Source organism: Oxyura jamaicensis, chromosome 4, assembly GCF_011077185.1.
Source record: "Oxyura jamaicensis isolate SHBP4307 breed ruddy duck chromosome 4, BPBGC_Ojam_1.0, whole genome shotgun sequence".
Classification (NCBI taxonomy): domain Eukaryota; kingdom Metazoa; phylum Chordata; class Aves; order Anseriformes; family Anatidae; genus Oxyura; species Oxyura jamaicensis.
The window spans coordinates 88,795,179-88,867,267 of NC_048896.1; the positions used below are offsets into that span (position 1 = coordinate 88,795,179).

General features: G+C 43.4%; 2 long non-coding RNA genes across 2 annotated transcripts; both read left to right on the forward strand.

The window, feature by feature from the left end:
* Positions 1-5,615: 5,615 nt before the first annotated feature.
* Positions 5,616-51,315, forward strand: LOC118166948. Its single transcript, XR_004750832.1, has 3 exons — positions 5,616-6,753; positions 26,096-26,156; positions 46,620-51,315. It is a non-coding gene; the product is annotated as an uncharacterized LOC118166948 (long non-coding RNA).
* Positions 19,732-22,863, forward strand: LOC118166947. The gene is made up of 2 exons (XR_004750831.1): positions 19,732-20,077; positions 20,792-22,863. It is a non-coding gene; the product is annotated as an uncharacterized LOC118166947 (long non-coding RNA).
* Positions 51,316-72,089: the final 20,774 nt, after the last annotated feature.

A 72,089-nucleotide genomic window follows, 5' to 3' on the forward strand; every position in this document is an offset into this window, starting at 1 on the left:
AGTTGTCCTCCCCTGTTTGTTGTTGTTGCTGAGGTTTTTTTGATCTGAAACATATTCCTTCGAAAGGAAGGCATTTCCATCAGCCTACCTTAGTGAAGGCTAATGGGAACAGCTGTGATAATCTTTGTATCCTGTTTGCCAAGAAGAGTTTCCTAAAACTATTTGCTCTTCGAGAAAGGAACGCGCTTTTAAGCCACAAGCAGGAAAGGGCTGGGGATGCAAGTCTTGTTTGTGCATACACAAAGCTGTCTAGACCTTGAACTCCTTAAGGCTTGTACCTTTCTTGCATAGTAAGAGCTGTTAAGAATGGTGGCAGTGACCCTGGTGCCTCTCAGACGGGAATTGAGCCACACTTCGGTGTATTTTTTTTCCTGGTTAATTTGTCTGATGCTGTGTTTTCGTCTACTCACAGCATTCAGAGCTGCACCTGTTCCAAATTCACTTGCAGGTGGTGGCCGCAAGCCTCATTTTTACACGTTCAGGTTAACTCCTCTGGGCCAAAGGGTTGTTCCCTGCTGGATCTGATTGCACTTTCTTCACCCAGGCACTTGTCGACCCAACGTCAGGAGCAAAGGGCATCTCGTGAGCCGGAGCACGGTTCCCCAGCAAAGGAGACACCCAGGCTGGGGGGAGGATGACCTTGAATACACAAGTGGAACAAGCCAGGCGTGGGGACAAAAGCGGGCTATAATCCATTTTGTGAGTGGCCAGCTGTTGGGCTGCCCCACTCGCCCCACAGATGCAAACAGGGGGCTGCAGCAGGGCAGCTGGGCCCCAGCCATCGCGGTGAGCTGGGCTTTGTGACTTGGGCTTGCTCATTAGCCAGGCTGCTTGCTGAGCTGCTGCACACCCGTGGTGTGTCGGGACAGGGCTTGCCCTTTGCCAGCTGAAACTTTTAGCTCTGGGTGGGCACAAAGGCACCACAGTTTTTTGGGGGGGTTCCCCAGGGAGCCAGTGGCCTTTGTAAAGCCATGTGAACACTTCCCCCTAACCAACCACCCTGTCCTCCTTCATCCAGCCTTCATCTCTTCATTGCAATGAGGATGGTGTTTCCATCACTGCCCCACACTGAGATGCCAGCTCAGCATCCTGCCCCACGCTAAAGGCAGGAGGGCTGCCTGGGCGCGGGGAGCAGATGCATGCTCAGCATGCAGCAGGTGAGCTTACAATACAAGATCCTACACCCCACAAAACCTCTTGGGGGTACCCCACAGACCTTTCACGCTCCTATTTGCTCACAGAGCTTTCTCAGCCACGCAAGGGTGAGAGGCAGGATGGCAGCAGGAGTGACCGCCGTGATCCTAGGGGCCAGGAGGAGCTGGAGCAGCCTGCAGCCCCCGATAGCAATGCTCTCCCTGCAGCTGTGTCCGCCAGGCTCTGGCCCTGCCACAGGCTCGCTGGCTCCCCGCCAGTCGCTGCTGGGACGTCAGTTGAGTTTCTTATCATTTCCAAACAGCATTGCATCCTTAGCATTTCCAAACAGCAGCGCTCCACTTTGAAGCCCACAGCAAAACCAGCCCCTTCTTTGGGGCAGAGGTGGGAGTAGGGCTGGAAAAATACAGCTGGCACATCACCTGTTTGAAGGCTGAGAGCTGGGGCTAGGGCTTCGGGAGGTGTTGAAATCCGCCCTGCAAACCTTGAGCTGCTAGCACTCGGGTGAATGGATGGGCTCAAGTGTTTGGCTGCACTCTTTGGGGAGGTGGGGGACACAAGAAAGGGGGTGCGGGTGGCAGTGGGGGTTGATGGGGGGCTGTGCTTGTGGTGAGATGTTTGTGGGGAGGGAGGTGGTCTTGGGCAGGCAGGTTGGTCGGTGGGATTCCAAAGCCAAAGGAAAACAGCAGATCATGGATGAAATGGATGAAAGAGAGATGTTCTTTCAGACGTTGAACCAGGTTTGAGCTGTGTAACCCATGAAGGAATTCACTGTGTTTGGCAGCAGTACCAGTGGCACATGATGACATTTATGGGTGTGCAGTGGGTGTTATTCTCCCATCTTCTCCCCATCCTAAACACTCGAGTAACCCGATGCATCTTTCAGATCCTCTCGGCCCTCTGCCATCTACTCCTTGGAGCTGCTGCTGGGGAGCGACCGCAGAAAGCAAAGCCCACATCTCTGCAGGGCTTTTCCTGGAAAAGTGAGCTGCTCTTAGGTTTTTGTGTGTTTGGGCACTCATCCTCCACTTGTCACTGTATCACTGGAGAGTCAGTGCTTCTTCTGATGTTAATTCTTGCAAACAGCTCTTACTGTCTAATTTTAATGCCTTTTGCAAGTAACTGGTCTAGGTATTTAACCGATTCCTACAAGGACAGTCCGGGCTAGTAGGAAAATACCATGCCTTTCTAGGATGTCTTTGCTGTCTGGGAGAAGTTATTCAATATTTTCAGTAAAAAGGTTTTTAGAATCTCCATTAGTTGGCTTTTTTCACCCCCTCACCTTTGGAAGTGAAATGGGAGGTCTGCTTAGAGCAGGAATCCAGTGTTTCCCTAATGAGGTTAAGCAACTAGATGAAAATTAATGAAGACCATAATATGTCCTGGCCTAGGCGTTTCAAGCAGCAGCCTGTGCTTTCCAGACTGGGAGTAACTCAGCCTCCTGGCTATCATTTTCTTGCAGCAGGAATAGAAATAGCCTTATTTTTCCAACCACAGGACTGCCAGGATGATTCTGGGCTGTGGCAAGGGCAGACTTCCTCCAAGAAGCTGCATTCCCTGATGTCTTCTACCTGGACACTGCAATGCTGATGCACACAATTTCCACAGCGTTCTTAGGCTTCACTCGTGTCCTGTGCTCCATCTAGCCCTTAAGGCAGCACCCTGAAACCTCCGAGGGATCCCAGGGCAGAGCTGGGCACAGATTTCGGTTGAAGCAGTTTAACGAACGCCAGCCTCATTGTGCTGCGTTGTTTTTGTGGGTGTCTGCACCTTTCAAGTGAGCTCCAATTAGAAGAGGGGGGGAGAGGAGAGGGAAAGAAAGGGGAGTAAATAGAGGCAAAAACGATTCAGCTCTCAGAAAATCCGCAGCCTGTTTGTCGGACAGATGGAGCCAGGCAGTGGATGGCTTTGCTGCAGCCTGGCCCCCGAGCAGGTGGGTATTTTGGAAGCGATGAGCAGTTTGCCCCCCTAATTCGCGGCGGCGCGGCTCACACCGGACATATGTCCATAACAACTCCGCTTGGCTCCTGCTGTCGCAGGAATCGGAACGCTCTCGCCCCTCCCCACCTGCTCTGGAAAGAAATCGCCGGAATAAAAAACAAACAAAAATTTAGGGACACTTGTTGCACTGGAGTGGGAAGGACAAACGAGGGCTCAGAGGCACACGGGCATGATTTCACTTAGGGGCTAATTGCTGAGCAGCTTTCATTAAGAGACCATCGTGGTTGGCCCAGCAGCGTTCTGAACGTATATGCAGATGGGCAGATGGCCCTTTGCTGTGCTACAGACAGACGCATCTAATGTTACAGATGGATTATTATGTTGATTCGTTGCTGAAAGAAAAACTTATCCCACAATAGGGCGTTCGTTTGAGCACGGTTCCTTCTCGAGCTTATGTTCCTCCTCAGTATTGCTGGGTTTCACTCCACGAAACAAAGTTCTCAGTCAGCAAGGCTAGTGTTTCCCCGTCTGTGCTGCAAAAGGAGAAAGAAAAAAAAAGTTAAAGAGCCTGTTTAAGAGTAAAACAATCCTTTTGGGAACCTGGAAGATGCTGTTTAACTTCAGCTACTGTTGGCTGGGCTGGGGGGCACCTTTGGTAAGTGGTGTTTGCTCTTCATCTTTCTAACCCATACTGAGATGTGGTCATTCCTTTTTCAAGTCCTAAAACATCCATGGGTTAGGAAGGAGATCTGGGACAGATGGATGGAAGAGGAGACAGTTTGAAGCTCAAGGTAACCTGCCCAGAATATTTTAGCAACAAGCAGCAGCGTGGCTATTGGATTGGTAGACATGGGTCAAAATGCACTCATTGCCATCATGGTGGGACAACCGTGGTACTTCCACAACAAACACAAAGATGACGTGTTTTTAAAGATTGCAAGGCATCTCGTCTTGTTATTGGAAAGGCTCTCTTCTGCTTGTGCAATGTGAGGGCAAAGGCAATGTGAGGGCTGTCCTGTCCCACGTCCAAGAGAAATGAGACACAGGACCAGGTGGATTGTTGGACTGTGGCCCACCATTGCTCTCTTTGAGCTGGTGCCAAAAGTTGCTTCTGGCTCCTCTCATGGTGATCTTCCTGGGCTGTATGTTTTGTCACAGCGATGTCAAAGCTGGTTCCTCTCCCCAGGACAATGGGGAATGCTCCATGGGACACTGGAGAAGAGGGAGGAGAGTCAAGTAACACCCTCAAGCACCACTTCTTACCAGCTTTGTTGTAGCTGTGACAAAAATAGCACTCTTGTTTCATCATGTTTCCAAAAATAAAAAACAAAATAAAATAAAATAAAATAAAAAGGGGGGCAGAGTGTTAAAAAGAAGTTGTAAAAAAATCAATTCTTCTACTTGACCCTGAAATCTTGACATTGAATTTCTATCCATTAGACAAACACTCCTGCTCCTTATCTACCCAGCCTTTGTAACTTGGTGTTGTCATCCCAAGCAGAGCTCTACCACAAGTTTGGCCAACAAGAGAAAGGCAAACAGAAGATGAACTCAGAGATAGGAAATTTGGAACTACCTGTGGTGCAAACAAGGCAGTAATGCTAAATCTGGATGGCGTTGCATGCTTTAATAATGAAGCAGCAGCAGAAGGTCCCAAAAATAAGAGCAGAAATTGTCCCACAGCTGAGATATGTGGCACAGCTGTTGTGTCACTCTCCAGTAACAGGCTGTCCTGAGATCACACCTTTTCTCTCACACTGTACAAGGTGTGATTTAACTCACCCACTGCCCCGGGGGATCTGATGACTTAAAAATCAGTGGGGCTTCTCCAAATAGAGGAGGACATTGTGTGTCAAATGCTGAAAATGAACCTCAAGTGATGGCTTAGGTTTGCCAGCTGTTACCTGGGCAGACATGCCTGCCACCTGGGCTTAATGCAGGATTTCAGATGTGTCTGGACAGTCATTAGAAGTCTGACTGTCTGGTTCACAGCTTGTCCCAGTGATGAAGTCTTGAGGTTTGGGTCTAAACAGTCCCCACCAGTGCCTGTGTATGGGGCTTGGTGGAGCTCTGTAGGGGTGGGAGCCATGGAGAACCTCAAAATGTGATGAAAGCCTGCAGATAAGGGAGGTCTCCAATAAATAAGCAGAACACTTATCTATGGTTGCAGAACAGACAATCGCAGAAGCCAGCAGAACTTAGGATAGAAACACACATTAAATACTGGGAAAATTTGTTGCATAACGTGAAGTAACATTACACAATGCAGGGAATGGGATACAGTGCTTAAAACAGAAAAACGACCATATGACCTTTTAGTTTTAGTTTCTGAATGAAATCAACTGTCATTATGCAACAGTTGACCTGTCCATAAAATAGGAGAGTTGATATTTACCTACTTCCCTGGCATGCGAGTCATCAATTAATATTTGCAAGGCAGTTGGAGGACTTTGGATGAATGGCTTTGCAGGTACAAAGATATGCGTTGGAGTTTCCTCACCGTCAGACGTAACGCAGTCCATGTGTCTGTGTACAACCAACTGGGGCCACAAACAGGAATGGTGTGGTTTCAAATAGGAAAGAAACATAGCTCATGATTAATTAGTTAACCTTACCCTAAAACGCCTTATGCCTAGGAGACATTGTGGTCATGCTATGGATGCATTTGTCATATTCAAACTAAGAAATGGTTTCTGTGCTGGCCATGACAGGCCAGACTAGATGTCTGCTATAGATCTTCTTCTTGTTTCAGTGAATCCGTGCATCCTGTCATAGCATGAAAATATATTTGCTTAAATATGCCAGCCATATCAAACAACACTAGCTTCAGTGGTCCCTACCTCCTCCAGCTGTCTGATGCTACCAGCATGATGCTATTTCCCAAACTCTGCTGGAAGCTTTATAGAGGAGTGATACTGCAGGCAGGGGAAGCTGTTTGGGACAAGGTTTGGTAAAAGGCCTCTGCCTTCAGCAGCTCCCCGTGTGACTTTCATGACCTCATTTCTTCAAAGAGCTCAGCACTCCGCCTCCAAGTTCTGGGGAAAAAACAGGCCATTCATTTGCTGTGCTTAAATGGGATTTGAACTAATCCTTGAAAATTTGGCCCAAATATTTCTTCTATAATTAAAAAAAAAAAAGGAAAAATTATAATTCTTAGAGTTATAATTGTCAAGGAAATTCTGGTGTCTTTGTTATCTGAGACATACCCCTTGAGATTTCTCACATCTATATTTTGCTGAGAAGCAGTGGGAGCATCTTTCCATATGGCTCAAGAAAACAAGGCAGTCAAAGCAAAGACAGAGAGAATTTTAGGACTGCAGTGATAATATCTTCTGCAGAGTTTATAATGACCTCGCTGCTTTGCATTGTGACTTAGTTGACTGTTTTTTGAAAAACACAGAGTGATACAAATCAGAATTTGAGAGGGAAACAAACAGCCCATCAGTTTGAGGAGAAAAAAAAGGCATGAAAGCCAGATCTTACTGGTAGCTTGTTGATGTTTCTGTGCTCTTTCTGTACGAAGGAGACCCTCAGCTCTCTGTGAAGAGCCGGCAACAAGGCAGGACGTCCTTGTGAAGGTGTGAGAGAACGTGAGCATTGGGGCTCTTCTGCCTTTGAAACCACCTTTGTGTGAGCAAGAACTGGAGCTTTCCTGCAAAGGTAGGTCTGTGCTTTGCAGAGATGAGAGCATGCAGTTTGCAGCTAAACTAGGAGATGAGTAGGTGTCTAAATTGTTTTATACGTATCCAGGTCAGGATAGGAAAAGGAGAGAGATTTTCTCCTCTGCTGCCTGTAAGATCCAGATGCAGCATCTGCAAAGCACAGCTTATATTCACATTCAGTAGGTTCCCATCTAGCCTGGCTGAGGTGTTACTTTTTCTCTAGATGGTTCACTTCAGCTATAGCCTCCATCCTGCTTTTCTCCTTGGAGAATCACAATATCCAAGCTGTCATCCCAACTGCATAAAGGAAGATGCTGGCTCAGTGTGTTAAGACCACACTGAATATCTATAGCATAGAATAAAAAAGTAAAGGTGAAATGTGTAGCCCAGGACTCATGGTTCTTTCTTGTGTGCTCCTGGGAATGGAATTTTTGTCCATTGGACTTGAGCTGCTCTAAAAAGTACAGAACAAAAGCTGATCTTAAAAGTGATCCGCAAAGGAATAAATGGCAGGCGCCGTCTTTGTTATTCATGTGTGGTGCTCAAAGAGCACTTGAAATGGTTGGGATTTTCTGTGGACATTTTTTTTTTTTTCAATTCTGCTTGGGTTTGGGGGCATTTTAGTGTTTGTCTAAGCAGTAGCTCAGGCATATGTCTCTCTTGAAATGCATTATGGCTGGCTGGGAAAACCACACGTTGGTGACATCAGGGGATACATGTGAGTGAAATGGACGTAAATGGGAAAAGCCGGGTGTCTGGGGCTGTGATATCCTCTCAGAGGCAGCCTGGCTTTTGTCTCTCACTTAATTTTATTTCTGCACCACACAATTTACACACTGAATCATGCTCAGCAGCCGTATTCACAAGCTGGCATAAATTTATTTTCATCTGCTGGCCAATTATACCAACTGCCTCAACTGTTGTTTATTTTCTTCTGTTGCATCCTCTTGAGTTACCATTAACAGTGTCCCTTTTGAGTAGAGATGGGCTTTTTGGCACCGGGGCCTGTCGGCCTGCCAAACTAATGGACCATATCTGTTATCTAACAAGTCGTAAAGGCTCCAGTTTCAGGACAGCTTGCAGTTGCTGTGGCCACCTGCAGTGCACTGGCAGGGGTACAGGCCACTGCCCGGGTGGGACGTGTCACTCTGGCTCAAGCGTGTCCTTTGGCACCAGCCTGCTCTTGGGGGGGACACTTATGGGCTTTGCCTTGGAGAACAACAGCCTTTCTGTGGCTGACAGCTTCACCTCCCAGGATGAGGAGACCCCTGCACACGGCTGCTCTGGATGCTTCTCCACCAGCCGGAGAAGGACCTGGCTACGGGTAGATCCTGAGAAACCTCCGCCAAGCAAGGCTGCAGGAGGGAAGAGCCCCGCAAGGCTAGGACCCCTCCATCTGGGGAAGCTGTTAATTAAAATGAGGAATTAATCTGTCTGAAAAGCAGCAAAGGAAAGGCCATCTTTTACATGATCCAACTAGAACTCTGACCTCTTTCGAGTTGCACCTCCTTATACCAGCTGTGCAAGCCAGGTTCTACCTTTGCAAGACCTTTTGGGCATGCATCCCCCAATTCCTTCTCCTCCAGTTCCTTCTCTTAGCTTGTAGGACATGCTGCGTTTGAGCCAGCAGGGCTTTTGTGCCCTGCCTGCATGAAACTCAGAGCCAATTCCACTCAAATCACCCCTGACTTGCAAAACACTCCAGCCCTCTGTCACTTTACTGTCTTTGTGGTCACTTGTGCTCTATTTGCTGTGGGTTGTTTACTGCCAACACTGGGGACTCATCTGGAACTGGAAAGCTGAGCTGTCTCCTTTCTGACCTGACAGCCGGGGTGTCCCGGTGCCAGCAGACATAGCAGGGTGCTGGAGGACTACAGCCTGCTACAGCTGAAGCAGCACACACATAGACCAGGTGCCCATGCAGGACCTCAGAGGGGGTTTCAGACCACAGCTTGCATTTGCAGGGCTAACACTTCAGGAGGAAAATGTCTTTCTGGTCAAAGCCATACTTGCTCACAGATGCTCTCCTTGTTGTACCATGGGGATGGTTTATATGTTCACCTTTACACCTCAGAATAACTTTTCCAAGGCATGGCAATGAGCATGTTTTAGCTGGTTACTTTGAACAGAAGGGTGCCAGGCAGGGTGACAGTCATTCAGGGGCAGGGTGTGGATCTTGGTGGCCAGGTGGGCTGGCAGGCTCTGTGCTGAACCAGGGAGACAGAGTTGCCTTCAGGCCTTCTTCAGGCTCCTGTACAGCCCATTCTGAGCTGCAATTGTGTTGGTTTTTCAAACCAATTCTAATTCAAAAAGATCCAAAGCCAGGATCCTACATGCTTGCCTTTATTGCAGGAATGAGGACTCTGTCAATGCCACAGCAAATCCCACCTCCTTGCAAATCTGGGAGACCCTTCCCACGACTATTTGGCAGCATGTCTAATATTTGTAGGCCAAAACTGTTCACATGTGAGCACAGCAAGCAGGCTGAGCAGCCTGGAGGTGCAAGCTCCTTGTTCCATTTGAGTCACTTGTGCAAGAAACCCCTCGCGTGGTTACTGCTGTGCAGGGCAGCTCGTCACCACACACAGTGCTAGGCGATGGTGCTGCAGAGCGGCCTCATTTCTAGATGTGCTGCTGACACCACAACATCCTTGACTCCGCCAGGCCGGTGGCTTCCCTGCATCCTCTTAGGCACCACAGTTTCAGTCTGCCTTCAGTTTGAGGGCTGAGACAAAAAAGCAATGCTCTGCACGCCTCCTCTGAGAGGGTCTGCTGTCTGCTCTCAAGAGAGGGGCAGGACGTGCAGGCAAAGACAGGCCTCGTGCTGCCAAGTTTGGAGTCATTTCCTCCTCCCTGGTGCTCGAGGCTGTCTGGAGCAGAGGTTGGACTTGAGGCTCATCTGTAGCCCTCAGCAAACTTCTCATAAACAGGAAAGAGCCCCATGGGGAGGACGACAAGACAGCAATCAGTTCTGCTCTGATCTTTTGTTCTTCCCCTCCCCTTTTGTCTTAAAACTAACAATGCCTCGCTTGATTTGTTGCACAAGAGAGCTGCCAGATGGAAATAAAGCAACATACTTCAAGAGCGTGGCAGTCCTCAGCGAGGCCTGGCTCTCACAGCGCGGGATGGCCATGGCCAGATCTTGTGTGCAGCTGAGGAAATGCCACCTACCGGGCCTGCTCCCTGCCTGCAGCGCCAGGCTTGCTAAAAAGGCTTTGCACAGGACAGGAAAGAAAGTAGGTGCGACCGCAGCTGCTGCCTGGGAGAGGGCAGCTGTGGACCTTTCCACGGCAAGACCAGCAGAAATTATTTAGGGGTGGGGGGTGGGGATCTAAAGATGACAAGGACTTCGGGTTCTGCGGCTGGAGGGTGTTCTTTCCCAGGCCTTCCGGCACAAAAGAGCAGGGGGAGCCCTTACCAGGGGGTTAGACAGCGTGCAGGGCGTTATCTCAGCCCTGTGACAATTTTTGTGTTTGGTTTCCTTCCGTAATATCACTGTGACAAAGGGGAGGGAAACATTTTGTTTATCAAATGTTCTCTCCAGCTTTTCACTGCAGCACCCCTGTGCTTGCTGGCAGCCTCCCCGAATGCCAGAAGGTGATCAGGAAATCCTCCCTTGTGCTAGCGAGGCTTGTCCTGCTCTGGGGGGTGATGGAAAAGGGTCTCCACAGCAGGAAGCTGCTCTCTTGAAGCAAATGTCTTCAAAATGGAAGAAAAGCATTGGTCCTTTTCTGTGTGGTCTGTTCCTGTCCCCTCAAGAAGTAACTTGCCACTGAAAAAATATAGATGGCTTAGCTGGCAGTTTGTCCGGCAGACAGGAGGCATGGCCTAGTCATAAGGATACCCAGCTGGAGTAAGGAGTAGGAGACAGGTCTCTGCTGAATGCCCACATTTCCAGGTCTCATTCCTCTCCACCTGACTTATTTCTAACTCTATGAGTCTTTTGTGGCTACCTGTTGGCCCAACCTCAACAGGACATGCCTTTGACCCAGTAGCAACAGGGGAGTTGAATCTTTTCTAGGTGGAGAAGAAACTCTGGTTTCTCATGTCCTGGGTGAGCTGCTTCCAGTGAGCAGTACTGTGCAGTGCAGCTCCTGGCAGCTATTTTCAGGTATTGTAATGCCTCAGCTGACTTTTTGTATCTCATCTTTGTCACTTGGGGTCGCACCAAAAGACAATCCTGACTCCTCTTTGGCAGCTAAAGTACCATGGAAAACAGCATGAGAGTTTTCTTCCAAGGCTCCTTCTTTCCACAGCTCTCCAAGACCTCAAAAGAGGTATGTGAGGGTTTAGATCCATTACATGCCTACAAAGCACTCCGCTGAAGACAGCTACATCGCTAAGTTATTATAGCCCATGTGTGCCTCAGTGGGGGCGAGGTGGTTAATGACTAACTTGTAAAACTGCTCAGTGCATGGGTGAACTGAGTAGGTGTTTTCAGAAACAGCTGTGCCAGTTTCCCCTGTCAGGATGGGCTTGGGTGCTGGCCAACTTTCCTGTCACTCTCTGTTTGCAAAGCTTTGTGTGGTTGAATTTTGGTTTCTGAAACCTGTCAGGCGCTACTGAAACTCAAAAGCAGCATGTTTTTAGCACTATTTCAGAGCTTGCTTGGTTTTACAGGACTCATTATTGTGAATACCAGTGTTGTAGTACTCTGTTAAGATGCTGAAGTTAACAGACTACTACCTGGAAGCACCAGTTTGTGACTTAAACATTAATTATACCAGAATAAGCCCAAATCCATTTGATTGATGCTCATCAAACTAAGAGCTCTATGGTCAAGGGTCTATGCATACTATGTGGAAAGTTGGGCTTGAGTATGGGTAGGAACTACCAACTTGACCATTTTGGCATCCTAGTTTTTAATGTCCCACATCATAAATCTTCCAGTATATTTAGCACTTTGTATGAAAGTCTCCCTAGAAAGGACTGTCTTCTATTGACTGAAAATACATTTGTTCATCTATCACAGAAGCCTCTGGCAGGTCCCTGCCTCTTACAGCCATAGATGGTTGTGACCTGCAGAAAGCTCTTTCCAATCAGAGGAGCAGACTTTTACTTCACAGGACTCATTGCCTGGGAACAGTATCAGATGAGCCAGATTTTGTATACCAGCCCCAATTTGACACATGCAATATAATTTACCTGTCTTCTGCTTTTAATGCCCAGACTTTGTCCCTGGAGCTATTGAACCTGTTGCGTCCCCTGATGCTGATATTTCTAGAGAAACTGGAGACTTGTAGAATGATCTGTTCTGATACAAAACGGGAAATGTGAGTTTCCACCCACTGATACTATTTATAAGCAAATAGTAATGGCATTAAACTGGAATTCCTGCTGTTCCTGATGCCACTCAAAGAATAGGTGGTTGTTACTATCCCATTATGGGGTCTACGGGTGTGAAAGGCGCAGCTTGTTTTGAACCATTTCTCAATTATTCTTATTGCACCTGAGTACCTGTGAGTCAGAGGTCTGTCTCTGGCTTTCTTTCCTTCTTTCTGTCTGCCTTTGAAAACTAAAAGGTTGGGTTTCTGGTAGATCTTTTCACATATGTCTAATTTGTCCATCTCAGAATGAAGGATCTCAGGCTGCTAATTACCTTGTCCTCTGCACGTGTTGTGACATCTGGGTACACTGCTATAAATTGTGAGTAATCAAGCTTTTTGCAAAGAAACTAAGCCAGGGATGGAGGAAATTAAATCTGCAGATAGAGCAGCTCCTTTCTAGTGCCACTGCATTCAGGGCCCCGTCCCTCTATCAGCTTTTTTAAAGCTGGGAAGTTGATTCAGTCACTTGGCATATAGATACCATTCCAGGTCCCTTCATGCTACCTTTTGTAGTTTTGCTATCTCCTTATTAAGAACAATGGATCAAGACTGTCTACAATCTCCACAACTTTGGTGTGAGCAACAGATTTTATTTTGTTCTCTGCCCTTCTCCGATAATTCCTATCACTCTCTTTTTCAAAGCGACTGAACTGGAATTTTCAGACAATTACTCACAATTACTTTAATCCTTTTCCTGTGTATGGCTAGGATGAATTCTCCCACATACATTAACCTGTTTATTGACACTGAATTTCACCAGTGGTTTCATTGCCTGGTCACTCAGTGTCATAAGATCTTCCTACGATTATTCACATTCAGGCTTAGATCTGAAAGTCCTGGATAACTTTTAGCAGCTTATCACTTGGTCGTTTCAATGCTCATCCCTTTTCCATATCACTGTGATCACAGTAAACTGATGAACTTACAGCACAAGTTCTTGGGGGACTCTCCAGAAACTTCCTCTATTATATATGTCAGAATGTGTGTGCTCCATATGGCTCCATTATTTATTGCTTTTATTCAATTAGTTTGTGTGTGGGGATTCTCCATCCTTGATGGTATTCAAAAGTGGAGCAGACAGCTCTCAACTTGACCCCATTTTGAGCAGAGGTTGGAGTAGGGGTCTCCAGAGGTCCCTTCCAACCTAAATTATTCCATGACTTTAAAATTAGGCTGGACTCTAATAGTAGGTTTCTCCTCGAGGGACATCAGTCCAAGGTGATGTATTAGGAGGTGTCATCTACTAAAGCCCAATTCTAGCATACTAAATATTGTCTGTAAATTTGCCAGACAGGTATTCTTGAGTATTCTTGGCATGTTGGAACAACGTGTGCAAAACAGCTCAGGAAGTGCTTTTCAAGCATTTTGTCCATGTGTTCAGTTGGTGTTTCTGGGATGTGCCTATCTTGAGAAAGAGGTTGTAAATTGATATTCTGCCACTGTCTTATCTTGGGTTGTCAGTCCATTTTTGGATCCAGTGCTTGTTATAATAAAATGATGACTGGAAAACAAAGCTCATGTCAGCCCTTACCAGCAGGGCATTCTCTTGAAGATAAAGAGCTAGAAGGCAGCATAGTAGAAACACTGAATTCTGTCAGAGCCAGCAGCAAAACACTTAAATGCTGAAATAATTTAGCATTTGCTGAAAACAAGAACTACCCATATGAAAGACACTAATCTGTCATAGACTTTAAGACTAGAAGGGATTATGATGATCTTTCAGTCTAACCTCCTACGTAATTCAGACCATAAGATAGCATTTCACATTGAGCTCATAGCTTCCAAATGAGCTTGAAAAAGGCATCCCCTCTGGACTGAAGTACTCACAGTGATGGGGATTCCACCCTATCTTTGGCAGATGATGGTAAGATTTGTTATCCTGACAGTTCGAAAAAATACAGTCTATTTCAGTGCTTTATTTCAGCTTTCATCCACTGGGATTTGTGATGCTTTTTGCAAGATTAAGTGTTCTTCTACTATCAGGGGAAGTTTGGCTTCCAAGAGCAATTTTGACCATCTTTCTTACCTTTTTTCAGTGTGTGGTTAAAGCCCCAGTAGGACCCAGAAGAACTATTTCTGTCTGGGTTTTAGACATTTCAGATAACCTTGACCTTAGCTTGTTTCTGCTAACAGTGATCCTCTGTAAAACAGAGATAATGGTACTTCCCTCCCTCTCACAAGTGTTGGCTGGGAAGAAAATAAATAAAAATAAATATAAAAAAATGACATTTCTCAAATGCTATAATGGGAGGCAAATATCAAACCAGTCAGAGGTCAGAGGCTGGATATTGCATTCCAAAATAAGTTTTAGTGCAGCAATCTCATCTACTGGAAACGGAGGTCCTCTGATATTGTTACAGGATATAATCCACATTTTCATATAGAGATATTGGAATCAAGAAACCACATCTGAAAACATTGGTTTACAGCAATAGTTGGATGCACATGAGAGAGAAGGAATTTGGGAATAATATGGGTTAATTGCTTCCTTTGTAAGGGACCTTGGTATAAAGTATTGTAGACCTTGTTACGAGTATTTCTCTTAGGAAAAGACTTATAAAGACATAAAACCAGAAGCTAACCTATTTGATTCAGTTAATCTGCCTACTTTAAATGGGGCTTTTACTTGTAATGGAGCCAGCGGTCTCAGTTACCAGCCACACCATTTACAGTCAAAGGTTAGACCAAAATAGCTCCCAGGTCCTTCTAATTTTCTATTTTTGTCAATGATCTACTTAAATGCTGACTACCTCCCATTTAGGACACTCAGATCAATCTAATTGGCTAAACACCAGTTAACTGCACAGTGGCAGAGGAGTGGATCACCTCCCTATATTTAAAATGAATGTCTGCGTGATGTCCTTGTGGTGGATGAATAGGGCCAGGCCTGGCACTGCCAACTGCAGAGTCATGGCTGAGGACTGAGGAAGATGCTCTACCTCTCTACAAGGCTGGTGTCTCCCATGCTGTTGTTCTTGGGTGCTCAGGACATGCTATGCTATGTAGGGATGAGTCAAGATAGAGGATGATCTCCTCACTTTGCCTCACGTGCTAGGACCAGCCTGTTTGCTGAGAGCTCACCAGAGCTGGAGGCAGCTTTGCTGGTAATGGGGAACAACACAGCAATGTGTGAGTGCTCTCAGCCATGTGCCAGGGAGCAGGTCTCTGCTCATAAAAAAGATTTGACCTTCTCCTTAAGGTCAAATGAGGTTTTTCCTGTTGTCCACTGTTTTCTGTTATGCATAAGCGATGTATGTGGCCTTATTTATCTAGTGTCCCAAATGAATGGGGTGCAGAGCTGGTATTTAAGCTCAAGCCAACAGGTCAGAAACCCATCCCCATTTTTGTACACGGGGATTGAAAGACTAAGATTTAAAGATTGAGAGGCATTTGCCTCTCTCTGCTTTCCTGTTGACAAATTATCACAGGCAGAGCTGTCTCCAAGTCTGTATGACAGAAATCATTCATCCACTATGGCAAAAACAGATATTGAATCAGAAATCTGAGCCTTCTTCCAGATTATTCTGGGGTGAAGGCTTTGGTCAGGTGCCTTATGTAGCTGCTTTAAATCATTGGCATGTTCACAAAGAGTGATTCAGCATTAACCTGATAGGGCAATGTGCAGAAGAGGTTGGGTCCTGCTTTCAGAGTTTTTTTTTCCTGCACATTTGTCTACATAGTGCCAAAGAGTCTCACCTTTGGATTTTCAGCCCCTGAATACCATGCAGGAAAAGACTTTTGAAAATCCACCCCACCTGGTTATATGCGAGGCTACCTAGACTCTAAAGAATGCAAATTAAAAAGGAAATTTCCTCTCTTCTCTCTGTGTTTTTACATGCAAGCAGCTCAAATAGATGAGTCCTGGGATGGAATCATCAGTGGGGACAGGTCTGGGCACGATGCTGGTGGGGGGGATTATGCTCAGTAGCATTGGGTACTTTGTTTGGAGACCACATCCAGTCCATACAGGGTTATTTAAGAAAAAACAGTCACAGGCCAGATGGAAGAAAGTCCTGGTAGTTGGGCCACAGCTTCCAGCCCAGGCCATAGGTGACCATGGCAAAAATTACAAATTATTTCATGTTGTTATGTAGTTAATTACATAAATGCTGGGGAACTCAAGTAACAGCCCAGGTCTCTCTTGGGGTAGCAATTACAAAGACTGCTTTGGCAGAATCATATACAGCTTGAATTGGTTGTTGATGGTTTTTCCTTTTCCTTTTTTCCTTTTCCCAATAGATTTTTTTTCCAATGAGAAAGGCTTTGTAAACTAAATTATTATTTCCTTTCAGAAAATTTTGAGGAAAAAATAAAAGGGTCTGGCATTTTCCCACCCACCCATCTTGGATTTAATTCAGACATGCTGTGCTCATGACAATATTTTGGCCTTGACAAATGGGGAACTTCTGGATGCTAGTGTGGAATATAGGTGTGTTTTGTCTCTTCCTTCTGCTGAGGATATGTCCTATGATTTTTGGCTGATGGTGTTGTTCTTGTTTTGGACTTTTTGGTATCATATTAGCAATATACCGCAGAATGTTTTAATTATCAGTGTTTGTTGCAAGCACTATGCAAACATATTGTTTCTCAGGCTTCTAAAAGCTCTGCTTCTAATATATCACAAAAGAAATATATCAAAACAGATAATAGCCCCCGTCTATGCAGTGTGGGAACCCAGGCTTGTATGAAAACTAAATACCAGGTGCCTATTTTAAAGCATGAACTTGTCTAGTGCTTCCCTACTCGCCATTCCAATGCCATTAGTGCAGTTGAAAAAGAATGGAAAATTTGGTTTTGTTTGATTATACAGTATGGGGAAAACTTGTGTGGCATCACTGGTTTGAATTTAATAGCACTGGATCAGTCAATGGACTGTTTCTTTGCTCTTTGCTAGAGCTCTGAGCAGGCTTTCCTCCTCCTCTCCTGTCTCAGGAAAGGAAAAGGATTTGCCTCCTTTCAGCAAAAAAAGTGTGGATTTAGCCTCTCTTTGGGAACAGTTGGTTCCAACACAACACCGTGTGCAAATCCTTGCTCTTCCTGGGGGCATTTTGTGCACCACATCAGCATTTTTCTGGCTTTTCCCATGCAGTAGTGGCTGGGTGCCCCGGCTGCCCCAGCTGCCCCTGAAGTCATGGGATGTTCTGGAGGGATGGGTGGTCACCAGGTGAACAGGCTGCAAGTAAATAAATAAATAAATAAATAGTGGCCCAGAGCATGTATCGGGTTCAGGTCACCTGGTGTGACCGAGCTGAATGGACGGGAACAGATTTCATTTAAATTTAGCAGCCGTGTTGTGGCTGGAACAGGCTGATGAGAACTTGGCACCTACCTCCTCACCTCGGACCGTCTCCCCCCGCGGTAGGGTTGTTGGCCTCCACACAGAGCATTGCGAGCGCGTAGCCCTGGCAAGCACCCTTTAAATAACCTTTTTGCTTCTGCGGACTGTTTTGCTGAGTCGTTTTGGTTTCTTAGCATCCACAACAACCTCTACGTGCCAGTGCTCTAGAGCAATGGAGGAGTCTCTGTCCCACACAGAATCAGAGAATGGCCAAGGTTGGAAGGGACCTCTCGAGATCATCCAGTCAAACTCCCTGCTGAGCAGGATCACCTAAAGCACATTGTGTAGGATGGCCTCCAGGCAGGTTTTGAGTATCTACAGAGAAGGAGTGCCCACAACCTCTCTGGGCAGCCTGTTCCAGTGCTCTGCCACCCTCACAGTGAAGAAATGCCCCCTCATATTGAGCCGAAACCTCCTGTGCTTCAGTTTGTGCTTTTGGTTCAGCAGCCCAGAGTTCTTTATTATTATTATTATTATTATTATTATTATTATTTAGCAATTTACATGGTCCTTTCCAAAGTGTATCAACATTTGGATTTGGCAATAGCACAAGCGTCTCACCTTTCATTTAAATGTAGTAAGTAATAAATAGAAGACTTCACGGCATGGTGACTATTTGTTGTGGCTGTGTTTAAGGGAACAGAATCAGGTTGCTGTTGTTGAGGGAGCAGGCCCTGATTTTCATTATTCCTTGCAGGAGAAAAATTACTGTGATGCCTTCTGAGTGTCGTGGCAATCTTGAGACAGATCCTCTTGCAGCACTGATGGCCAGCTCTCTTCCCTGCAGTAATCCAGGTGAGTGCACATATTATCTGAGGAAACAGTTGCTTAGAGCAAATAGACTGAACCTGTGTGAGTCACTCCAGCCAGGCTGTTATCATCTATCTGCATTTGTGACTTTGTGCTGTGACCCCCCTGCAACCCCATGGGCCAGTTAGCAGATGAAGCCACTGCGGTTGATCTGCCATCTACCAAAGCCAGGACCTCCAGGCACCACAGGACCACTCTGTGATGCTGGTCCCACCTTCACCTTCTCTTTAGTCTTTCCCAGCCCTCTCCCTGGACAAGGCAGGTGTGAGCTGGGCTTGTTGTGTCTGCCTGTTCATCATCTTGGCACCGCTTCCAGGCTTGTCCCTCCAATGCCAAGCCCTGCCATTCATCTGCAGGGATGTGCTGCCTTCGAGACTTTCTAGTGTGACCTTAGGTTAGGGGACATCGGCACAAGCTTTTGGCACGTGGCAACCCCAGCTCCCCTGTGACCACCTCCTTAAATAGATCCCATACAGGTCTGTGAACTTCCTTATCTCAGAGCATGTAAGGGAGCCCACTGAAAACCATGCTGCTGTCAGCCTCCTGTCCACAGGGAAATTGTGGATTCCACTGACAACAGCAAAAAGAAAAAGCATATGCCCTATCTATTCTTCCCACCCCAAAGGAGATAGCCCTGTGCTTTTCTTTATGCTGGGACAAAATAAACACAAATCATGTTCTGTTTTCTAGCCTACAACTGGGGTCTTTTCTAGCCACAAAGACCCCAGTGCTGCCCACATCACTGTGAACCTGTTGAGTGTGGTTGGCATCCCCGTCACTGGGATGGGGATAGGGCCACCAAGTTCATGTGGCCCTATAGAGGACAGATGCCAGCTGCAGTGGAGATGAGCAATGGATGTCACTGTGAATAAGAGCTGCAGACTGTCATCTTGTCACAGCTCTTTCCAATGATGCTATGTTTGCCTTATTTTGGGCAGCAGACTTAATGCTGCCTTTTTTTTTTCAGTTTAACGGGGGATAAAATAATGTATTTTTTTTAAAGTTGTCAGTCTTTGTTTCTTGAAGAAACAACCTGGCTTTTTTCTCCCTGCCCACCCAGTTTGCATCCACCAAGCTCAACATTGGCTTTCTACCCTTGAGATAAAATTGTAGTGTGTGTTAAGCACCCCAAAGGAAGGACCCTCATTAGGTGTCCATGCTGCTTAGCTTGAGTCAAGAGGGTTTGTAGCAGAGATGGTCTTTGAATGCCCATAGTGCTGGAGGTGTCTTTGGACCTTCTCCCAGGGAAGGAAGGAGAGGCTTTGGTCTCTACTTTTGGGGCTAAAATGAAATCAGAACTGTGCCCCTTTCCTTATCTTCCATCCTCCACAAGACATTTGCCTATGTTGCCTGGGGAGAAGACCTCTGTCAAAGCACTTTCATAGAAAAATGAAAGCCCTCTGCACTGAGCTTAGGAGGAACTTTCTGGTTGCAGGAACATTTAGATGAGGATATATGAGCCAGCACTGTAGCTCATCCCTCCCTCTCTTGCCCTCAAAGTGACCCCAGCTCAAATCCTTGGCCTGCAGCGTGCAACCATGACTAGGGCAGCTTGTGACTCCTCTTGGCCGTGGAGCTCAGAGCCCTTGATGGTGAAATGTGAGGACGGAGCCCCAGAGGTAACCTCACCTTGTGTGGTGACCGCGACCAACATGTGGCCAAAGCTGCTGGAGCACCTTCATGTCATGCATCCACTGAGGAGCTGCATCGTGGTGCAGTGCCTTGGCGTGGTGAAGGACAGTATCGAGAGCTGTTGGCCACCAGGATGGGGAGAAAGAAAAGATTCCCATCTTCCCCAAATGGAGCATGTTGCAACTGCCTGTGGAGCTGGCTTACAAAGTGATGGGGTACGCATGTGGGGGGAGAAAAAAAAAATACAAAAAATAGTAACAGAATTGACTGGCTAAAACTTCAGCAGAGGCTGTGATTATACTTGTCACCATCTGTTAACCTTCAAAACAGGTGTTGAGCATTTGAAGTGCCAACACGGTCCTCTGGCTGCGATCCGTGTGTGTGCAGACAGTGGTAACACGAATGCGGGCAGGGGGAAGGGGCTGGGGGCTTGCCAAGTGGGCACATGCACAAAAAGGGGATGGCCCCAGGCAGGCGTGTGAGATACAAGTGGATTTGGCTGGCTGGGAAAGGTGGAGAACCTCCCGGCAGGGCTGGGATAGAGCAGGACACGTCCTCAGCTGATGGCAAACAGAGCTGCAGGGAGGGCCCTGGGGAAGGGGCTCCTCTTTTATAGGATGATTTGGCTGGTGAAGGCTTTGGGCCAGGTTTATAAAAGTTCTCAGGTTACCAAAATTCAGCTGGAGAAATGCTGACTCCTGCCAAGATCCTTAATTTTGACTTGCTTTTAGGAATTGGGACTAAAATGTTTTGTTGCACTCTTGGTCTAGTGCAGGGTCTTTCTTTGATATATTTAGGCTTGGTAGCTTTTTCTGAAAGTCATAAAAACGTTAGACTTTTAGTTTCAATAAGTTTATTTGCAGAAAATTTTCAATAAGAATGCAACATTTCACTGGGGAAAACAAAGCCAAAACCTTTTATTTTTCTAGGGAGTACTTACATTACCAAACACTGTGATGACAAACATCTTGGGATCTTACAGGGCAGTATTGTTAAGTAAAGCGGCGTAACGCTCGACATGTGAAGGTGAGCGAGTGACGTTCAAGCAGGAGGACTGGGTAGGGCTCTGAGGAGTATCCAAAGAATCTAAAATAAAAGGATTTGAAGAAAAATGTCAGAGGTGAAGATCTGAAGACTGTGAGGTGCTAATAATTGACAACTGACATGGCTTGCAAAGCAAAAAGACTATCAACACACTTAGAAATCTCTTTGTCTTGTCTAACTAAATGTAATTAGCACTAAACTCCAAACACAAACTAGGATGGAAATGTGCTTATGCCATACGTATGAACAGGATAATCTTGTGTCTGAGTTCCACCATGAGATTTTTTTCTAATTCAGCCCATTAGTCAGGTTTTCTGATTGCTTTTTAAAATTATTGTTCAACTACATTGTGATGTTGTCCCAAATGAGTACAGCCAAGAAACACATTTCATCCTGAAGTGTTTGACAGTCCTCAAACAGAAACAACTGACTGCTGACAAACCAGAAGGTTTTCTCTAATTTCAGATGAAACTCCAGGGTCTGTATTTTTTTCTCCCTGCAGTGTTTATTAAACAGACATTGGTTTGGGTGTGAAAGCAGCAGGTTTGGTAAGTATTTCTATCACTGGAGGTGGTGCTGCAGGGTATAGCTTTGGTTTGGAGTCTGTTTTGTGTATGTTCTGGAATATTGCAAAGCATGTTGTGATAGCGGATTAACTATAAACAGTCATTTGGCAGCATATCTTGGTCGTCAGAGACCTGATGCAAATGTGCATTCCCACCTTTGGTTCTCGTCCCATGCCCTTCTCACCCTCTTCATGCACTGGGGGAGTTTCCATCAAAGGTTAAGGATTATGTGATCTGAGCAAAACTGCTGGTCATTTCTTAGCTCTGTGTTGCAAGACAGAGGTGGCTATGGCCTGGCTTCTTGGGGAGGACAGTCATGGTACAAGGGATTTGCACCCCCTGCAAGCTTGACTTGGATGCATTGTTATTTCTTAGCCAAAGCTGGAAGGGAACACAGCATTTGGGAGAATGGTCTCATTTTCCTTCCTTCAAAAAAAGAGTCAAGGGGCACATCAGATTTCACTGATGGCATTGACTGCATTTGCACTGACCACAGTGGGAATTTGGATACTTCTGTACGTTCCCATGTTCTGATCTGTGAGTTCAACCTCACTTCTCCAAACAGGGTCAATTTTAAAGCAAGTGTCATGGTTTGGAAACTGGAAGTGTGTGCCAAGTATTTTAGAAAGTTCAGGACAAAATGAGAATATGTCTCTTCACCTCAAGCAATTCAACATGCTTTATTTCAATGAAGAAATTACAGATTTGAAAAAAAAAAGTGCTTCAGTGATTTACAGAGCCCATGCTTCATGGCTGTTTCTAACTTCAGTAGAGATTAGATGAGGTTGGCAGTTTCTTTTCTACTTTTTCACAGATGCTTTATTTCTTCATTTTGGAGTTTAATTATCTAAGCGTGCATAAAAATAGAGGGGAGAAGAGTATCTCATATCAACTATGGATGTCTGCAGCTGCTCTGGATCACACTGCTTCAAGGCTTTATACCACTCCTAAAATACGATACTGACAAAAAAAAAAACTATTACTGCATCACCACAGCTAACTCAAAATTTACAGATTAGAGCTAGTAATCTTCAATGGACCTCCTCCATCCTTCTAAGTTTGATAAGAAATATTTATTTCAAGAAACTGAAAGGACTGAATTTTGTGTCACATTTTCCTACCCACAAATATTTCTTTTTCTGGGGGATAAAATTGAATATTTTGCATCCTTTCTGAAGATGAGAACAAGTGAAAACAGTCGGTCCTGTCTGTCTCTGTCTTTTGCAATGATTAAGTTTTTGGGTATGGATACTGCTGAGAGGTTTCACTCAATTATGCTTGAAAAAAAATCTGCATTTATGGACTCAGGACCTTTGTCAAGCAAACCTGAAATTCCATTAAAAGGATAGAAACTTTTAGAAGCTCTGTTTTCCATAAATTCCTAAAAAACATTTTTATTTACAGTACCTGCTTGAATTCTTTAGTGGTTAAATCTTGTATCAAATTTTCTGTTATTCTTACCCTCAGTAAGTGTCAGGCTGACAGACCTATACTTGTATGATCATCTCCTTTACCATGTCCACACACCCCCATGATATTTGCTTTCTCAAATTTCTGCCACTTCTGGACACTTCTGCCACTTCTGGACAAAAATCAGCCTCCAGAAGAGCTTCCTAATCTGCTCTTTTAGTAATCCTGCTGCGAGGTATCTGGATGTACTCATATTAGAATGTTACTGTAGTAGTGACTGTTTTACATCAGTGTTGATTATGGCTAGAGTCAAAAATGTTCATCCTTTCCTTATAAGATGAATGCAATATCTGTTTTTCTCCCAGACAAAGAATGGATGTATTTGCTGAACACTTTGGACTTTCCATATTATTACTGACTGTTCTGATGTTCTTAGTATTCATGGGCTAATAGGATTGGTAGGGTTACAATTGTTCCTAAAGTGCTCAGACATCTTACTTTTTCTTTGGCCTTATGTATTTTCCTCTATCCCTTTGATTTTTTAGGAATTTTCTATAGCTCCAAGATTTTAATGTATTTTCAGTGTTTACAACATCTAGCTTGTAAACATCCACCCATCCATCCATTCATCTTTACTAGTACTCATTTTGCATCCTTTTCTAGCCCAGATTGTTTCTGAACCACGTCAGTATGTTTTGCTTACACATTTAGTTTATTTTTGTTGTTCTTGTTTTGTTCTTTTTACATCCAGGTAAATAATTTTGAACTACTCAAAACAGGCATCACGTTTTAGTCTTCAATCCTTCCTTACAGCTGGCTTGTACCTGATACAGCTTTGTGAAACTGGCTGTCTTGAAGTGCCTTGTGTTTTTAACTGGCTTGGACAGGAATCAAACATAATCACTTCCACCTTCATGACCATTAACTTTTACTTCTTGGTTAGAAAATTGTCATTCACTATTTGTAGAAATTCCAGAAAAGTTAATACTGCTGGAAGGATGTCTTTGATATGTCATTCAGAGTGAAGTTTCCATGACATTACTGTGTGCATGACAGATAAATGGTTTTGGAACTGCCCCACCTGATTTAGAGGGTGGTTTAGCAGTTTGGTGAGGCAGCTATTATAACCTTTTTACCCATTTGGACACGATCCATAAGTATTCAAAAGCATTTGCTTTTGAGCCGTCACTGCTACAGAAGAAATTTAAGCTCAGTTTGACAGGAAGTGCCAGCCATGGGAGCCTTTGCACACCTGATCCTCCGCTGAAAGGTTACGGTCAGTGCCCTCACCCCACTCATGGATATAGATGTTTTCTCTGGGTTTCATTAGCACAAATAGATCAAAAATAGCAATCTGACAATGAATTTTAAAAAATATTTCACAATTGTTGATGAGCATTTTAACCTGTTCTTTAAAGGTTAAAATTTTGAACCTAAACTCTGAGATTCCCTGTCCTCAAAATACCATTTTGTTCTTTTACCACCCCTAAGCTTGGTAACTATAAAATGCCTTATCTTTTCAATATTTTATTTTAAAAATTGTACATGAGAGAAATAAAACTCCATTGCCCTTAAAATTCTTCTCTCCAAGCTATACTCTTGCAGACCCCAGAGAGAACACATGGTAAAGAGGAAAGCAGTAACAAGAATTTCAGGGGGTAACTCATGACTGTGACTCTTGTTATCATCAACAGCATCAAGAAAGAAAATCTCTCAGAAAAATCATACAAAGAAATTCAAGTGACAGAGAGCAGGATTTATCCCTTTATATTCTACTTTTAGTCATTCATTAACCAAGGCTCTCACCATCTTTTGGGATGTATTAATTCAGCAGATCTCTTATGTGTGGAACATTTCCCAGCATTTTGGCATCAGTTTTCAGCATTCAAAACTGTTGGTCTAGAAGGGGTTACACAAACTGGCCAGAACATCCTTGGGGGCACCATGGTGATATCTCCCAAGCTTCATGCCCAGTCAAGGGATAAATGTGACTGAATGGCAGATATCAACCTCTGACAGAGCCTGAAGAAATTCACATGGGGGTTCCCAAGACTTCATCAAATAACCAGATATTGAGACACAGTCTTAGAGTGTTTTGTCAGCTAAGAAACAGTTTAAGTCTGAAGCCTAGTGAGAGTCAAGTACGTACATGCACAGTGTTTCAAAGAATTAATCATGTCTTCAGATGTGGAGCCTGCTAGTTAGTTTAATTATTGTCCTTTTTTTTTTTTTTCTTTCAGTAGCTAAATGGATCCAGTGACAATGAATCTTATTTCATTTTTTAATAGATGAAAGAGAAGCAGGCTTCAAAACAGATAATGAATTTCTTCTAGCTCATCTGGAGACTGAAGAGCCATAATTCTGATTGATCAGATATGGTCTGCCTCAGAGAGGCACCAGATGTGATCCAGATTTTAAATAGATGCTGCTGCTGTCAAAATGCATTTGCTCCCTCCTGATGTAACAAAGTGAAGTCCATCTGTCTGGAGTTGTGTACTTTTTTTAGTGGTAATAACAGTTAACATCAACAATAAGCTTTGTCTCATTAGTATCACATAATCCCTACTACTAAGTCGCCAGTTTCTGGTCCCCATATTATCTGCCATGGAAAAAATAAAGACCACAGCAGGAGCTAAGAAGGTCAGTGCATTCTCAGGGTAATCAGCTGTAGTAAATTCAATTCTGACAAGACAAGGCTTGCAAATGTCTAGGGAATTAAGGGATCATCTATAATTTCATATGTTGAGTGGGAAAGTGTCCTTCCAAGCATTTATTAATTACAGATGAAGATGCGTATGGTGGTCATCCTTGGAGACATCTCTTCTGAAAACAAGAAAAATGGACTTAACTGTTTGCTGCTGCCTCTAAAGAAAAAAAAACAGATCTTAGCACTTAGCCTTGCAATAGTTTATATTAGTGTTCTTTCTCTCCCAGTTTTTATTGCTCTGTCTTAACAACTGATGCCTGTCACCCTGTCTGTAACTTCTTGCACAGAAGTTTTCCACTGTAATCAATAGGGAAGGATTCTCTTGGCTTTAGTGTGGTTCTGTGCCACCTCCCCAGGGTTTGCAGACCTTAAGAAGTAGCAAGACAAGAACAACAGACAGAAGAGTTTTGCATTTAGAACTGAACCTTTCTTTTAAAGATATCAGAATATTTTAGAAACCTTATTTACTACCTTCTGAGACCTGCGGTGTCTGTTCTGTTTTACAGGTGAGAAAATTAAAGCACAGGGAGGTTAGAAGCTAACTTTTTCCAAGCTAGGCAACTGAAGGTAAGTACTTACATCCACACCTTTCTCCTTCAAGAGGAAATCTTTGACTCTTTCAAACTCACTCTTGTGTGCAGTTTTTGGAAACTTGGGCTTTTAACTTGCCCCAAACTCACCAGAAGTCACCAGAATTGCTGACAAGATCATTCAATTGTCTTAAAAAGACTCAAAGTGCGTGGCTTATTTCCCTTTGTGAAACCAAGGCTGGGGAGGAGAAATGAAAATCCACCAGGGGAGCTAAATATCCAGGGAGGAAAAGAGCTATTTAAGTAAGAGAATAAACCTGCCATGAAAACAGGTTGATCTCAATTAACTAATTAACGTTAATTCATGATCTCATGAATAAGCATAGACTGGAAATTAGGAGGCTTGTAACTACCAAAGGACTGAAAGACAAGTGGGGATTCTGGGAGCAAATAACATTGCTTGGTTTGAGACAGAGTTGGATCAGAGTCCAGAAGGACGAGGGGATGCAGCACTGGCACCTCCAAGGGACTGTATTTGGTGGTCCAGCATGTCCTTCCCTGTGTTATGTTCACAGGATTGCAAACCAGTTTCCCAGCACCCCGGGACACACACAAATGCTGAGACAAAATAGCCTTCCTCCCTGCAGGGGCCCCTGGGTATTTCTTGTTTAGGGTTTAGGTCACTTGGGTTGGAAAATGCTATTGCTGTGACAGGAAGAAAATGAATACCTGGTGATATCAAATGCTGCTCTCCTTTTTAGACCTGCAGTGCCTCATATGCCAGATTGCAGCTATTGTATGAAGAATTTTCAGTTCTTTTTTGTGCCTGGCAACTGATTGAAAGTTCATATTATTTATGGCAGAAAACAGCAGTGTACTTTTGAGCTTGAGGAAGCTGGGAAAGTGCAGTGGGTGTCAATCAATTAAGCTATTCAACTTATTTATGAAACAAGACAAAACAATGTCTAGGATATGAATTCCCATCTCAATAGGATCCTCCCTGATATAAAATGTCAGCGCTGAAAAAGGGTCAGCTCATGACCCTTGAATATTCTTTTAAACTATTTGCAAATCAATACCTCTTCTCTGGGTTTGTTCAGGGACCATCGTTCCCTTTTATTATAAGTCACGGGGCACAGACTGCTTATCAGCAAGCATGGAGACAGATCACTGCACTAAAGGAACAGCTGGCTTTGGAGACCAGCCCTGACTCTCATTTATAGGGGAGGCTCAGTTCACACTACTCTGGCAGTGCAAAGGGTTTTAAAGTTATTATAATCATGCCTTTTACTGATGCTTGGTCTCCTTTATATGTGCTGAAAGAGGGATGAAGTCCTTCGGCATGCGAGCAGTTGGGATTGTCTCCCTCTTACAATATCAGCCGCAAGTGTCATCTCCCATTTTCTCTTCCACATGCTCCATGTCAGGAGGTCCTTCTGCACCCCTGAGTATCTGGGTTTGGAGTTTGTGATCATCTTCCCCCCCTCTCTTAACTGCTCTTCTGGCACTAACCTTTTCGGTACAGGTAGGCCCTGAGTAGACAGATGGCCTGAGCCTCAGATGAGCATCTGGCCTGTTAAGCTGTCTAAAAAGGCATCATCTTTACAAATCCGGGCCCTAATCTCATTGCCCACCGTGTGACCCATAGGGGTTTCAGGTCTGTGCCAAAGAGGGGAGGAGGAGGAGGAGAACAGCAGCCAGGGGGTCTGCAGAGCCAGGGAAGGAGGAAGGTGCCTGCAGGGCCCAGTGCTGAGGATGGGCCTGTTTCTCATGGCAAGGAGACAGGAAAGGACTGCCCTCCTGGCTGGACCAAAGGGCCTACATTGAGCTCTCCTGTGGGGAGAAGTCTCCAAAATAAATCCTTGAAATCACTGGTCTGGGCCTCTGGATAGATGTGTCTAAGAGACCTCCCATTGCATCTCCTTGTGGCATCTTAAACGTGGCATCAGCCTAGTGCCTTTCAGCAGCGCTTGGGCAAGCTCAAGGCATGGCAGGTGAACTGAGAACACAACACCAGAAGAAATGCCCATTTGTCTGCTGATTTACACGAATAAGAAGGGAGATTTATGCAAAAGCAAGATGAGGAAGACATCGTTTGCAAGGCAGTGAGTCATTCATGCCAGTGATCCTGTCTAGTGCCAATATGGCACTCCTCAGAGGAAACCAATACATACATTTTTTGGCTAGAAGGCGAGGAATGTGGTATTTCCATGGAACACCTATGAGAAAAGGACTGTTCCTCTCATTTTCCATATTATAGAATGAACATTGAGGCAAACACTTGGTAGTGGTAATAACCTGAGAAAAAAGTGAAGAATTAAAAATAAATAAAAAATTAAACTTGCATAGTGCTGATTGACCTGGAAATGGTATTGAATTGAGCTTCGATCCCTATAACTATGGGCTGGTTTTGAGGTAGATCTGAATTTCACAGATTTGTAGTGGACTAACTCAAAATGTCAGGACCAAATATAAAAGATTTTAGAGCATGCCTGGATCAGATTTTTTTAGAATTAAAGATATTGTATTGGATATTAGAGATCTTTGGGATTTTCCCTCACAAAATTCAGAGGAATTCTTTAGAGATTAATGATCACACATATATTATTTGTGGTAGCTGAATATAGAGATAGTCCCCTGTTTTTCAAATCTTAAATATTTTTAATGTATTTTTTAAAAGTCAAAATTGTAATCTTTTTCCTTCAACCCACTTCAGTACCTGAAACAGTGAGTAGTTCTGATTTTAGGTCAGAGTTTGTGTTGCTAGGAAAAAAAAAAAAAAAAAATCAGTAAAAGCATTCTTCACATCTGTAAAAGAAAACTTGGACACTGCTTCATGTGGGCACTTGTGTGCATTCACAAATTCTGGAGCAGGTCTGTACTGATGTCTGCTAAGGTAGGAAACATGAAGCAGAAGCCCCCAAAGAGTCTCTGATTTATTTATTTATTTATTTTTAATTTATATGTTTGTTTTAAATTGAATTTTCCCCTAATTAGGGTATCATGGGAAAATTGCTGTTCTTGTGGCTCTAAAATGTGCAATGAATTCCTACATCAATGCAAAAGGGTCAAAAGGAAAGTGCAGCCTTAGGCATGAGCTGGACTGTAACATACTTTCTCTATTTACTGCAGAGAGACACTTGCCCAGCATCAAGGCAATGGGCCAAATTTTCTGTTCAAGCCTCCATCTAGTCAAGTTATTAGGGACATTCTTAACTTTAAGTGCATATGGAGTGTTGTAAATTTCCATTCAAAAGGACTGTTCACTGACGCAGCTTAACTTTGATGTGCATAGGGGTAGGTGCTAAAAAAATAATGTTTGCCCCAAAGTAACCAATGAAAAATGTTTAGGATCAAAATAAACACCAAACAGCTCCCTTGCTATCAATTTGCAATTAAGGTGAGGTTAAAGAAAAACAGGTCAAAAATAAGAAAAAAATATTTAATTCCTAATTATAGGTGTTAAAAGCAATATATTTAATGTGGCATTGACTGGAAAACTTTTTAGACATCTCTGTCACAGAAAAGTGAAACAAAATTGGATGAAGGCATCATGAACAATGGAATATGTGTGTTGAAAACATAAATCTCCAGTCAGCCCAGAGTTTGTTATTAATAGATCTTTTGCTGCTCAGTATTTCTTAGAAATAGATTAGAGTTGGAAGTTCACCATAATGTAGCCATATATATATATGTAACCATATATATATTCATCATCTTTATATATATATATATACATATATATAGAGAGAGGTGATGAATCGCAGTTGCTTCACTCTAAATAAAGAGCGACTAACCAAGGAACCATCTGTTGGTGTATGATTACCAACTTTCTTTTTGTCTTTCAAAACAGCCTGAGAAATCAAGGGCGCTGTGAGTAAAGTGGAAAGCACACATGCACAGCGGCCGGCTTGAGAGGATTGGGTCGGATCCTTGCCTTTCTCTCTTGATGCACTAATTTCATACTGCTGGTTTTCATCTGGCGTGCCTGTGTATTTCAAATGCATGCTAAACTTTAAAGGGGTTATTCTGCAGCAAATGTGGTTAATATGGTACAGTTGAGACTTGCAAAGTAAATTTTTTCTAAAAGGGGAAAATCCTTAAGTCCTCTCTCAGCTTGTGAAACCAACAGAATAATATTAATTCATTTTTTTTTTCCTGCTATTGAATAGTAAAAAGCCTGGGATACCCTGGGAAAACATATTCTTAATGGTTTTCTTAAGGTTGAATGCCCTACTAGCAGTAGGAAAGACAAAGCAGTAAGATCTAAGGCCTCTGAGTCTCTAGAAAATGGCATAGGTTTTTATGCTGGAAAAATGAGGGATTTATTCCTTTTTTCGGTCAGATGAGCTCAGGGTCAATGTACAATTTCTCTTTTTATTTCTATTCCAATGACCATCTTTATTTTTTTTCTTTATTTCCCCAAACTCTATCCAACTGATAAAACCCACTGCATCTGGCTCTTTGTTGCCAAAGGCGCTCTGCAGTGTGCATGGCCACGTACCCACAGCTCATACAAATCCCAGCACCCCACAAACCCCTTTGTAAAAAAAAGGAGAGGAACAGCAAGAGATGTGAAAACCTGCTGACACCCTAACCAAAACTCTATTTTCTACATTCTATTTTTACAGTCCCCTCAACACCTGCCCGTGACTCTTACCCTGACTGTCCCTCATCTCCTCCAGCTGCTCTCATACCCTGAGCATCCTTGCCCCGGGCTCCCCTCTCAAATCATCTCCTTATTGTGTTTCCCCTTGTCCCCAGGCCTCAAGCTGCATTTCCCACCCGTGTCCCAGTGGCTGAGAGCAGGTGGAAAGGCAGGTGGTAATACAAATATTTAGGTCTGCAAAACTGCGCTGGAGGCAACTGATGGAGTTGTCACCCTAAAAATGATAAAATAAATTTATGAATCCAACCCCCAAATGCATTTACAAATCCACAAAGAGACATCTTCCCTTTGCATGGCCACCAAAACAATGAGTCCCTCTGTATAATCAATAATAAACCCTAGGTGCTTGAACCTAGACCTGAATTTGGCAAGATCAGACCCTTGATGTGCTTCTGCAGGAGGCTTACGATGGGAAGCCAGATAGCAGTAGCTGTTCCACAACTGTGAAAGTGAAGCAATTGTTTACGTGTATATCTTGTCAGTTTGATGTGCTAGTTTCTGACTCTTGTCAAGTGTGAACGGGAATACTCCCACTGAAGTTTCTATTTTTTTACCTAATATCCTGATGTAGATGTTAGTGTACAGACAGTAAGCAAATAAAACAATGTGCAAGCAGCTGTAATAAGCACCGTCCCATTGCACGCCTGGAAAGTCTTTAAGACTCATTAAGCAGTCGGCAAATCAGACACATTTGTCTCTCATTAAAAAAGTAAATTGAAAATACTGAAAGGGAACCTGTGCATGGCTGTGATTTGTGAGGGAGCGTATTAGCAGGAAAAGCCACTGTCTGTTTTGCAGTTGGGTATGAGTTAAAGCAGGAACTGGAATGAGAGGAACTATTTTAAACAGATCAGCTCTATTAATACTCTGAAAGTACATTTAAAAGCACCAGCACGTACAGCCATCTTTGACTCCTCCAGGAGGAAGTTGCCATTTGTTGCAGAGCTGCTGTTGCTTTAATTTGACACTCAATATGTGTTTTCCCCACAGTATTAGATATCTTGGGCTCTATCCAGGACACATTCGGGAATGAACTGATCCCTATAGTTCCTATGCAACGATGAGATTTACTACTTAGATTGACGCGTATCTTCGGTGAGTCAAATAAACATGAGGAGCATTAATTAGGGCTGCTTACTGCATTTAGCTTGCATTCACACAACCTGATATGGAGCTGCTGGGGCCAGGCTGCTTCCCCCCAGGGTCGGATGGGGTGAGATCGGCAGCAACAAGGGCCTTGGTCAGCTGCGGGCTGGAAAATAAACCAACCCTGCTGATCTCCTCCTGGGCTGACTGCAGGCAGCTCTAGGAGGACTGGGATGCTCCTTGGAGTCTACACAAATTTAAAGGATTAAGGTTTAAACAACAAAAAGCATCCTTTCCATGATAAAGAGAGGTTTGAGATCGTTTACAGATATGGCAATAGGAGAGTGCTTCTGTGATATTATAACTGATGCTCTGGTGCACTAGACATATGTGCGAGTAAGTAAGTGTTAAAATGCTTCTTCAAAATATTTAAAAATCAGGTTTTCATCTAGGAAGTTTGGAAGAGCAGCCTGTGAGGCTTCTTGACTTCTCTTAGCCCTGCAATGTTTGTGGTCTCTAAATAAAGGAGATGACTCTCTCTGGAGTTGTTGGCCTCCGGGTACGCTGAAATGAAACACCCTAGGCTGCTGGTTCAGGAATCACAACAAATATCTCTTCCCTCAGCTCCTGAATGCCAAGTCCTTGCAATCCCAGAGAAGGATTTTGAAGAGGTACATGCTGGGATTAGGTAGTGCCCCAAAAACATCCTCGTCCAGAAGAGTCAGCATGTATCAATGCAAATGCAAGCATTTTGCAAATTATGTGGCATCTTTTGCTGAGGAAGAAAGCTACTTGGTGAGACCGAGTCAGCTCTTGGCAGTCACTCTTGTTTTCACCAAGTCCAAACAGTACATGGGAAGTCTTTGGTGTCCTACCTGGATTGGGGTGGTGATCAGTTCTTTGAATTTTTTTGGGCAGGGTTATGGGAAGCGGGGCTGGACCCCACCATCACGCAACAGGTATTTCTGCCTGCTGATGGGTACAGCAAAGCAGAGGGATTTTCTTGCGAGAGCTGTGGTGCTGTGGATCGTGGCAGGAACAGATAAGGCTGTAACAACCTCTTCTTGTCTTTGGGAGGTTAAATGTGGGAGAACTTTTTGTCAAGCAGCCTGCACAGGACAGAATAAACACCCCCTGCACTTCTATTCAGGTTATCCGTACCGTGTGATTGCTTTTGCTTTTGTATCAGATGTTTTTGCCAAAGGGGATAGATGTTTCAAAGATATAAACGTTTTTAACAGCTTTATTTTTGCCAGGGCAACCTTAATTCACTGCAGACTTTCTAGAGGTGGTTTTGGGAGGTGTCAGTTCCTGTGTGCAGTAGGAAGTGGGGAGGAGAGAAGGTTGCCTCCTTTTAACCTTGCCACAGAGTCTCTGCACATGTGAATGCTCATCTCTGCTGCAGAATAAGACCAAATAAGCCTCTGGTTGACGCTAAGGTGTCCAACAGACTTTAAAACTGGAGGGAAATTGCCATGGCTTCCCCATAGTAATGGGAGGCTGAGATGTTTCTGTAGAGCCATGTTCTCCTCCCTCTGGATGCTCCCCTGTCCTTTGCTGGTGGAAGTGAGGAACAGAAGCGGGAGCCCACCATTTCCCACCTGTTGCTGTCAAAACATGTCAGCGACATGGGATGTGGATAAGAGGATTTCATCTGCCATATCCTTGATATGGCTTAGATGTGGGTCATGGCCCTGTCTGTGGGTGCTGGGCGGGCTGGGAGTGATGTGGTTGATAAAGACCTGTGTTGCCCCTCTTTGAGTGAGCTCCCACAACTTGAGAGGTTTGTTCTGTGTGGCCGGAGGCGAGGAGCTGCAGCTCCACTTGTGGGTGGTAAGCACTTGAGCCAGGCTACAAAGCCCGTGGTAGAAGATCCACCTCTACCCTCTGCAGATAGCCAGAGGGTATGATAAGGATAGGAGTCCCAAAAGAATCATTTAAAAAAGGAGAATGAGGTCACATTACTGAGGATGAGATCAAGGAATAAAATAAGCATGTAGGGCAGAAAGGTTGCTGTGCTAAATGAATTACAACCACCAAGGAGTGTTAGGAAACAAGGAGAAAGGTGCTATAAATACAGTAAAGTAAGAGAAAGACAGCAGCAGGCAGAAACCCATTACCTAATGAGGAACAGGAGAGGCACAGATGACCTAGAGAAGACCAACGTATTTAATGCCTTTTTGCTTTAGTTTCCTCCAACAAAAAGAAGTTTCTTTGTGATATAAAGGAGGCAAGACGCAAGACTAAAGAAAACAGCAAAGGGAAAACAGATAAACTGACTACATTCAACAGAGAGTACAAAGCAAAGCAGGGTGCAGGGGTGCAGATATAATCTTTGTCCTCAAAAAAGAGAGAAAGGTGAACCTGGGTTATGTAGAGCAGTCAGCCCCAGCACTTGCTGCCAAAAGCATTGAAATAAAACAAAACAAACAAACAAACAAACAAAAAGCTCTGTACCTACCTAGAGATCAATACAGTGATAACCCAGCTGGATTTGCCGAGGAGCAAATATTGGCATTTCACATCCCATTTTACATCAGGGAACAGATTTTGTCTCCTTTTGTCTCTCCTTTGTCTGTAAACAGCTTGAGTCCTGGATTGCTTTGTCCTTTGCATCTGCAGACAGGGCCATCATGGGATTCTTAGGTGTCCCCAGCTGCAATTAATAGGGATGGGTGTCCCCGTATGCAAGGTACTGGATGTACTCACAGAAAGGACCTGGTTGTGGGGTGCTTCCAGTCTGCTACTGCAAGATTAATGAGAGCGTAGAGGACAGTTTGGTTAGATTTATCTTGCTTTTAAGCATGGAAGTTGTTTCCAAACACTGAAAAAAATAAATGAAGGCTGAAGGTCACTGATGACTTGGTGAGAGGGATTTTGTTGGTAAATTGAGGTGAGAAGAAACAAGGAAGAGGGGGAGTATTGAGAGCTTTTGAAGGTGATAAAGAAAAATGGTATGGTTTTTAGGGTTTCCACTTGTAATCCTAGTCCTTTTTCCATCTGTACCTACTAATCCTACCACTGGCCTTCTATTTGGAGGTTAAAAAAAGTTCAAAACATTCTCAGATTGTTATTCCAGGGGCAGAGCGCTGTTCAGGGATTATGCAACAGGAGATACAGACCACAGAAAGACAAGAATCTGCACATTTAATCCTGCGTAGGATTAAAGTGCATGTGACCCACTATGCACGTGACTGCATATATGAGTTTTGTGTGTTGCAAAAGCTTTGGTGTACTGATCAGAACCTGATGTATTCAGCTTATGGGCTGGTGTTACTCTTCTATTTATGTGGTCTAAGAAAGGGAAAAGAGAGAGGCAAGCCTCCAAGGGCAGTGACCCTTTCTTTATTCAAACCTGAACAGAAGGAGGGTCTTTACTTGCAAGAACTCATTTTTTTCTTTCTGCTTGCCACACAATGAGGGCTCCAAAAGAATAGGTCCTTGGAGCTAACAAGGTTGATCATCAAGGAAACCTCTGTGCCTTTTGAGTCCTAGGGCTGTGGAAAAGATTTAGTGCTTCACTGAACCAACCTTTGGAAGCAGAAGTTATGAAAGCCCAATTTAAAGGTGGATTTTAAAATTAGCTCTGCGGACACATTTTCTGCTCTTCCCAAAACAACCCAGCATGGACTACTCTATGCATTAATCTCCTGAAGAGCCAAATAAAGCCCAATATTTCCCATATGATTGCAGCAGATGCCTTCTGCAGCCAATGGTAGGCCCAAGGTTAATGTTTAACATTTGGGAGAGAAATACAATGGCACTAAATTATGGTCATTATAATGGTAGGGTTAAAACCAGTGTTGCTGCAGAGGGGTCCTGCTGGGAATTCTCCTCTCAGGGAGGTTAAGTAGAACAGCCTCCCGGAAAGGACAGCGTGAAGAAATATAAATAACTGCACACAGGAGGACAGGATGTGCTTCAGAGAAAAAAGCAGTGCAAGGGTAGGGCTGTGCTTTGAATCATGTTTATATGATGGTTTTTCACATGTGTAACATGATGGCAAGAGCAGGCAAAAAGGCTGTCAGGAGATGTGCCAGTCTCTGCTTTGAGATCTCTGGGTGAAGGTAGCACTGACTTTGTCTTGTCTTGAAACATAGATAAAGGTGCTCAAAAACAGGTGAAGTACTCACATGACACTGTGCTTTAGCCATCAAATTCAGCTCTTCCTATAGACCCTTCCCAACAAAGTGTCTGCCTTCATGGTTTGCTTGAATGCATTTACCAAAAGCATAGCCCTAGCATGGCAGTTATCTGCTTAGACACTGGTGAAAGTGCTACCAGGAGCCAAAATGCTTGATATGGTTGCTGATGTTGTTGCACGCCGAGGAGATATATCACTGACATCCCTGGAGAGTCAACAGCATGAAACTGATATGAGAAGATAATGAATTCTGTCAGTCTTGCTGGTTGTATTTACGTATTAGTTTTAATTTTTGAACTTTGATTTCTCCTAAGACCCTGACTCCTAGTGATCCCATTGGAAGAAACAAAGTGAGGTGGTTCGACATCAGGTTCGACATTGCAGCGTCCATTCTCACTGGTGGTGGGCAACACACCACCACCACAGGAACACTGGGAAGCTAAGCATGTGCCAAGCTGTACCAAAATGTTGTAACACTGGTGCTAGCACCAGAAAGGTGCCCAGTATACTGGGCACTCTCTGGTGTGGGCCATGCTTGGTGGTGGCCCACCATCCCAGGGTTGATGTCCACCAGATACTCTCCTCCTCTTCCTCTTCTTCTTCTTGGCCATGTTTCTCAAATCTCATCTCCCCACTTCCATGTGGTATCTCAAACTCTACCCCAGAAGAGAAGGAATGAAGCCGATCCCACGTAGGAACCATCTCCACACTGATGCTTGATGTCCACTGACCCCAAAGGCCAAGGGCAGGAGCCTAATTTCCCATCCTTTTGGGCCCTCTTAACAGCACAGCTCCTCCCGCTGCTGCTTGCATAGAGATGAAGCAGAGCAGGGGGTCTGCAGGGGCTGTCAGCACTGTGCATACATGGATACTAATGGTGTCAGATGGGCACTGGGCAGCGGTTTTGGTGGAGGCTGCAATAACACACACCTCCTCGGAGAGGTCAGTGGTCCATGGGGCTTGACCCCACATTCCTCATGCATCCCCGACCCCACTGAAGTCAATCAGGCCTATTCTGTGGCACCGTTAACGTGGAAGATTTATGTGCTTTGGGCAGTGGGAGGAGAACTTGATTTCATTTCCAGCATAGTTTTTGCTTTCCTACCCACACTCATGCTAACTGACGTGAATTCAGCTCAAGTAGCCAGGGAAACAGCGCAAACCTGACTCTGTTCCCAAGCAGATGTGAACCGCTGGCTTATTATTTAACGAAGTTGTTGACAACTAATGGCCTAATTGGGGGAGCAATTGATTTTGGATGACATTCTAAAACTGCAAACTCAGCTCAACAATTTATAACCCCAGTGGTGGTTTATGGCTTTGGAGGAGTTAAGTGGATTGATTGGTTGTAAATTTCCATTGGTTTCTTGTTACCGTGAACCATGTTTAATGCTTTTTATTGATTTATAATTTTCTGAAAATATAAGCTTTCTTCAAAAAAGAAAGCCCTGCAGCCCTGGATGTTATAAAGAAAGGTGTTCTGTAGTGCATGCATGCAATTACAGTTACAGGAAATGCTGGATCTCATCACACTGGGCCTATTTGGGGATAATGCTTAGTTCTTATGCACTTTATTGAGCTGAGCACACTCCATTCCTCCTGCAGCAGGTACAGGAGGCATTTAGCACTGGCTGAGCATGAGTTTGCACTTTTAATCCAGGAGTTATTCGGAGTGAGTTGAATCTGCCTGAAAGCCATGAAACAAGGGTGTGAGCGTGAGAACTGACTGCCATGCGAAAGGTGCAGCGAGAGGCTTTGCAGTGCAGCCTGTGGTGTAAATCCCCGTTTCCTGAACCCAGACTGATGCAAAGGCAGCCTGTCTTCGAGCAGGCTTCAGCACATTTACAACTAAGCCCTTTTTTTTAAGAAAAGGTGGGATCTTTGGCAAGAGTAAGAAGAACTAAAGGAGAAATCCTCTCTGTGGCTAAAGTCACCCAGCTTCACTGCATGAGCTCTTCCCTTCTGCAGAGTAAGGACAATAAAACCCGGCTGCTTCAACATGTGCGGATTAATGGATTAAACAGGTCTGATCCTGCATGAATTGAAGGTTACCGTTTGCCAAATGTGTTGAACATGGCAACTTTGCATGTTAGTAAATATCCACTAACTGATTCTTTATTATCATTCTGAATAGTGAGTTTCTTCTAAGGATCTGCCAGGGTTCACCCCACAGTCCCTGGGACTGGGCACATAAAAGGGACCAGAACAAATGTGGTCCATCCCTTTTGTTGCGTGGAAACAATTGGCACTTCAAACCTTTGGTTGTACAAAATCAACTTCACCACTTCACATCAGCTCTAGGGCCTCTGGCAAAGGACATTGTGGTGTTCCCTGTTTGGGAGCATCTCCTGGGCAGGTGGCTGGGTCCTCCCTCAGTGTCTCCTAACACAACTACAAAAGTTGCCTGCCTAGAGTGACCCAGTAGGATGCAGGCAGGGATGAAGGGTAAATGGGTCACTACGAGGCAGCAAAGTTGGGGGTCACACACACACCATGAGACTTTACACCCTGAAACCCAAAGAAACAGCATGAGGAGAAACGAGGCGGATGAGGAGTGAACTAACTCAGAGCCAGTGTGATTTTCTGTTGTGGTGAATGACGTGGAAGAAACGCTCTGAAATCTGTGCCTCTGCACAACATCTTTCCCAGCAAATCCAGCTCCAGCAGTGACTCTGGGAAGCTTTAGCCCGTGTTGCAGTCAGCTCCAGTGCCTGCTACAGAGCCCAAGACCAGAGAGAGCACACCTACCAGAGCACTGGATTATCCAGAGATACACCAAATGTTTACTGCAACACTAAAATATATCAGGCAGAACATGGCAGGCCAACAGTTTTTGGGATGACTTATTTGGCTTTTACAAGTTTCTGCGTATTTTCATTTTCAAGTGCCTGGCATCGCTGAGGCAGGATGTTTTGGCTGAACAATTACACAACACAAGTGCAAAAGCAAAAGGGCCTGCTAAAGCGAGGGCTTTGCTTTGAAGTTTATTAGAAAAAGAGCCAAGTCTATAGGATCTAAGGATACAGTCCTGCAAAACTGGTTTAGTGTGGAGAGCGCATGAGAAGAAATAATAAAATCAATGAGGCTTTACAGAGATCTCAGCAAATCCTGTATTATCTTGTTTTAAAATGCACTTTTCTGGGGAAAAAAGAGAACACATTCACGCTGCTGGTCCTTCTAGTTTGGATGCAAAGGGTAATCCTAGCCACTCTTATATTCTGAAAAAATATAGGAGAACCAGCAAAAAGAAAGGCAAAAAGATTCTGAAGACACATAAAATCTTGAGCAGTGCAGAGAAGGTGAATACAACCCAAAAAACTCAAGGGCACCCAGCCAAACTGTCAGGTTTAAAAATAAATTATACCAAAGCACTAATTTTTCACCCAGTGGAATTGTGGAAATCATTGCTAGGGATGATGTGGAGGCCAAAATTATAAATGAGTTCAAAAAGGCATTTTCAAGGAGGAAGAGTCCACAAACAGTTATTAAATACAATGTTCTTCCATCTGTGTAAATCCCTGGATGACGGCTGGTTGGGAGGGTACATCATGGAAATACTTGCCCTACACAAGCTGTGTTTCCTCTGAGGCACTGTTACTGGTGAGGATAGGACTAGGTAGGGCAGTGTCCTGACCTTGAGAGGTCTCTTTTGGTCTTATCACACTTTTTTTTTTTTTTTTTTTGCCAATAAATTTCTGTATGGAATGAGAAAGATTGCATGTAATTTAATCTAAAAATACGTATCTCTTAGTATCTCCTGATACTTTACACCAACTTCTGCTTTACCCAGACATTCACAGGATTAGATTTCACATCTTTAGTAGAAGCTGGGCTCCCATGACTCATTAGCAGTGCCCTTCTTTGCCTCCTAAAAAGACATGCAGAATTAAGATCCCTTTTCCAGCATACCCTCCAGAAATTTGAACAATTTCTTCCTTGAAAGAACTGAATGTGATTGTCAGCGTGTCTCTAAGCTACGACCTATAGTTACCTGGGGGAATTTTCAGATGCGCTGCTCCATTCTGCTACTCTCTCCTTGGGTCATGGAAACCAACACTGAACACATGCCTACCTTGTTTCCTAAAGACCCCACACCTTTAATGAGTGGGCCATATTCTCAAACTGTGCAACTGGTGGAGCTCCACTGCCTGCAGGAAAGCTACAGCACTTTTACAAAGTATTTCCACGTACCTACACTCACAACTCTTTGCATCCACCTCAACCATTTCCTGGAGTTCCTCTGCAAATGCAGCCAACAGCTGTTGCAAAAGTGATATTAATTAGCTTTGATTTAACATGTTTACCAATGGAAACCTGCTTTTGCATGAAGGAAGCAGGTAATCTTCAAAAATGATTTTCTTCTTCTGCCAGTTATCTTAAATCTTGTGTGAGAGATGGCTTTTCTTCAGCTGCTTCATTCATTTGCTCTCTGACCCTTTGAAGTTATACTTCTTTATCTTTCCCAGTGTTATATTCTCCTGGAGCTGGTTCTGACGTCCAAGGCACTTGCAAAGTTTTTTTCTTTCTCCTTCCCTTTACTGATGAATTCTAGATAGACTGTTGAAACCAAGGCTGTTTGATGCAAAGTATTTAGCAAGGTTGATATAGGAACTGGAAATTTTATATTGATAGTAAGTGCGCAGGGAACTATAATTCTAAAGGTAACAAAACGAGATTTGGAAATATTATAAGGACTCATTCTTTAGGTTTTAAGTCTTTAAGTATAAAGATTTAGGATGAAATTGTCCTGGCAGGCAGATTATCCCACAGCTGCATGAATTTCTGATGCTGGCTTATATGTTAAAAAATGTCTTGCATGGATGTGCATTAGGACTGATCCAGGGTGTCCCTGTTGACTACTGCCCAATTCAGTATTTTAAGTCTGTCCGTAGCAGCTTGTGGGAAATCCCAGTGGGACTTTCTTGTAATCTGAGACAGACCTCTCTTTTTAAGGAATTGCTTCAAGAGTTTGTAGTTGGCATTTTATCTTTTTTACATCAAGTTTACTAAATCTCTGCTAGAACAGACACCATGCAATTTATTATGGTGTGATCTCAGTAAAAACCCTTTCCTACCTGATGCCACAATAGAGCTTGCTTATCTTTTGTAAAAGCCAGTACAAACTGCTCTGAGATGGTTAAAACTGAGATCCACACACTAGATACTCTTGGTCTGAAATACATTGGTCTGAAACATATACCTCCTTTGTAGCCATGCCTGCCTTAAAGATGCTCGCCCTTTCTCACATTTCAAATGAAATGACAATTAACAAGGGATACTGCAGAATCGCCATCACTGCAGGTCTTACAGAGTAAGTCAGACAGATGGACAGCCATCAGGAATGGTTTAGGCAGATGGGTTAGCTGATTTCTCCCCGCAGGACCTTCAGTTCCTGGAAAAATGGGGGGCATTTGCTTCCATGCAAAAGCAATGTCAGGTAGAAGTAGTTTCCTTTAAGATATTTATTTTCACATTTTATAAAAAGTTTAATAAAGAAAGAGTTGTCATGGTGAAAGCAATAGGTAAGGATGACTTGTATTTTTGATATTTTCATGAATTGGCTCCATAATCCTCAGGGAGATCAGTCTAAATCTCTGTGCCTTACCTCCCCAGTCATCGTGTGAGTGACCCTGTTGAAGTTTCAGTCCTCTTGGCTCTGTCTGGAGATATTTGCTGTGTACAGGACTCACTGCCAAGGCATTTGGCACACGCTAAAAAGGTTGTTTGGGACTTTCATCTCAGTAATAGATTCTCTGCTTCTTTGCTAAAGCCCTGAAACTGCTAACAGCAACTCAGAGACCATCCCAGTGCAGGGAGGATTTGCAGGGAAGGGAGGAAAAGGGAGGAAAAAGGCAAAAAACACACATATAAAAAAGAGAGCTCATAAAAAAGCTCATAAAATGACTTATCTCTACAGGGTTTCTTTTCAAAATCCCATTCCAGTGTACTGTACCTACTTTCCTGCTGTAGGAGCATTAAGTGTTTCTTTCCTATTTGTAAAAATCTTCCCTGTGGCTGGATTTCACAACAAGCTTCTGTCAGTTTTCTCTCATACTTTTCCTCCACCAGCAATAGATGTTGACCTGTGTTTTATTAGATTGCAAGTGCATGATTAGGGACAGATCCTAATTGGGCAAAACCTTAAGGATACCCCCTGGCAATGCTCACTGTTGGCTTCTGAGCACCTTGGTGGCTCCATCCCACACCAGGGCTGTGCTGGAGAGGGAATAGCTCCACCTTGTACAGATGCAGCGGTGGTCCTTTGAGATTGTCATGTAATGGCAATGCAAAAAATGTGCCTACTACAAGGGGTTTCCAACAGGGTGAACAGCCTTGGGCAATCCACAAGCTCCATCCTGAATGCAGTCTTCGTTGAGATTCCTCTGCTTCCACAAATGGAAATGAGCATTTTCTCATGGAAAGGATTTTACTGAGAAATTCCTCATCTGCTATAATCACATTTTCTTCCTTTTCTTTCTTAAAAAAAAAAGCTGCAGATTTTTATTTTTTTTTAATGTGGGTAAGAATTCATATTTATATGGCCACTTTCACCAGGTCATTTGCATTTTGGGGTATGTAAAGGCTTCATTCATCTTTGACTTGAAAAGCTCCTCTGCTTCCACTGACTGAATTTTGCCCAGACAGAGATTTTGGTCCCACAGGATTTGTCTTATAACTCCCCAGTGTTGTGCCTATTTGTTACCAGCCCATGCACTACTCCTCACTGGCCTTTGCCTTTATAACAATTATATGTTATTGCCACAGGGCCTTTGCAAAGAATTCTTGCCAGTCCTCTCTCCCCAGCATTAACAGATTCCTACTGCAAATTGCCAAAAAATTTCCCTCTCAAGACTAAATGTAAGTCAAAGCAACTGCAGGCTCATGCCAAGGCCACTGCTCCAGCACTTGTGCAACTGCATCATCATTCCGATTTAATTCATTAGGAAAAGCAAGCATCTAGCTCTTCTGTTTTCAAAGAAATGCTTAAAATTCACTCTGAATGAATTTACTCTTGTTAAATCTTGATCTGTTCTTTCATTGTTGTGGATAAGCTCGGTCCTGGAGGCATGGGGCTTAGCATCTCCTCTGTGCCATTGCAGGGTATGGTCCAAAGCCATCCGATGCCTGGTCAAGTTCTCCACTGCCTCCCCTCTCCTGTGCTGCTCCCCCAATCAGTCACAGACTTCTCTTTTCTGAGCCGTATTTTGAAAACCCCACCCACTCGCTTTTATCTGAAACATGGACCCTCGTGAGGCTTCTCAGGACAATTTTCATGGGAAATATTTGTCCCACAATGGAATCCTTTCCCATAATTTTGGGAGCAGAGGGGCAATTTTTTTCTCATAAAGGGGACTATGCACCATTGTGCGTACTGTAAACCTCTGTCAGAGGCCTGAAGAAGGACTGGTTGCCTCCAGATAACAATACCAGTGGGCTAATTGGTAGAAATAATTATCCCAAACACTGGAAAAACTCAATTAAAAGCAAAACACATTAAAATATTGTTCTCAGTTACTCTATCTTCATTATAAGAGACCACCCATGTGAGTCCAGTCCTCCCACTGCTGTATAGAGGTATTATTATTATTACAAAGTACCAATTTCAGGCAGGGTAGGGAAGAAGGTTAGGGAAGGCAATGGGAGAGAGACAAATCACACTGACATTCTGCACTGAAGAGACAGTGCTACAGGAGTAACAAGCCATTAGTGAAAGCCAAATGCACAGACTTTTTTTTTTTTTTTTTTTTTTTTTTTTTTTTTTAAATAATGTGTGGTCCAAAGCCATTGTATTGAATGTAAATGGAGAGGGAAATTATATTCCATATCCTCTACCCTGCATTGTAGTCGTGCAGACATCTGGTTGCAGCACACATAGCCTGAACCACCTCTCCAGCGGCACATGCCATCCTCACTGAGGTCAGTATTATTTCTTGTCCTGACAAGGATTCTCTGCTCAAAAGACTTTTTTTTTTTTTTTTTTTTTTTTTTGTCTGCTTCAGGGAACAGTGGGGGGCATGAGCAGGGCATTTTTCTCAAGTGATGAAGTCCGTTCCCACGGCTGTGGGAAGGAAGATGGAGGGAGCAGGAGACAGAGGAGTCAGATATGTGGAGAGAGCCGAGCTTTGGCAGGAAGATTTGGGTGATGGCACAGAAAGTAGGTTTAAACTAGATATGCTGTTTGAGAGCCAGCAGGCAACTTCCTCTGCAACAGGTCTGCAGTCAGCAAAGCTAGCTTTTGCTCTGGCATGTGCCTGAGATGCAGCAGAGGAATGATTTCTGTAATATTCCACGCAGACATGCAAGCAAGGAGGTGTGATGCAATCCTGCCTCATCCTCCTTTTGTTGGTGCAGCAGCATCCGCGGCTATGGGCAATTGGCAGATATCCCTAGGAGAGAAATCTGGGAGCCCTGATGTGCAGGATGTGAACTGGACAAGAGGCAGGGCTGCTGCCTGCCCCGGCCACTCAGCGCTGCTGCTCATTCGTGTTGTTGTGCCTGGAGGCCCTGGCTGAGGTCAGGGCTCCCACTGGGCGCTCTTATCTGCAAAGCTGCAGCCAGATGAAATCCCTGCCCAAATGGCTAACTAGCTCCGACGTTCCAGGCGTGGGAGAAAAGAAATGTTGTTCTCTCTTTATAAAGCAGGCACTTGCAGCACAGAGGTTTCTCTGGGTAAAAGGACCTTTCTGGTTGATGCCCCTCACCCTGGTTTCAGACACCATGTAACTTCAGACATCACCATCGTGGCATTTAGCTTCCCCTTCACCAGGCAAGGCTGGCATCCAGAGCTGCAGCTAGCACTGCCCTTTGTTAGTGGATAAAATCTCACTGCTCCTCCTCATTCACAAGAGTCAACAAAGGTCCGTGTTAGTGAAAGGCTCCTTTTTTTTCCTCTCCTTTCCATGTTACTTGCCACCTGAAAGTGCATCTTGCCCATGGGAGCACCAGGCAAACCCCTGGTCAAAAATCCTGTAGAATAAGGCTTTGGTTAGATATTCAGGAGTTTGTGCATAGCTGAAAGTGAATGAGGTAGCAACAAGGGGTTTATTTTTGAGATACAAGTGGGAATTTAAGAAGAAAACTTTCATTCCTCCTGCCTAAATTTGAGCTGGACATTTTGGGTTGCCATGTTTGCAGATAGAGTGGCTGGACCCATGTAATTGCTCTGCTCTGTGACCAGTAATGATATATTGCAACTGCAGTAAAGAGCAGAGGTGTTGAAAGATATTTTACAGCTTAGAAACAGGGAAAATCTTCTCCTACTCCTCCATACATATATGCCATAATGTGAGCAAATATGGCAAAGTGCAACTATATGGCACATGTTGAAACTGAAATCTGTCTGGTGTTCTCCCGTGGGACTGAATTTGACAAGGCCTTACTATTTCAGGAGTGCTAAGATGAAACAGTAATATACTGCTGAGTTTCATCCAAACCCAGTTTTATTATATGAACCACTTTCATCTCCTGCCTATGCCTCTTCCCATCCAAATATGGACAAAATAAACAAAGCAAATCCACAGACTTTGCTACTCTGCTGAAAGCACACAGCAGCTATCCAGTGCACTCATGAAAAAAACGAAGGTATCTCACCTCTGTATAGGAACCTTTATCTATAGTTCTCAGGCTGCTCTATAAAGGAGAGAAGAGCTGTGTCTCTGTTTTACTAATGAAAAAGTGGGATGATTAAGAAATAAACCCAAATTCTTTGAATCTTGACTCCTTGATGGAAAGATGTAAGTAGCCGTGTAGAGAATATGAAGATATATATTCATATATGTCCTGAGCTGGGGTTTTTAATAGACTTGGACCAGCCTCTCACTGAGTGGAGATGCCGCAACTTCATTTTTCCCAGCTATGGGGAGAAAAGTGCCTGTTCACCCAGAAACTGGGCATTTTGTTTCAGTAGGCTGGCCGGGATGCTGGTACGATTCAATAACATCCCCCACTCTATTGAATTCAGGGGGAAGCTTTCTAACCAGGCCAAGCATTAGCTGCAGAACAACTCCTAGGTTACCTTGAAGAGAATCACCAAAACCTCTTAATTTAGGGATATCTAGAGCTCCTTCTTCCTTCATGACCTTCTGTAGAACAGCTCTCCCGAGAGCCGGGTGGAGAGCAGCCAGCTGAGCTGGTGGCTTTGCGGCAAAAGGACAAAACGCTCACAAACAAGTTCTAATAGGGTCTGACGAGTCTTATAAATAAATAGAATGCAACTAACAGCAATATTATGTGAACATGCATTGTAGTCATTCTAGTTGGATGAGCTCATTCAGTACCATGAAACAAAGTCTTACAATTGCCTGGGGGACATAGTGGGTGCCTTTAAGGGGTAAATTATATTAATGATATTATTCAAAAAGATTAATGCCATCATGTCACAGAGTCCCCCATGACTCCAAAGAGCACATCTATTAATGAACAGACTTATGATTAAAACATGCTGAGCAAAACAATAGTTAATTGAGCAATGGAAAAAAGTACAAAGGAAGATTTTATCTTTCATGAAAGCAGATTTATACAGTTTAGTCTGTGACTAAAATTGTCTTTGAGGTGCGTAGGATCATGTTTGCAATCAGAGAATGCCATCGCTTCTTGGACAGGACACAGGAACTGGCCACTGTGGGCTTCTTGCCATCCAAATTAACTGCTGCACATCTGGCGTGGAGGAGCTTCAGCCTTTTCTGCCATTTTACTGCTGCGATACCTCTGCCATCCCGTCTGCTTCAACAGGCCCGCCGAGGGCTACCGAAGCAAAAGGACCGAGACAAAGCGTTCGAGTTTGAAATGTCTGTGGTTTTGGATAACGCCTGCTGTGAGAAAATCCAGGGAGTGGTTAACTGAAGGCAAGTCAGGGTGTTGCAGGGCATTTGTGGAGTGTGATAAGCGCTGGTGTGCCTGCTCCTGCTCCTGCTCTGTGAGGGGAGGCAGGAAGCGCTGGCCACGCGTCTGAGAGGCCCTGCAGACCCCAGCTGAAGGGACTGGTCCCAGAAGGATCTCAGGGCTGTGGCCCTTGATCCTACAGAGGGACCTGCTGCAGATTTGCTATGAGGTATCTCAGGTTGGGAAAGGGACCCTGCGGGCAAGGCCCTTGCCAGTGCCTCTATGACCAGAGGGAGGAGCCTGCCTGAAGAGGCCTGTCATAAGGGACACACGTTTCCACCTGGATCAAAGAGCTTGGAGAGGCCCTGCATCTATTTGGGTCTGGGTCCGTCATGTATTTTTCTTGTGTGCATATGGTGTTATGTGTGTAAAGGGTACAGCTGGGGGCTAGTAATGCCCCTCCCTCCATGGCTGGCAGTTGAAGCTGTGAGGCTGTTGGATGACCCGAGTTCATGCGACATGCTTTTTTAGGCAAGACCTTTTTCTGAGATCTTTCAGCTCTTTTTATGAGTAACAGCCTGGCAAGATCTCTGCTTAAACAAGCTACCTCAAGAAGCAGTTGAAGATTTTACTGAAAACTTCTGAAATCTCCAGACCTGTCCTAACCTGCAGCTTCTCAAGTGGTTTCTATTATTTCAGGAGCCATGTGGCTGTACTGAAAGTTTTATTCCAGTTCCTCAGGCTTAATTCCCAAAAGTCAGCAGAGACACCTTGATCAAAGCATGGCTCTGGCCTCTGGGAACTTATTGCTAGGGTATGCGGCCCTCTGCCTTGCCTAGCCCCAGGGCCAGAGGTGGGGTGTCCACATCTGGGGGTGTCCATCCCTGCAGCGGGAACAGAGTTTCTTGGGAATGGAGCAGGGACTCCAGTTCCCGAACCTCGTGCTGACTTTGCCCCTGGCCATCAGTCCTGTTCTCAGCTGGAGGCTGCCCCTTCTTCATGCCCTCAGCTGGATGGGACCTTTGCGCTTTGGTGCAAATGCCTCCATCTTCACTCAAGCACTCAGGGAACATGGGCCAGCAAAATGGACCTTGCTCTCCTTTATAGGCAAATGCCTGAAGTTCATTTTCTATCTCATGTCCTCTTTTCCCTTACAGGCTACACTGTAGGTGGCTTCTTTGAAAAAGAACCTCTGCGCACACATAGCCATCCCTCCATCCTCTGTACGTGCCAAGCTCCACATGTGCTGGGCGTGCGTTTCAGACCTGCCTTGGCACCATGGTGGGACTGCTCGCTCTGGGGCAGTGTGATCTCACCCTGGACACAGTCATTTTCCTCCTGCTGGAAAAAGAACGCCTGGGCTGTTAGCAGAGAGGAAGCTCACAGTGTCATGCAAGTTTATATCGAACAATTGTTGTACCAAAGGAGCTGGAAAAACAATTTTTTTTAAGCACCACTGTACCATTTCCTATTTTTTAAGCAAAAGCTCAACATATTTCGGCTACAAAAAAAAGTGGACAATGTGTTAACTCTTTATATTGCTTATAAACACACACATACAAAAAAACTGGAGGCTTAACCCCAGAGCCCCATATCCCTAATCTTTCATGCTGGATCCTTATTTTAAAGTTGTGATTCAAAATAAGCTCTAGTAAAAATTATGCACCAGCCAAGGCAGGAAATAAAATACTTGCCCTACCCTTTCTATCTTGTTCCCCATGATTGCAGGCCTATTTATTATGCCATAAGGAAACACACAATAGAATGAGATCAAATAATAAATGGAAGCAATACATCAGCCCTATACTCCTTTTGCCCAAAACAACTCTCACTTCTAATTTCAGTCCATAAGGCCATGAACAGAACAGCATATATTACCCCTAAAGTAAAGGAAAAAAATCTCAGTTGATTTTGCCAGTAATCACATAGCAGAGAGTTTCCAAAAGGACAACCAAAGCTGAGAAGACGTGGATTTCAGTTATGTATCACAATGCTGATTTTTATTTAGTCATTTGTTTCAAAAGATTGGTGTTTTATAGATCTGCATGCATTTTTTTTAATTGAGGGCTGTGAAAAGTTCTGGCACCCTGAACCGGGTGTGAATTTTCTCATCTACATGGAGAATTAAGTCTCTACAAAGCATTTGCCCAAAATTCTCTCAGAATTGGAGAGAAGTGAGACGTCCTCACACGTTTTTCATCCTGACTGAGCTTTGATGAGCTTAGTTTGCAGAAGTCTGTGCTCTGTACTGGTTCTCATCTACAAGAATTGCCCTAACTTACTACACAAAATCTGGGTTAATTTACGTAAAGAAAGACCAATGTTTTTGTCACTGGTTTATTTGCTGTAGTATATGATTATCACGGCCATAAAGTTCAATGTGCAGCTGAATTACATGGTGTAAACAAAGTTATCCTACATTTTGATGCTAATTAAGTTACATCTTGCAATGAACCTTTATGAAAAACAAGACTCAAAAAATTACAGAAGTTATTCTCTATGAAATTATTTATCTGCTTGTAAAGATGCAGTATTGTAACACTACTTGAGTGCTCATAACAGTTTTACTGCTAATCCCTCACTTGATTTTGCAACTTAAAGGTTGATATGACGCACAGGGTGAAACACGATTTTGTCAGTAAAAGGTTTAGCAAAAGCTAAATATCCTTAAATTACACTCATGGCAGAATAAATGTTTTGAGTTCTTTTGCAATCACAGTTTTGTTAAGCAGCTGAATTACGTTTGTTGAACTTGTAAACTTTCCAGTATAGACTTGCTTTTGTTGACAGTATTTTTTTTTTTTTTTTTTTTTTTTTTTAGCATTTTCAAGATAAGAACTATTTTGATGATCAGAAGAACCTGGCACTCGCTTATAAGAAAACTAGGGTCAAATGTTGACTTAAGCATTATTTATTGTTCTATTGTGATAGGCACTTGCAGGGGTTTTGCAGAGGATAAAATCCATTAATGAATGGAAGCTGATGAAACATAATGTTAATAAGAATGATGTAAATACATCAGTGGATAATTGTCTGGACAGTTGCATGGAGTTTCAAGCAATTATCTGTGCTTATTGACTGGTCCATAAGCCTCTGTTTCTCGTCCTTGCAGGGCTTTACCAGCCAGGAGAGATGAAAAGCTGCTGAGAAGCTGTGAAGGAGGGGTCTGCTGAAAGCTGTGAATCTGGGTCTCAGACTGAAAAAGGAGGGCTTCGGTGAGCTCTGACTTAGGGCTGAGGCAACAACTCTGTGAAGTTTCAAGGCGAGGACCTGGCTGACTTGATTTCCAGTCGTGCCCTTGCTCTGAAACTTCATGAGCCTCTTGCTATCACCCTCCTTTAGCAAAAGCCACCTCTCTGCGGCTTCTGTTTGGCCAAGTGGATGCAGTTGCTGGCACGTGTAACGGCTGGTAGCCCTTTGCTGTGTGTGTGGTGGAGGATGAACTAAATGCTCACAGCCTGTGCGCAGGAGGAGAAAATGACGCTAATGCATGTGGAAAAAACAAAAGGAGGCAGGCAGGAAATAAATTTAAAAAATCCATGAGAAAATGAATTTTGTGGTGTATTTAACCATGGTGGAGAGGGAGGGGGTGCCTATGAAATGAGGAAGTTTGTTTGCTTGCCTGTAGGGTTTATTTGTTTTTTTAAAGTTTACTTTTAAAAAGAGCAGGAAAAATTGAGTAAAAAGTCAAGTTTCTCATCAGCTGGTGACTCAGACAACTCAAGCTGAAAGCAGCTCTGCTATTTCTCACCAGGCAACATGTGGCTCTCAGCCTTGGTGCCGAGACCCCCTTGAAAGACCCATTTGGATGAGCTACAATTTATGCTGGTGTCTGAAGCTGCACAAGCAGATGGATTATTATTGGAAGAAGAATATCCTGAATGAAAGCAGGATTAGCTTTGTGGAAAATCACCTGTGCTAAATACTAGCTGGGGCCAGTGACTGATTTAGTGATAGCGGATGGAAGAAGCCAAACATCTGTTTCCCTCGATCCATTTTAAATGTTTCCCTCATCCTTTCATAGCGCCAAGCTTACAAGTATTTCAAGATCAAAGCATTCAGCTTCCTGAGCATTTCCTATATTTAGCAAATACCTGAATGAAACGATGACCTTTCTCCCTAAGAGATGAGTTGGCAACTGAACTAAGATTTCTATGGCTGTGCACAGCTTTCTTCCAGATACCCAGCCTGGACACAAGTGCCACGGTTACACATCCTTGTAGTGTCAAGCTCATCTGGCATGAGGCCTCGCGTCTGTCAGTCAATGATGGACAGCACAAGGATCTCCTTTACTAAAGATACCATAGATCAGGGGTGTGTAAGATTACAGGAGGGCAAGGCTTGGAAATTGCAAGCCCATGTAAATTGCTAAGATTTTGACATTTTTTTTTGATTTTAATAATTCCTCTAGCATTTAATGCAGTCCAGTTAAAATCTTCTACTTTGATTATTTACAATAATCTTACTTGTGAGTCAAGCTGCTATTAATTTGCTATATATTTGAAGGATACATATTGTAGAATAGATATTCATGTGTATTATGTGTATTTACTATATTTTTTAGTAATCACCAGTTGCAGAAAGATATACTGTCAGGAAGTAGAACATCATTTTCTTCTTCTTCCATTGAAAAGGTTAAAATGGGGCACTTTAACAATCCTGAATCTTAAATGCTTTCCAAAACATATTTTTCCCATTCCATTGGAGAATTTCCTACCCATTCTATAATGAAGCCATTCAAAATAGACTAAATAGGCAAAGTATTTAAATGACAAAATTCCAAATGGCAGACACTTCAGAGAGAGGCCATGGTACATGCCATGTGTTTGTTTGTGTTTTTTTTTTGACACATCTTGGTTATTCGGTACAGTATGTATTAAAAAACATCTCTGTTTTTTCCATTATACTCTTTGAGGGATGTGTGGAGCTTTACAGTTTGCTCCTTGGAGCAAACTATTCAAAGGTACTCAGGATGAGGGCTATTGCAGTTGTACAAGCTTTATATTTGGCCTATTGTTAATTAATGTCAACATATTATGTATTTGTTAATAGTTCTGTCGTAGCTTTTTTTTTTCTTCTTCTTCTATTTTCTATTTATTCTACTTTCTATTAATAATGATTTGATTATTTTTTTATTTTAAAAAAACTAGAAAGTGGAAGTAATCTGTACCCATGTGCAGCTTCTAGGAGTGCTTAAATAGATTGAAAAAGCATTTCCAAGAGCTAATTGAAATGTATAATTTTTGTTTTTCACATTTTTTCCCTCTTTTTTCCCTGTCTCATGCATGTTGACACGATTGCAATTTTAATTGTGTCATATTGCACTTGTTCAAATTGCATTTCCCTGTTGCTGATGGAACAGCATTTCTACCATTAAGATATATGAAAGTATATACAGTTGTGAGTGGGGGAAGGAATTTAATATATTTTTATGCAGAACTCATCTCTGCTCAAAAAATGAGCCAATTTCCATGTGGAAACAGATTTGGCCTTCTTTAAAACCTGGCTGACTTCCCTGGAAAATGTATCCCTTTCATCCAACACCACTCTAAACTAACAGAACTTTCTTTGCAAACATTTAGAACCCAAAAATGCAGTACAGAAAACTTTTCAGGATGAGTTTGTGTGCTGTTTTACCATTCTCCAGTTGTCATCCAGGTATGAAATTGTCTTGGTCTCATGGTGAGTAGCTTCAGTCTTTTCAGAAGTGCAAAAGAGCAACTACAGCCACAAGCTATTGAAAACCTGGGTTTATCTTCTCATCTGGAGCATCTTGTCAGCCACACCATAGAAGTCCTAGTGCCATGCTGAGATATTCATTCTGCATGCCAGAGGAGGGAAGGCCAGCCCAAGCCAAACCCAAAAAACAACCCAGACCTCATCCTACCTCATGGTCAGAAAAATACCATAAGCAAACCATCCAAGCACACTGAAAGAGGAGAAAAATGTATCCTTTTGCTGTTATTGTGAAGCTGATTTAGTAAATTCCAGGGCAGCATTCTAAGGCTTTCCTGTGGAGTGTGGCTTGTGCCAAGGATGGATTTCAAAAATGGCTATAGACTCGCAGAGTGCTTTGCTTTTACTTCTAGTAATGCCCAGAATGCTGAGGGAGAAATACAGGTTTTCAGTGTCCTCAGGACCCATTTACACTAACCAGGTAGGAGCAGCAGTAAGAAAAAGGGCACTTCTTCCCTTTGAGAAAGGCTGTTTCATTAGTAGAGGGTGGGGAATGAGCAGCCTAATAGCTTGAGATTTGTCTTATTTTTTAATTGAATCATGAACTATCTTTCCCTCTTGCATTTCTCCCATCCTAGTCCTGTCAAATCTCTCTCTCTCATCAATTGGCTTTCAGTGACTGGCATCTAGTTTTCACATCCTGACCAGTATGTAATCAGGTGCTGCTGTCAGAGCATGGCAGGATCTCTTCAGGGTACAAAGCAGGAGGGTACTGTTGTAGGAGCCCCACACACTTCAGCTCCAGTGCCCTGTACCTGCCACCTGGCCCACCACAGCCCTCCCTTGGTGTCACCCACTGCTCCAGGGGTGCCACCTGCTACCAAACTGGACACAACAAGGCCCTCTGAGTACCAGACCAAGCAGAAGCCTGTAGCTTTTCCTCCCCTTGGACTGACGATGTAAGCAGTGAGGTTAAAGTGGTTTGCAGAAGGTCACACAGCAAGTGAATGGGAGAACAGGTATCACAAGTTCCTCTCAGCTTTAATGCACAGAGTTCAAAACCCACTCGCTAGCTGCTGAAACATGTGAAGAAAATAGTCTTCAAGGATTTCTGCCTTCAAGTGGGCTTTAACATATCATATCTTTCCCTTTTGAAATATATATTAAAAACTCCAGCATCATTTCTTTTCTTGTCAATGTAACAGGAAGAAGAATATTGTCATTTGGGTTGCTAATGTGCTATTCTGGGTTGTCATAGCAATAACATATGATTATTCTGCTCAATTTTTATTTAAGAATTGTATTCAATCTTCAGTTTTAAACTGAATTCACCAATTTTCTCAAGCAGTTGGTGTCATACTTTGGACAAGATACTTAAGTGGAAAAGAATGGCTACTGCAGGTACTCTTTCATCTTTCTGATAATTTTACATCTCCTCTTGAGTCTTCTGTCCTTAATAGAGACATCCTGAAGCCAGTTCAGCTAATCAATATATTTATGCAACAGTCAGGAGCTGCCATATGGTGACATTCTCCTCTGAGCCTGTTCCTGACTCCTGGCTGGGTCTATTCCTGGATTTACTGAGAATCCTCTGAGAATAACAGCTGGGTGTAAAATGATAGCCCGAGGGTGCTGTCCAACACACACTTCAGATTTCGGATTATTTATATATTTAGGCAGATAGTGATAAAGTAGAGCTTGCTCTCCTTATGGTTTCTGATTATAGAAAGCAGGTTTCCGTACAGGCCCTCCAAATGCTCTGTGACTGAGGGAGTGCAGCAGCTTCCCAGTGGAAAGTGGTCTGGATATAGGCACATCTATGAAATGAACTCCTATATGAACACATAACTGCATGCTAAAGGTGATGTTTGTCTTTAATGCTGTTTGCTCTTGTAAATATCAGGGCTGCTGGAAAACCCTGAAGTTTCTTTTGGTGGATTGAAGTTTTTGACTTATCCAAAGGTAACTCCTGAAGAAGGTAGAAGTGAGCTACCTGGCCTGTCTCTTAGTGGAGATACGCCTGGTTGGGTTTCTCAGGTTTATTAATCAGAGAATCACAGAATGGCTTGCATTGGAAGGGAACCTTAAGGATCGTCTAGTTCCAGCCCTCTGCCATGGACAGGGACACCTCCCACCAGACCAATTCACTCGAAGCCCCATCCAGCCTGGCCTTGGGCACTGCTAGGGACGGAGCATTCACAAGTTCTCTGGGCAACCTGTTCCAGTGCTTCACTACCCACATAGTAATGAATTTCCACCTTATATCCATTCTAAATCTCCCCTCTTTCAGTTTAAAGCTATTCCCCCTTGTCCTGTCACTATACCCCTGGACAAAGAGTCCCTCTCCAGCTTTCCTGTAGGCCTCCTTTAGGTACTGGAAAGCCGATATAAGGTCTCTCTGGAGCCATCTCTTCTCCAGGCTGAACAACCCCAACTCTCTCAGCCTGTCTTCACAGGAGAGGTGCTGCAGCCCTCTGGTCATATTCGAGCTCTCCTCTGGCAGCAAGCACACATTGCTGGCTCGTGTCGAGCTTCTCATCAACCATCACCCCCAGGTCCTTCTCCTCAGGGCTGCTCTCAATCTGTTCTCTGCTCAGCCTGTAGTGGTGCTTGGGATTGCTGTGACCCAGGTACAGGACCTTGCACTTGGCCTCGTTGAACTTCATGAGGGTCGCACATGCAGAGAGACCTTGAGCCTTTCAAGGTCTCTCTGCATGGCATACCTTCCCTCCAGACTGTCAACCGCACCACTCAGCTTGGTGGCATCATAACATATTTTGGGGCTATGGTATTGTCTCTGTGGCCATTTCTACTTTTACACAGAGCTGCAAAGTACAAACTAATCCAGTCTGCATTTGGCTGCACCTGGAAACCACTTGTTTCCAGACCTTCTTTCAGCATCTTGTGTCACTTCCCTACAGAACATATTGTTCAGAACTACAGCCACAGGCAGTTGAGGTCTCCCTCAGCACAGATTTTTCCCTCTCCGTCTGTTATATCTGCATTTCATGGGAAATGAACTGGAAACCAGTTCACTGACACAAAAGGCTTCAAATAACCTTATTTGAGTAATAAAAGTTATTCAGCTTTGGAAAACTTTAAATAACCTTAAAATTTAGGCCAGTCTTTTCTGAGGTGGATGGGTAGTATGGGGTGTGAGAGCTTGAAGTGATGAGGAAGAGGAGGAATCAAGTTCCTCCTTACAGGGGGAGGAGTGGTTTAGTCTAGGCAGTAGGTCACCACAGATAGCTTGGTGGTTCAACAGCTCACACCTCTTCCATGAGGATGCAAACTGCTCTGGGGTACTTGGGTAGGAAAAAGCGTTGTTGATGGGGCTGTATTTCTTTCTCCAATAAATGTATGCCTGGCATAGTGATCATCACTTGATGTGCTTTGTTTTAGTTATATGATACCCCCCATTTCAGCCCAGGACCTTCTCACACTTGTAAATGTTTTCAAGACTGAAACTGTAGGCACCACCCTTAAATGATTCACATTTCTAAAGGCAATTGTTCCCATAAAAGAATGAGTTATATTTTGCACATACGAGTGAATGACCCTATGGAGAGTAGAATATTTTCCTAGCCAGCTAATTTCTGTGCAAGAAAACACTGCCCTAAGATTAACTCATCCAAGGATTTCTAGGTACAACTTCCAATTGATTTTACAAGTAAGGTGGATTTTCCAAGCAGGTCAGAGGCCACAGGACATTTTTACCTGACTAGTCATTGCTAACAGAGAGATGTGCATTAGCTGATTAGAAAATAACCTTTGATGTGTGGACCTCCGTCTAGTTTTGTACTCTATCATTAGTGGAAATAAATGCCTGAAATTCAATAACATCTGCTGCCATTTTCCTTTCTTGCTGAAGAAGGAAAAAAGAGAGAAGAACCAGTTTTAAACACAGGTTCATGCAGACCTTTGAAGATTTATGCTGGAAAGTGTTTTGACATTTATAAGGCTCATTTAATCACCTCAGGTGGTGTAGGGTAGATACTTTACTGCTGACACTGAGAAATTGCAGGAAATATTTGAATGTGGTCATGGTATAATGGGAGGTGTTGGTATCTCTTGAGGCTGCGCAGCCCAGGCAGTAGTTAATGGACATATTCTGGTATTATTCTTAGAAAAGACACAGGGTTTGAGCTGGGTGTTATATTTTAGCCCTCTCTACTCATTGCCTTCTGAAATCCAGTTGCTGCTTTAACTTGGAATTTGTCTCCTGTTCCCTGCAAAGAAGTAAGTAAGGAGGTGCAGGCCAGGGCCAGGCTGAGTACCTGGTGATGTTCCCACTGACTGGAAGAGGGGAAACATAGCCCCCATTTTTAAAAAGGGGAAAAAAAAAAAAAAAAAAAAAAGGAAGATCCAGGGAACTACAAGCCAGTCAGTCTCACCTCTGTGTCCACCAAGATCATGGAGCAGATCCTCCTGGAAACTCTGCTAAGGCACATGGAAAATGAGATGATGGGTGATAGCCACTGATGGCTGAGCTGAAATGGGTTCCTGGGCCTCTGGCAGGGGTGTGGAGGGTCCAGGAGAGCCTGGACATGGACGTTAACATCTACTGCTCCCCTCAGGGCCTAGATGCTGTCTCCTATTTCCTTTACATTTCTTTTTAATTATCTTCACAGGACCAAAGGATAGGGAGCAGCAACTTGGCAAAGGAAGCAGGAATGTGCATTCAGAGGTGTCAGCTTGTTAAAGACTTCTCTGAGCTTAGCAGTCCTTGTGAACCAAGGGAGAGAAATGATTGAACTGAGCCAGTGCCCTAGGAGCTCCCTGCTGTGCATAGCAGTTTATGGGCCTCATGTAGCCTCCAAGAAAGTAACCTGTACATTTTGTAATTGATTTCAGCAAGAGGAAGGTTAAGGCTATAAGTTTAGAGAGTCATGTTAAGAAAAAAGATTTTTCAGTTCCTTTGGAAAACTGCAGCTTGGTGTGATGAGGACTTTCACTGTTGCTGGATGTTTCTTCAGAACAAGAAAAACAGTTATATGCTATATGGCTGACTACATAAGAGGGCCTGTTCCTACCTGATTCATGGCTATAATCCAAATATAGCTTCATCTTTTATATATGCCCGTATAAACACAGGCACCTTGCTAATGTGTGAATTAGGAATTAATTTGCCATAGGGTCTCTTTATAATAAATGAAGATAAAGGCAAATCTATGACTCAGATCTTAGTGAGCTAAACTAATATTTAGAGAGAAAAGAAGGCTTTGCTTTGCTCAGACTGCTGCTTTTCACAGGAACATGCATACTGCTGTGTATGTATTTCCTACACCTAAACCAAGGACAGATGAATTGAGATTAGAGAGCTGGTTCCTCTTGTCTTCCTCCCTCACCTATCAAACTAGGCATATTTTGATCTTCTCTATACATTCAGCTCCTATCCTGGGAAGGAAGATTTTTATTAATGCCCAAATAATTGGTCTGCTGTTCTGGTCTATCCATGGGGCCAGCATATGGCAACTATGGTTAGTTTGCTCCCTTAAAACGGATCCTAAACCTGCATTTCTCTAATCTGGATGGTGAAGAAAACAAGTCTTAAGTGTGCCTAAAACAGTTCATCCCCTTCCTAGGACACTCACTGAGGCAGTCACTGGTCGTGATAAGACACTAACCATGGAAATATTAACTGGATATATTAGAAGAAATCATGTGGCATAGGCATTTTATAACTGGTTTAACTTCCCATTAGTGCATACTAGTTTTTAATGAACCAGAGTTGATCTTGGAGCCAAGCGGATCAACACAGCATTAATTTCTTTTCTGTTTGCTCATTCACAGCACATTTCCAAGAAATCCCTTAGGGCCCAACTATTTTATTGCCTGAAGGGCTTTAATTCAGGGATGCATAAGGGCCCTCCAGGCCACGGGACAGAACTGCAGCAACCAGGTGTCCTGATGTGACAGCATTAATAACCCTGATGGGAGAAAACTAATCAGTAAAAATGCTAGCTGTGGGTGGAAGACACTAGCCAAAGCCCCACAGTTCATATAAATGTAGGTGTTCAGCCTAGACAGAAATACAGAACTGTGTCTGTGCTGCCTCTGGGTAGTCTTGGGAGGACACTTATGGGGAGTCCTAAGTGAAACACTGCACTCCCATCCTCAGTGTCTGTCTGCGCTTCGACAGTAAGTAGTGAAAGCAGTTTCCTTGTCCACAGCACACCACTCCAATATGCAAAAGATGGTATTTATGCCCCATTTTGGAACATAAATAACCCACTAAGAGAAACATGCTGTCCTTTTTGCAATAATGAGACAAAAATATTCATTCACACCCAAAAGGTGCGTTTTGTTTTCTGCCAGCTGATGCCGTGAAGCAGATTTCCCAATTGGCAGCAACATGAGATGCTGTAATTTCCGAACTGTTTGGGCAGTTTAAAGGGCTTGGCAGACAGTGGAAACTTTTTTGAAGAGCTGGAGGCCAGAAAGTTACTTGGCTGCATAAAAGTCTCCCCCTGCATCCCCATGTGCACCCCCCTCACTCCCCCTCCAGATCCAACCTTGTGCCCAGGGAAGCTGGGGAGGTCTGGCCCTTGTCCTCGTGGGGAAAACTGCAGCCAGAAGTGGAAAAACACCTGCATGAAGCCCAGCCAGCAGAGCTGCCAGTCTGAAGGAGTCCAGTTAGAAATGAAAAGACCCAGCTGACACCCTGTCCTGCCAGTAATATTCCTTTTCAGTCAGATACTACACATGAAATGCATTGGGTCTAATAATTTTCAACAGCATGTTGTCTGGGTACTTATTTTGCTATGGACTTCTGTCAGTGAAAAAGCTGCACTGGGTCTACTGATTTTCATGAGCACGCTGTCTGGGTACTTACTTTGAAATGCATTTCTGTGAATGAAATCTCAGCAGAACACTGACTCTAGCATCCTTGAATACTGGCACTGTTTATAACTAGTGTCTGAATTTCATCCCAGCCTCGACCTGGCATGTCAGCTTTGCCTTGAATGAAAACACGTATCAAGCACTTTTTGTTCTTGCAGTGTTGGACTTCTCTACCCAAGTTTCGTAGCTCAAGAGTTTCTCTTTACTTTTCTCTTTTTCTTCTTGCTTTCTTTTTTTCTGCTCTCTCTAAGTTACATGGGGTTTATTTCTCATTTATGGTGATGTAACATACAGATGACAAGCAAAGGCAGTCTCAGCAGAAATGATTAGTTTTACACCTTTCTTATTTGTTTTTTGAACTTTTTGATCTAGCTTTGCTATAGGATCCTTAATATTTTTCATGAAAGGAAATGAAACAGATCAATTCAGATAGCCAAAGACTTCTGAGTACATTTCCTAGCAAACATTTTCCCAGTGTTATGACTGGTACTAGTAATGTTTGTATTACTCTTTTACAGTTGTCTGAAATCAGCACTGTTTTTACAAGAGAACCCTCTTGTAAAATAATGATAATCAGGTAACCTGTGAACCTGAACGTGGTGTGGTAGAGCTGCCTTCATCTGCCTGATCCTCTTCAGCACTGATAGGTTGTTTAGGTTATCTCTGGGTACCAGTAGTTGGAAAATGAGTAATTATCTAGTTGCTGTTGATACATCTTTGGTAAGAGTGTCATCTTGTACTGTAGAAAAAGCCATACTTGAAAGTGGAAGGAACTGTAGTCTACCAAACAGCCACTGAGCTGTTATATGAAAAACCTAGAAGCAAAAAAAAATGGGTCTCAACGGCCTGTATTTCATTGGGAAGGGGTCTGCTGGGTCATTTCTGTCACTGTCCTCTTCTGCAAGCTATGTGATATGGATGTAGTTGCAAGGAGGTAGTTGCCACTAAAGGTTTTGCACAGGGTTAGCACATTGATGTGTGATCATTTTTACTTCTCATTTTGAAAGATCACATTTCCACCTGGATCAATGTAATTCATCTGAAGTCAGCTAATCGAAAGTCAGCAAATCTGCACAGATTTCTGTCAACTGAAGATGTGACAAGCAGTTTCTTCCGCCTACTTTAAAAAATGTAACTAACTCATACTCAGTCTGGGCTTCCCAGTGTGGAAGCTGTTGAAAACCTTCCTGATCCCTCAGTTGAGCATGATATTTCTGTTCCCTTGTGCACAGAGTGCTAAAGACTTTCTGGTGTCTGAGCAAATGGGAGTAATCCAGTCCTCATGTAGGACCCCTGGGGAAGTTCAGACTAGAATACAGCTCGCAAATGTGAAGAAATTAATCACTAAATAGCACAGCCTTTATTTGGTAATTAATCAGTTGACAATGTGCCTCAAGGAAGAAATAAGCCAGACTATGAGCGTATTTGTATATACACTTGTCTCTCTCTTTATACATTTGTGCAGTTATTTTAGTCATATGAAACATATATACAACTAAATTTATCTTTCTGTGAGTTTGATTTGCTTCCTGAGCAGACGGAAGGTCTCAGATCATGGAGGGCTGGAACATCTGCAGTCTTCTTTCCTCAGTGCTTTGCCAGGTGGCCTAGAGTGAACAGACACAGCACAGAAGCTGCTTTTGGTATCCAAGGAAAAGTGGGTCCCAGACATCTGTGGTGAAGCAGAAACTTTCTAGAACCGCTTTCCCAGCAAGGCATTTTCTGGGCTCCGTAAGAGGGTGACAGCATTGGTGCTGATACTGTCAGCCTTTCCCAAAAAAACCCTGATTACAGAGACTGTCAAAAACCATGGACTTTCCAAAGGAGCACAACGGCATGGCATAGTTTGGGTTACTTTGATAAAACCCAGTTAAAATAGCCTTAACAGAAAGGAAGGACTGTGCAGAATTTGCTTCATATTTGATAGTAGGATGGTACTGGTCCTGTTGTTAAGGCATGTGCTATGGCACTTTGCAAGGATTTTTAACATATATGAAATGGGTATGCATATATATATGTGTTTATATATATATTTTACTAGGAAAAGTATCCTAAATATCCTGAAAACCTTAGATATCGTTCATGCTTAGCCAATCAAACTTTACAGTCAGGTCACAAAGCTGGGCAATGTGTTTTTAATATCCAGCAGGATTGTTAATATATTTCTTTGCTATATTCCTGAGGACCAGATTGAGGATCCCAGTTTCCACTGGGATCATTGAAAATTATGGGCACACAGCAGTCAGAACACTTTATAAAGTATAAGAACAATCTCATGCTGACTTAACCCAAAAGCTGTTGTCAATGGGGGATTATTGAGCCGTGGTGTTTCTGGAAGGGAGAGACAGAAATATATGAACCATGTGAGTATTTGTCAGCATTTTTATCAGCGAAATGGAAAAAAAAAATCTAAAAATATTGCTGGTAAGATTTTGGAAAGCACTGTAATTGGTAGTGTAGCCAAGAGTGAGAACTGGACAGTCAAGTAGAAGCAGAGTGTCTTCATAAAATAAATTGTAATGGAGCCAAATGCAGCAAATCCAAGAGAAAAGAGAACAAAAATTAATTTTAAATTATCCAGAGGTGGTTGTGGAAAAAGAAATCAACCTACGTGCTACTGTCATGGTTTTAGTCAAAGGGTTGGTATGAATCAAAAAATGTCTTGCATTTAGTTTGGTGATAATTCTACCTACACAATGGAAGATCATACTCAGTTCTGGTGGCTATAATTGACCAGGTTTGATTTGAGGTTTAAAGAAAATTTCTTCACAAACAGCACATTTGGGCTCATAGAGTTCTATGTGTTCAGACAGTCCAAAGGAAATGAAACAGGTGAACTGGTTACAACAACTACATGCCTTCACATGGAGAAAGTACCAGCTAAAAAAAATGTTCTTTCAGCTTGTGTATAAAAAGAATGAGGGTCCAAGTGTTGAAGGCAGATTGTTCCAAACTCAAAATGAAGCATGAAATTTAAGTGATGATCACTAACTGTTGAAACAAAAACTGTCAAGAAAAACAGACATTTTTCCATCCCATATTGTCTTCAGATGAAGATTGGTGGCCTTTCTAGAGAAAGTGAAATACTTCGGTATTGCACAAGTGAAAATTTTTCACTTCAGTATCAGATAACTGAGAGAAATGTTGTGTCCTGTGAAAAAATATACACTGGGCTATTTCAAGCTGTACTATTTGAGTTCCCAGTCTGAACATTTTGGGCTAAGACTGTGAAGAAATCTAAGGGCACATCCACATCTTTGTGAAAGGTCGATTTGCCAGGGCACACCGAGTGCAGTAGAACTAGAAACTATCACTAGTGATACCCAGTGTAAACTACTAATCAAGCAGTTACTAGTCAAGTGTAATTAGGGTAACCCATGAATCAAGCTGTTGATTTCTAACTAGAAAGAGATGTGAGAGTTTACAGAGTAGTCTTCATGAGGGCTGTAAAGGAGAGTGCATGGGTGAATTATGTGTTTATATTAATTTTCATTCTATCAGTTCCTGATGGAATGGTTCGGTTTAGTTTTCCATTTCAGTTTCAAAAGGGTTTATTTGAATGAATGTTTTGAGCACTGAGTTTTATATGTTTATAAGAAGATGCTCATCACATCCCAAAGAGCATTTTCTGTATCACTAGTGAAGAGTTTGGACGACTTATTTAGACGCCTGGCTTGAGTGAAAGGTGACCTCTTACTGCTTTCCAAGCATCCCCTGGCCAGCCACTGGGATGGTCAGCAAAAATGCATGTGCTTCTCCTGGCTCAGCAACAAGTAAAACAAATGGGATATTGTAGAAGGTGAGCAGAGGTGGGGTGGTGGTGCTAGAGGTATCCTGGGAACATGCAGATGTCAGTGAGAGGAAATGGAATGAGGTAAGGGACACTGTGGAGCTGCTGGTTTGCAATGGGACAGTTATAAAAGACAAGGCAGACATAATCACAGTATCTGCTGTCCATTGAGCTCAGGCAGTGATTGCGAAGTAATTCTTCAAATGAGGGCAGTGAATATTTAGCACCTTTCCTTGCCAAGGCCCTCACTGCTGGTCCTTGGATGTCTGTTCTATCCAGCCAGGTCGGCTTGTTCTTGGAGAGATTTAATATCAAACGCAGTGTGAAATTCAATCTCTCCTGTTAGACGAGCTCTGACAATGGAGCTGCCATGTGGTTGGTGGGTCATGTCAGCATTAATTTACTGCCCCAGGGTGCTGTGGAAATGTCTCAAGACTGTCACACTCCCACACTGCTGAGCTCTTGGCTTGAACACAGTGACCAGGCAGAAGATAATCACTTCGATGGGGCCTTTTAGAGGGGAAAAAAGCATTCAAAAGCAGCCACGGACACACTCCAGAATTATCAGACCTGTTCGTAGAATGAAACGTTATTGACAACACTGGAAGCCATCAAATGAGAAAAATCAGACTTGGTAAAAGAGAAATGCATGGGAAATACAAGGAAAAGAGGGAAGAGGAAAGAACTATTATCTTTAATTTATAATCAGGTGAGACAAAGTTAAAAAAGTGTCAGATGAACCCCTCCATGTGTCAGATGCATTTAGATTGCAATGGAGGAAGTTAATTTATTTCGCCATACACTAAATATACACAAAACTTTATTTTTATGGTAAAAATAATTTTAAAAAAGAAAATAATCAATACCATCTTTCAGTGAGCCCATTTCAATGGTCTTTCTCATGCCCTAACCCAGGAGTTGTTGCTGCTGTTTGATTCAGCCTGCTCTTCCCACAGCTCACAGTTACAGCACCTGTGAGGTTAATTTTGCAATTTTAATTCCATTTCCTGATGAACATTTTGTTTCATGTATTTCAAGCAGTGCAAGCAAAGAGATATTGTTTTACTTATAGGAACTGAGCATAATGAAATCAGAATTGAAATAGCAGGACACTGTAGCTAAAGATGAAATGTAAATACTGTATGGTGCAGTTTGGTAGGCAGACTGCACAGAATTAAAGTCTCTTATGCTGCGTAAGCTCAAGGGCCCAAGTGGATTTGCCTGTCCCCACACTGCCCCTCTGTGCGATTCGGGGACACCTTGTTTTGTGCTCTTGTTTTAGTTCTTTGGCAGTGCATGAAAGTCTGTGTGCTTCTGTATCTCAGATTAGAGGTCTGCATGGGAAGTCAGGTTTAAATAGGCTGAAGATGAAGGAAATCTTTCTTTCTAAATAAATAGTACAAAGGGCAAGTACTGTTTGTGTAGGAAAAATACTGTTTGTGTAGGAGAGAAGCCAATAAAATCATGCAGTAAAGGTGATGAGCCGCACTGTAAGCTTATTGAGTTGTCTGAAGTAGACTCTGGTACAGCTTATGGAAGCTTTCACAGCAAGAGCCAGGACCCTCTTTGGAAACATTAGTATGGGGAATTAAATCATGGGGTTTGTGATTGATGTCCCAGATGGGTCTGCCAGACATCCAGCTTTCATTCTTTGCTATTGATCTTGATGGTGAGGTCTAGCTCAAAGGGGATCTGGTTGGTACGTGGTGGGGGTGTCCTCTTGTCCCTGCTCCCAGAACTAGACTACAGAAGGTTCTCCTCCCCACAGTAATACCCTAACCCCAGTGCTGCAGGATCTCTCTGGCCATGTGAGTTTTATGGTCCCTTGTTACACACTAGTGCAAGGTCAGTGGAAGGCATGGTGGGTCCAAAAAGCAGCCATGCCTGTGCCTGCCACTCTCTGAGGATGTGGGATCTGAACCTGCTCCAGCAGAGCTGGGAACTGAAGTCAGGACTCCCACAATCTCTCCTCCCTGCTGTTTCCCAAATTAAAAAGTAAAGTCACTCTGCAAATAAGAGGGACAAGTCCTGCAAAGAACAATGGATTTACTATACCCTTGAGGAGCGTGTGCTGCTATGTCTCAGATGAGCAGCAGTACTCTTCAGCTGGCTGACAGTAACTCTGTACTACGAGGTGGATGAAGCCCTGGTTGTGATCCTATCTGATGTCCTAATGCCCTAATAATCTCCATAATGTGACTTTCCCAAGGTTGTTAAGGAAACCCGTGGCCCTAAGGGCTCCATTCTGGGGTGGAGTCTTACGTCAGCCTCCAGTTTGCTTGAAATCTCATCAAAAGTCATGCAGCATCCTGATCGGTCCTGGCATGAACTTATACTGGTACAGCCCCAGGTTGGAAATTACCTCACTGCCTCTATTTGTCTAAGCATTTGCCCTTCAACATAACCTAGTCATGTACAGTCCTGCTATGGGCAGTAGAAGTAGACATCCCCAGATGGCAAATCATCCTATCCCAAAAGAAATATCTAAGCCGCTACCTTTCTTTCCCCATGGTCTACAGACAGACCAGATGACTGATTTAGGCTAGATAGCTAAGGATGACTGAATTAAATCCCAGCTTAAGCCAAAGAGTCTTAGTCTTCCCAGCAAAGCTACTTTGGCTAGGTGAAAACAGATTTTCTCTAACTCATGCACTCACTGTGAACTCGTGGCTGCTCTCCGGGTAGCCCTGAGACATGCTTCTGGTTTCTTTGAGCTGGAGGAACTTTTAGGTGTGTAGGCTATATCCACGGCTGCCATCCCATCTTTCCATTTCTGCCACAAACAGGGCTGTACAGTGCTGAGAGGCTGTACTTTTTGCTATGAGATGCCATTATTCTTGTTTTCTGGGCTCTGTTACTGGGGCGAAGGTTTATGGAAGAGGTGTGCCTATCTCTCCTTTGGCACCCGGTGCTGTCAGGCCTGGGAACGGTCTGAACTTTGTTATCAAAGTGTTCCCTGGCCTCACAAATTACCGGGTAAAATTCTATAGCTCATGAAAGAAGTCATACTAAACAATCATAATGGTCTCTTCTGGCTGTTCAAGATATTTTTTTTCCCTTATATTCACTTTACACCTGTTTGATCCCTCTAACTTCATGTAATTTTGAAAGAGAATTGAACTTTCTGAAACCATGCCTTTAAAGTCATCTTTGAGATATCTCTGTGCAAAAACTAGTCACTTCTTCTGATTAGGGTATACCTGAAGGATCAAGGTCTAATGAGTACAAGCTCTTCCCATAAAGGAGCAAGAAAGTTATAGAAAAACTAACATAGACCATAAATCTATCAGGGATCATCATGTCCTGTGCTGTGTATAAAAACATTTTTCCATGAAAGTGCCTCGTCCCTCTGGTTTTCCACTGCCCTTAAACAGCATTTGTTGTCCCCCTAATTTTGTTGTTTGCACCATTCAGATCCCACCAGCCCAAAGTGTGTAATTCACAGCTGAACAGGAGGTGAAGTTGCAACCCGGACCATGGAGAGCTGGCTCTCCACCATCTCTGCATCTCTCCAAGCACATTCTCCCTCTTCCCCTCCCCTCCTGGTCAGTGGCACATGGAAAAGTTTTGTCATGGAGGACATTGATGGGCAGGAAGGAAGCAAGGAACATGGGCCAGGAGCCATTGCAGCCACCTGCTTGGATACTCACATCAAAAGGCAACCAACTAACAACCGCAATGTGCAGCCGCCCAAGCTCAACACATCTGCATGCAGCGTTCACCCACTCTTTGGGGCTGGTGGCTCAGGACCTTTGCCTGCACTGTATCTGACCCGGGAACCACAAACAATGTCAGCCATAGGATGGTGCTGGCATGGGCTGAGCCAACAATCTGCTGGATGTGCTCTGCACCGCATTATGTCTGAGGCATGCCATTCTTCCCACATACATTGCTGTACCCACCCAATTATGAAAGAGGCCTTGGCTGCCTGCCCTGCTGCTCCAACATTTGCATCTTTATCCTGAATTAAACCCAAGTCCAAATTCTGCTAGTTTTCCTTTTCATTATTGCTGTGTGGAAGAGGAGGACTTCTAATGGTTTAACAGCCTGGAGAGACTCCTAGGCAAGTGCTGGCACAGCAAGAGGGAGGTGGGCTTGTTGCTCCTGCTTTGGTCTAGCTTGTGCAGGTTAAGACCAGCAATGAAAATACTACAACAGAGACATTAACTCATGATAACAACCACAGAATAAAGCTAGACTCTCTGGAAGGTTTGTTTTCTGGCTACCCATGCACTGCTGTTCAGGCCATAGATTTCATAGTGGAAAAACAGATTTTCTGAAAAGACTGGTCACTTGCAAGGAAAGGCTGCTTGTGAGGAGTGCAATAACAAAGGGCTGGAGGATTTTGGTCCTCCCAGAGAAGTGACAAAAGGAACCCTGTCACTCCTAGGGAAGACAGGACAACTTGTACTCCTAAGGTTAAATGAACAACCAAGTGCTTGGATGTGCCGGTCACACTAGCCATTTACCATGCAGATATTTTGCCATTATGGGTGATTTTTTATTTTTTTATTTTTTGCCTTTACTGCCTTTTTTTTTGCCTTTACGTTGTCTTTACTGCCTTTGCATGCACAGTGTAACTGAACTCTGGGACTTGGCTCAACATCCTTTCTGTCCAGGGGCCATTTAGATAGAGTTGAACAGTTTATTGCGTGAGAATACCAGAAAATGGCCAATGTGAGTGGTCCATTGTACACAGTGCCTTTATGGACATGAGTTCACATTGATCAATGCTAGATCTGCATTATTAAATGAAAGTGGTAAGGACACGAGAAACGGAAAACAAAAATCCCTCTGTAGCTCCTGCACGTATTCAAAAAAGCAAGAGAAAGATGGCTGTTGTCAACTCAGTATATGCATTTATTCTAAATGGGACTAAATACCACTGAAAATATGGGTCATTTTTGTTAGAATATTTTTAACTGGAGGGGGTTGATCTTACACCAAAGTTAGACAGTGCGTTTCTGAGAGATCTTTTCCTCTAATGTGCTGAATAGTGCTACTCATGAGATTAACTGATACTCACCGTGATCTAGAGTGCCAGAAGGAGGTGACTGAGGTGTGTAAAAGACATGACTTTTTTTCAATATATTTGGAAGGAAAATGTATTCAAAATTGAAGTAAGGCACTGAGGACAACCCATATGCTACCCTAGGGGCTGGTGAATGCTACATGAAGAGAGGGTGAAGGGTACTGCATGTCAAATGAGAGCATCATGAATTGTGAGAGCCTGTTTGTATTAGCTGGGTGTGTTTGAGTTGCAAGATGCAACATTTGGCTCTGGATATAAAGGTAATTGTTTATTGCATATTTTATGACTGTTTACAAAAGTGGTTTGAAGAAAATAATGGAATAAGTAACACATTGTCTTTCCCCAGGTCTTCAATCCATTAACTGGGTATTATTTTAAGTGGCTAGACTAGAAACTTAAGTCATTGTTATTTATATTAGAGATACAACTAAGGATACAGCTGTGATCCAGGCTGTATTATAAAAGTTGCTGTGTCAGGGTTTGAGAGTGGGACAGGTGCTGTCTTGATCTCAAATAAAAAAGAAGATCAGGACAGGTTGGTTAATCTTGCAATTAGATCTTCCTACAGGACTTGTAAGAACAGACCTTGACTCTCAGCTCTACTACAAATTTATTTTGTAGTCATGGTCAATCTTTTAGGGTTAATGATTTGAATGCATTTACAGACACACAGAAAAGTAGAACCATTTAACGTTTCTGCATTTAGAGGAACATCATCCTTTTTGGGAGACTTAGATTCCATTGTAGATTTAAGTATCATAATGTTGAGCTTAATTTCTACTGTATGCAACTATGAAAAGATACATAGGAATTCAGCTGGGTCAGCCTGAGCCTCCATTCCTTGTTAGTTCTGGTGGCCCTGTACAGCACTGCCTTGTATGGGGAAAACTTCAGCACTTCCCACCTACTGAGATACTTACTATATTCTTCAGTTTGTCTTATAGTTTGCTGTGAGAGATTTAACCCAGGTCCGTAATAACTGAAGAATGTTGTTTGATTGATTTTAAATGTCTTTTTTAATAACCCTTGCTACTGAAACATCATTTGTGTTACTGAAAACAGAGGAAAGATGTTTGTGTTTAGGAGCAAGAGAGGGATGCAGAAATTCTGGACACTGCTCCCAGCTGTCCTGAAGACTTCCTGCACAATCAGGGAGAAAGTCTGCCAATCTCTTGGTACATCATTTCACTGTTTAATAATAATCCTTCCTTCCTCCTACTCTTTGTGTTGTCTATTTAGCTTGTGAAGTCTCTGAGGCAGGAAACATCCTTGTGATGTGCCTTGGCTGGCATCACAAGGCCACTGTCAGGTGAGGAACTTTTTGGGAGCAAGCGTGTTGGAATAGCTCACAGACGTAATAACCAGAACCAGAACCTTTGTTAAGCAAAGAGGAGAGGGGAGCCAAAGCCTGAATGAGCAGGAAAGCTAAACTCATCATACTGAGAACTGCTGCCTTAAGGCAAGATGGGGGGATTGCAGGGGGGCTTGCCTTGCCAATGCTCACACTCTACCTGTTCATAAAAATTGTATACCATGCTCTAGGGCTGGCAGGCCAGGACTTATCTACTTAAGAACAAATTCTGATAGAGACTGGATGCCATTTCTGTGCCTCAGGCTGCTGTAAGCAATTCCTTCAGTAGCAATTCTCATAGGACCCAAATCCAAGGTAGGGTTCTAACTATCCCGAAATGTAGGATCCATTGCAAAATCTGCAGGCAATGGTGCTGGCAACTTAGGAGTTGCCTCTGGGCCTGGCATGTGCTTAAACTACTTATGAGCTATCTGTGCTCCTCAGCTTGATTTCCATCCTTGTTTGACTCATCTTTTATTTCAAGGATTGTTTGCATTTTTATGCCTCTGAGACTAGGTCCCGTGGGAATCCTTCCCAAACACTCTACATTGACCTCCTGTACTTCCAGCGCATAACCCCATCTCCGAAGAGGTCATTTGATCCTCCACCACAAATATGTGAATCAACACCTTATACTTTTATGGGACTTTTGTTGAATTCCCCACCCCCTAAAAGATTTATAGAAAGCTATGGAATTGGCAATATGGTGTGTTAGTAATCACCTTGGACAGAGTAGTCACACTTGAGGATCAGACAGTTTGTCTTTAGGTGTCAGGGGACTAGATGAGTCCTACCTCATTGGAGACTACACCATTTATACCATACCCAGCACCTCTGAAGACTTTGTTTTGACCACAAAAGGCTCCCAAGACAAATTTAATTTGCTTATAGGACTATATAAGGGTCATGACACAAAATTATTTGCCTAGAGAACTGCAAGTCTTTCCTATGCACATGGGACTGACTGTGAGCAAGTTGAGCTCAGTAACCAGTCAATAACTTAGTTTCTTTTGGTACTGCAAGATGCCTTCAGGCTGCCTGGCTAACACCAAGAGATGTGCTATATAAAATGTCACTGTGTTATAGTAGGGCTGAAGAGAAGATATCAGAGAAGCATTTTGATACAGCTTAACCAACTCTCCAGCTAAATCATCAGGCAGTTAGTTATAGGTGTTAGCCCCAGCTAGTTAAATATCTCCACACCCACCATCTGAAAGACATCTAGTCTAATCCAGTAGTCTAGAGAGATGGATACCTAGGAGAAGGGTAACAGGATGGGGTGAAATGAAAGTACTGCTATAGCCCTCTTCTGGCCCCATGGGGAGGTCAAACAGCTCACCTAGAATAGGTGTTTATTTGTACTTGGCTGAAATGAACCCAGTCCCGCCCTAAATACAGTAGAGCAGGCTGTGAAAGCCCTGTCTATTTAGACTTAGAAGAGTGCTTGTGGATCCAAAAATGTATGCATAGAAATTCCTAGCAAGTACCCAACAAAGCGAAAGTAATTTTAACTTATCTGAGTTTCAAAATAAGCAATACATCTGTGTGTGCAGTCACACCCCTATGCAGGCCTCATTTTTCAGTAACAACCTATAATGTCACACGCTGTTCAGTGGAAAAGTCAATGAAAGTTGCTCACAGTCTTCAGTTTTTACACTTTCTGGGTACATATTACTTCCTATGGTGATGGGCCAGGACACAGAGTAAGCAATACCCATAGATGTGTATCTAATATGCAGGTATTAAAGGCCTTTATGCCTTTATGTGGTCCACTGGCTGCCTGTGTGATATGTCTGGGCATGTACCTGATGTTACCTGGTTAATCATCAAAGAATGCATGTGCCCCCAGAATAACCTGAAGAAATTATGTTTGCACTAAAATGAGATGGATGTGCTGGCCAAAGTTAGAGTACTTGTCCTGTACCTCTAAACCACATGACAAGCACCTTCATCCATGAACTACATAAAAGAATACACACTTCCATGCTGAAATGGTGGGCAGGTAAATTAATAAAAGGTTTGCAAAGATATTTGGAAAATCCTCCAGGGTGGTGAAATACAGCTTACTGGGGAGGTCTGGAGCCAAATGTCCATGGTGGTCCTTCCTGCTCCCTCCCTGCTTCACGAATTGTGGGGCACATACCTCTGCCCCACACCAGAGAGAAAAAGGAGGCTCAGGGAGGGCTCTCAGACACCAGCCCCAACCTTTCCCACATTTCAGTGCTCTGTGGCTTGAGGAACAGAGTGGCTCTGGTGGGAACGGATGGCTGTTCCAGGCTGCTTGCTGGGAAATGAAAGGACAGCAGTAGAGCACCTCCAGCTCCTTGGCTAAAACCGGGGTGTCTTATGCTCCCCTCTGATGTGGTTTGCACTTTACCAGAAATGTTGCAGCTGCCGGACCCAAAGAACAGAGAGCTCTAGATGTTAGGGCAAGAAAACATGAATCTTGATGACTTGCAATGCTGTTGCTCCATCCTGGGTGTTATCCTGAGAAACTGAAATTCCTCAGTCCCTTAGGGCTTGTGGTGAGGTGAATGGCAAAGCCTCAATCACTTCAA